General features: G+C 44.2%; 1 long non-coding RNA gene, 19 other non-coding genes and 2 pseudogenes across 20 annotated transcripts; all 22 read right to left on the bottom strand.

Moving 5' to 3' along the window:
- Positions 1-1,450: 1,450 nt before the first annotated feature.
- On the bottom strand, positions 1,451-1,641 carry LOC130312763 (U2 spliceosomal RNA). Its single transcript, XR_008860850.1, has one exon. It is a non-coding gene; the product is annotated as a U2 spliceosomal RNA (small nuclear RNA).
- A 2,103-nt stretch (positions 1,642-3,744) lies between these two features.
- On the bottom strand, positions 3,745-3,935 carry LOC130312762 (U2 spliceosomal RNA). Its single transcript, XR_008860849.1, has one exon. It is a non-coding gene; the product is annotated as a U2 spliceosomal RNA (small nuclear RNA).
- Positions 3,936-6,034: 2,099 nt separating this feature from the next.
- LOC130312761 (U2 spliceosomal RNA) lies at positions 6,035-6,225 on the bottom strand. The gene has a single exon (XR_008860848.1). It is a non-coding gene; the product is annotated as a U2 spliceosomal RNA (small nuclear RNA).
- A 2,093-nt stretch (positions 6,226-8,318) lies between these two features.
- Positions 8,319-8,502, bottom strand: LOC130312770 (U2 spliceosomal RNA). The gene has a single exon (XR_008860857.1). It is a non-coding gene; the product is annotated as a U2 spliceosomal RNA (small nuclear RNA).
- A 693-nt stretch (positions 8,503-9,195) lies between these two features.
- LOC130312776 (U2 spliceosomal RNA) lies at positions 9,196-9,383 on the bottom strand. Its single transcript, XR_008860860.1, has one exon. It is a non-coding gene; the product is annotated as a U2 spliceosomal RNA (small nuclear RNA).
- A 2,084-nt stretch (positions 9,384-11,467) lies between these two features.
- Positions 11,468-11,658, bottom strand: LOC130312760 (U2 spliceosomal RNA). Its single transcript, XR_008860847.1, has one exon. It is a non-coding gene; the product is annotated as a U2 spliceosomal RNA (small nuclear RNA).
- A 2,087-nt stretch (positions 11,659-13,745) lies between these two features.
- Positions 13,746-13,929, bottom strand: LOC130312769 (U2 spliceosomal RNA). Its single transcript, XR_008860856.1, has one exon. It is a non-coding gene; the product is annotated as a U2 spliceosomal RNA (small nuclear RNA).
- A 693-nt stretch (positions 13,930-14,622) lies between these two features.
- On the bottom strand, positions 14,623-14,810 carry LOC130312775 (U2 spliceosomal RNA). Its single transcript, XR_008860859.1, has one exon. It is a non-coding gene; the product is annotated as a U2 spliceosomal RNA (small nuclear RNA).
- A 2,083-nt stretch (positions 14,811-16,893) lies between these two features.
- LOC130312774 (U2 spliceosomal RNA) lies at positions 16,894-17,101 on the bottom strand (annotated as a pseudogene).
- A 7,022-nt stretch (positions 17,102-24,123) lies between these two features.
- LOC130312764 (U2 spliceosomal RNA) lies at positions 24,124-24,314 on the bottom strand. The gene has a single exon (XR_008860851.1). It is a non-coding gene; the product is annotated as a U2 spliceosomal RNA (small nuclear RNA).
- Positions 24,315-26,399: 2,085 nt separating this feature from the next.
- LOC130312767 (U2 spliceosomal RNA) lies at positions 26,400-26,583 on the bottom strand. Its single transcript, XR_008860854.1, has one exon. It is a non-coding gene; the product is annotated as a U2 spliceosomal RNA (small nuclear RNA).
- Positions 26,584-27,536: 953 nt separating this feature from the next.
- On the bottom strand, positions 27,537-30,503 carry LOC130312756 (uncharacterized). Its single transcript, XR_008860843.1, has 3 exons — positions 30,392-30,503; positions 28,497-28,659; positions 27,537-27,675 (listed from the first exon to the last, which is right to left on the bottom strand). It is a non-coding gene; the product is annotated as an uncharacterized LOC130312756 (long non-coding RNA).
- Positions 30,504-34,651: 4,148 nt separating this feature from the next.
- LOC130312759 (U2 spliceosomal RNA) lies at positions 34,652-34,842 on the bottom strand. The gene has a single exon (XR_008860846.1). It is a non-coding gene; the product is annotated as a U2 spliceosomal RNA (small nuclear RNA).
- A 2,074-nt stretch (positions 34,843-36,916) lies between these two features.
- On the bottom strand, positions 36,917-37,106 carry LOC130312766 (U2 spliceosomal RNA). Its single transcript, XR_008860853.1, has one exon. It is a non-coding gene; the product is annotated as a U2 spliceosomal RNA (small nuclear RNA).
- Positions 37,107-44,299: 7,193 nt separating this feature from the next.
- Positions 44,300-44,490, bottom strand: LOC130312758 (U2 spliceosomal RNA). Its single transcript, XR_008860845.1, has one exon. It is a non-coding gene; the product is annotated as a U2 spliceosomal RNA (small nuclear RNA).
- Positions 44,491-46,582: 2,092 nt separating this feature from the next.
- Positions 46,583-46,783, bottom strand: LOC130312772 (U2 spliceosomal RNA; annotated as a pseudogene).
- Positions 46,784-53,672: 6,889 nt separating this feature from the next.
- Positions 53,673-53,863, bottom strand: LOC130312757 (U2 spliceosomal RNA). Its single transcript, XR_008860844.1, has one exon. It is a non-coding gene; the product is annotated as a U2 spliceosomal RNA (small nuclear RNA).
- Positions 53,864-55,956: 2,093 nt separating this feature from the next.
- LOC130312779 (U2 spliceosomal RNA) lies at positions 55,957-56,147 on the bottom strand. The gene has a single exon (XR_008860863.1). It is a non-coding gene; the product is annotated as a U2 spliceosomal RNA (small nuclear RNA).
- A 2,095-nt stretch (positions 56,148-58,242) lies between these two features.
- Positions 58,243-58,442, bottom strand: LOC130312771 (U2 spliceosomal RNA). Its single transcript, XR_008860858.1, has one exon. It is a non-coding gene; the product is annotated as a U2 spliceosomal RNA (small nuclear RNA).
- Positions 58,443-65,316: 6,874 nt separating this feature from the next.
- Positions 65,317-65,507, bottom strand: LOC130312778 (U2 spliceosomal RNA). Its single transcript, XR_008860862.1, has one exon. It is a non-coding gene; the product is annotated as a U2 spliceosomal RNA (small nuclear RNA).
- A 2,088-nt stretch (positions 65,508-67,595) lies between these two features.
- Positions 67,596-67,786, bottom strand: LOC130312777 (U2 spliceosomal RNA). The gene has a single exon (XR_008860861.1). It is a non-coding gene; the product is annotated as a U2 spliceosomal RNA (small nuclear RNA).
- A 3,368-nt stretch (positions 67,787-71,154) lies between these two features.
- On the bottom strand, positions 71,155-71,345 carry LOC130312768 (U2 spliceosomal RNA). Its single transcript, XR_008860855.1, has one exon. It is a non-coding gene; the product is annotated as a U2 spliceosomal RNA (small nuclear RNA).
- Between the last annotated feature and the right edge of the window lie 237 nt (positions 71,346-71,582).

The following is a 71,582-nucleotide window of genomic DNA, read 5'->3' as shown; positions in this document are numbered from 1 at the left end:
GGGTTCTAGATGGATGCAACAATCTCCTGTTGCTTCTATGAAGGCCATAATAGACGACATCACCAAACAGCTCCATAGTCACATACACAGCAAAGGAGAGATGTTGTTTACACCTAGTGATGTCAGTGGTATTGAGTGACATCACAGCACAGTGCTAAGGCTCCTGGGCCTGGACACAGCAGCGGCTGCAATATCTCAACGAGAGAATACGTTATATATATGTGTGTGTGTGCGCGTATATATATATATATATATATATATATATATATATATATATATTTCTCCGCCGAAATCACTTTTAAACCCATTCCACCTTTTTTTTCCCTTCTCTTCCTCTTACTTTTTTTTCACGTTTTTTTACGTTTTTCTCCTTTTCGCCTCTTTTCTGGGCGTATTATTCTTCTTTTTCTTCTTTTTTTCGTCTAATGCATACCCCATCAGTGCAGCAATGCTTATTCAATACCGCCAGCAGATGGAGACACTGGGGGATAATTTTCTAAGGATTTATACTGATTTTTCCTGTCTGAATTTGTCGCACAAGAAAGTTGCAGGCCAAATATGTGTGACATTTCTGCGACTTTAGCTTCTAGAGCATTTTTACAACATTATACATAGGTGCTGAATACATAAAAAGCGACTGTTCAGCGACAGACAAGTCGCATCGGCTGAAAGTAGGCCAGAATGTCAGTCCATGTTGGAGCCAGGTTTAGATACAGTCTAAAGTATAGATCTCAAAGTCTGTGCACAGAATTTAGCAAGGGCCTCGCACCTTCTGATGCATCAGGTAGGTGCACAATAGCATAGCCTAACCCTCTGTACTTTGGTCTATATGATGCGGGACATAGACAGCCAGCTGATGACCAATCCATTAGTGCAATGGATGGCTGGAAGCATTTGTCTTTGCCTTTGCAATACCACAGAAGCAATGCAATGGTCAATGTACAGCAATGACACACCTGTGTGAACAGCCAGGAGACCCCCCCCCCCCCCATGTTATGGTTACATAGTTAGTACGGTCGAAAAAAGACATATGTCCATCAAGTTCAACCAGGGAATTAAGGGGTAGGGGGTGTGGCGCGATATTGGGGAAGGGATGAGATTTTATATTTCTTCATAAGCATTAATCTTATTTTGTCAATTAGGAACATTCAGCACCCACCCGCTATCAAGGCAGCTGCCTATCATGTCATGCCCTACCTGCACAGGTGTGCTGGCTACTCAAATGATCCAATTAAGGAGGCCATTTAGTCAGCAGCAGCAGAAGTCCTTGTGCCTGGACGCTCCAACAGCGGCCAGGACACAAGCAGAAGCAGAAGCAGCAGAAGCAGCAGCAGCACCACCTTTTGTTTTTTGGCTGCAGCAGCAGCAAGGCCCACAGGGCTGGCTAGCTGGCTAGCCAGCAAGCAGGTAGCAATGAAAGTAGGAATCTTTCTTTTTAACCCTGTAAGGGGGGTGGTGCACTGTACCCGAAGATACTGCCATATCGGGTCAATGCATAGGGCGACGGAAGCAAGCTTCGAAATCGGCCCCCGTTCTCAAAAATCCATTTAATATATGGTCCCCAGATAGGGGACGTATCAGATATTAAACTGATAAGAACAGATACTACACTTGATCTTAGCCAAAAGGCCGAGAAGCGATAACCGTGAAAGGGGCGGGCCCAACAAGGTGCCCTTCATGGGCACTATCACTGCTTGCTGTCAGGGAGGCTGCCAGACAATTTTCCATGCACACTCTGGGCTGGGGGGCAGTCAACCACCAGTACACACAGCAGAACCTAAACCCATACCATTATTGCTAAGCAGCAAGACAGGGGCCCATTGCACTCCACGGGGCCTTTTTAAATGCAATCCATAACCCGGATTTGCCAGGAACCCTTCTTACTCCTCCTACTTGCATGTGACACTGGGCTTAGGATCTGCATAGGAAACACACACACAAGCACACACCTACCTTTGTTGCCTGCAGATGCCTCCTTGGCTGTCCCCAAACGGTATCAAACCAACACCCACGGGAAGCTGTAAGCATAGAGGACATGCCTGCACCCCATTGGACTTACCTGTGTGGGTTAAACCCGGGTTATTTGACAACCTATGGCGGGTGATGGTTCTGCTCAGGCAGAGCAGTGCTGATGCTCCTCATAAAGCTGTCGCTGCTGTGAAGGTTCTAGGTGACATCACAAATCCCTATGGTTACATACACAACAAAGCTGGGTTGTTGTTGTTTACACTCTGCAAGGCCTGTGGAAGTGAGTGACATCATAGCACTGTAGTTCTGAGGGTTCTAGATGGATGCAACAATCTCCTGTTGCTTCTATGAAGGCCATAATAGACGACATCACCAAACAGCTCCATAGTCACATACACAGCAAAGGAGAGATGTTGTTTACACCTAGTGATGTCAGTGGTATTGAGTGACATCACAGCACAGTGCTAAGGCTCCTGGGCCTGGACACAGCAGCGGCTGCAATATCTCAACGGAGAATACGTTTATATATATGTGTGTGTGTGCGCATATATATATATATATATATATATATATATATATATATATATATAATTTCTCCGCCGAAATCACTTTAAACCCATTTCCACCTTTTTTTCCCTTCTCTTCCTCTTACTTTTTTTCACGTTTTTTTACGTTTTTCTCCTTTTCGCCTCTTCTTCTCGGGCGTATTATTCTTCTTTTTCTTCTTTTTTTTTCGTCTAATGCATACCCCATCAGTGCAGCAATGCTTATTCAATACCGCCAGCAGATGGAGACACTGGGGGATAATTTTCTAAGGATTTATACTGATTTTTCCTGTCTGAATTTGTCGCACAGAAAGTTGCAGGCCAAATATGTGTGACATTTCTGCGACTTTAGCTTCTAGAGCATTTTTACAACATTATACATAGGTGCTGAATACATAAAAAGCGACTGTTCAGCGACAGACAAGTCGCATCGGCTGAAAGTAGGCCAGAATGTCAGTCCATGTTGGAGCAGGTTTAGATACAGTCTAAAGCATAGATCTCAAAGTCTGTGCACAGAATTTAGCAAGGGGCCTCGCACCTTCTGATGCATCAGGTAGGTGCACAATAGCATAGCCTAACCCTCTGTACTTTGGTCTATATTGATGCGGGGACATAGACAGCCAGCTGATGACCAATCATTAGGTGCAATGGATGGCTGGAAGCATTTGTCCTTTGCCTTTGCAAATACCACAGAAGCAATGCATGGTCAATGTAACAGCAATGACACACCTGTGTGAACAGCCAGGAGACCCCCCCCCCCCCCCCATGTTATGTTACATAGTTACATAGTTAGTACGGTCGAAAAAAGACATATGTCCATCAAGTTCAACCAGGGAATTAAGGGGTAGGGTGTGTGGCGCGATATTGGGGAAGGGATGAGATTTTATATTTCTTCATAAGCATTAATCTTATTTTGTCAATTAGGAACATTCAGCACCCACACCCGCTATCAAGGCAGCTGCCTATCATGTCATGCCCTACCTGCACAGGTGTGCTGGCTACTCAAATGATCCAATTAAGGAGGCCATTTAGTCAGCAGCAGCAGAAGTCCTGTGCCTGGACGCTCCAACAGCGGCCAGACACAAGCAGAAGCAGAAGCAGCAGAAGCAGCAGCAGCACCACCTTTTGTTTTTTGGCTGCAGCAGCAGCAAGGCCCACAGGGCTGGCTAGCTGGCTAGCCAGCAAGCAGGTAGCAATGAAAGTAGGAATCTTTCTTTTTAACCCTGTAAGGGGGTGGTGCACTGTACCCGAAGATACTGCCATATCGGGTCAATGCATAGGGCGACGGAAGCAAGCTTCGAAATCGGCCCCCGTTCTCAAAAATCCATTTAATATATGGTCCCCAGATAGGGGACGTATCAGATATTAAACTGATAAGAACAGATACTACACTTGATCTTAGCCAAAAGGCCGAGAAGCGATAACCGTGAAAGGGGCGTGGCCCAACAAGGTGCCCTTCATGGGCACTATCACTGCTTGCTGTCAGGGAGGCTGCCAGACAATTTTCCATGCACACTCTGGGCTGGGGGGCAGTCAACCACCAGTACACACAGCAGAACCTAAACCCATACCATTATTGCTAAGCAGCAAGACAGCAGGGGCCCATTGCACTCCCACGGGGCCTTTTTAAATGCAATCCATAACCCGGATTTGCCAGGAACCCTTCTTACTCCTCCTACTTGCATGTGACACTGGGCTTAGGATCTGCATAGGAAACACACACACAAGCACACACCTACCTTTGTTGCCTGCAGATGCCTCCTTGGCTGTCCCCAAACGGTATCAAACCAACACCCACGGGAAGCTGTAAGCATAGAGGACATGCCTGCACCCCATTGGACTTACCTGTGTGGGTTAAACCCGGGTTATTTGACAACCTATGGCGGTGATGGTTCTGCTCAGGCAGAGCAGTGCTGATGCTCCTCATAAAGCTGTCGCTGCTGTGAAGGTTCTAGGTGACATCACAAATCCCTATGGTTACATACACAACAAAGCTGGGTTGTTGTTGTTTACACTCTGCAAGGCCTGTGGAAGTGAGTGACATCATAGCACTGTAGTTCTGAGGGTTCTAGATGGATGCAACAATCTCCTGTTGCTTCTATGAAGGCCATAATAGACGACATCACCAAACAGCTCCATAGTCACATACACAGCAAAGGAGAGATGTTGTTTACACCTAGTGATGTCAGTGGTATTGAGTGACATCACAGCACAGTGCTAAGGCTCCTGGCCCTGGACACAGCAGCGGCTGCAATATCTCAACGGAGAATACGTTTATATATATTTGTGTGTGTGTGCGCGTATATATATATATATATATATATATATATATATATATATATATATATTTCTCCGCCGAAATCACTTTTAAACCCATTTCCACCTTTTTTTCCCTTCTCTTCCTCTTACTTTTTTTTCACGTTTTTTTACGTTTTTCTCCTTTTCGCCTCTTTTCTGGGCGTATTATTCTTCTTTTTCTTCTTTTTTTTCGTCTAATGCATACCCCATCAGTGCAGCAATGCTTATTCAATACCGCCAGCAGATGGAGACACTGGGGGATAATTTTCTAAGGATTTATACTGATTTTTCCTGTCTGAATTTGTCGCACAGAAAGTTGCAGGCCAAATATGTGTGACATTTCTGCGACTTTAGCTTCTAGAGCATTTTTACAACATTATACATAGGTGCTGAATACATAAAAAGCGACTGTTCAGCGACAGACAAGTCGCATCGGCTGAAAGTAGGCCAGAATGTCAGTCCATGTTGGAGCAGGTTTAGATACAGTCTAAAGTATAGATCTCAAAGTCTGTGCACAGAATTTAGCAAGGGCCTCGCACCTTCTGATGCATCAGGTAGGTGCACAATAGCATAGCCTAACCCTCTGTACTTTGGTCTATATTGATGCGGGACATAGACAGCCAGCTGATGACCAATCCATTAGTGCAATGGATGGCTGGAAGCATTTGTCTTTGCCTTTGCAATACCACAGAAGCAATGCATGGTCAATGTACAGCAATGACACACCTGTGTGAACAGCCAGGAGACCCCCCCCCCCCCCATGTTATGTTACATAGTTACATAGTTAGTACGGTCGAAAAAAGACATATGTCCATCAAGTTCAACCAGGGAATTAAGGGGTAGGGGTGTGGCGCGATATTGGGGCAGGGATGAGATTTTATATTTCTTCATAAGCATTAATCTTATTTTGTCAATTAGGAACATTCAGCACCCACCCGCTATCAAGGCAGCTGCCTATCATGTCATGCCCTACCTGCACAGGTGTGCTGGCTACTCAAATGATCCAATTAAGGAGGCCATTTAGTCAGCAGCAGCAGAAGTCCTGTGCCTGGACGCTCCAACAGCGGCCAGACACAAGCAGAAGCAGAAGCAGCAGAAGCAGCAGCAGCACCACCTTTTGTTTTTTGGCTGCAGCAGCAGCAAGGCCCACAGGGCTGGCTAGCTGGCTAGCCAGCAAGCAGGTAGCAATGAAAGTAGGAATCTTTCTTTTTAACCCTGTAAGGGGGTGGTGCACTGTACCCGAAGATACTGCCATATCGGGTCAATGCATAGGGCGACGGAAGCAAGCTTCGAAATCGGCCCCCGTTCTCAAAAATCCATTTAATATATGGTCCCCAGATAGGGGACGTATCAGATATTAAACTGATAAGAACAGATACTACACTTGATCTTAGCCAAAAGGCCGAGAAGCGATAACCGTGAAAGGGGCGGGCCCAACAAGGTGCCCTTCATGGGCACTATCACTGCTTGCTGTCAGGGAGGCTGCCAGACAATTTTCCATGCACACTCTGGGCTGGGGGGCAGTCAACCACCAGTACACACAGCAGAACCTAAACCCATACCATTATTGCTAAGCAGCAAGACAGGGGCCCATTGCACTCCCACGGGGCCTTTTTAAATGCAATCCATAACCCGGATTTGCCAGGAACCCTTCTTACTCCTCCTACTTGCATGTGACACTGGGCTTAGGATCTGCATAGGAAACACACACACAAGCACACACCTACCTTTGTTGCCTGCAGATGCCTCCTTGGCTGTCCCCAAACGGTATCAAACCAACACCCACGGGAAGCTGTAAGCATAGAGGACATGCCTGCACCCCATTGGACTTACCTGTGTGGGTTAAACCCGGGTTATTTGACAACCTATGGCGGTGATGGTTCTGCTCAGGCAGAGCAGTGCTGATGCTCCTCATAAAGCTGTCGCTGCTGTGAAGGTTCTAGGTGACATCACAAATCCCTATGGTTACATACACAACAAAGCTGGGTTGTTGTTGTTTACAGTCTGCAAGGCCTGTGGAAGTGAGTGACATCATAGCACTGTAGTTCTGAGGGTTCTAGATGGATGCAACAATCTCCTGTTGCTTCTATGAAGGCCATAATAGACGACATCACCAAACAGCTCCATAGTCACATACACAGCAAAGGAGAGATGTTGTTTACACCTAGTGATGTCAGTGGTATTGAGTGACATCACAGCACAGTGCAAAGGCTCCTGGGCCTGGACACAGCAGCGGCTGCAATATCTCAACGGAGAATACGTTTATATATATGTGTGTGTGTGCGCGTATATATATATATATATATATATATATATATATATATATATATATTTCTCCGCCGAAATCACTTTTAAACCCATTTCCACCTTTTTTTCCCTTCTCTTCCTCTTACTTTTTTTTCACGTTTTTTTACGTTTTTCTCCTTTTCGCCTCTTTTCTGGGCGTATTATTCTTCTTTTTCTTCTTTTTTTTCGTCTAATGCATACCCCATCAGTGCAGCAATGCTTATTCAATACCGCCAGCAGATGGAGACACTGGGGGATAATTTTCTAAGGATTTATACTGATTTTTCCTGTCTGAATTTGTCGCACAGAAAGTTGCAGGCCAAATATGTGTGACATTTCTGCGACTTTAGCTTCTAGAGCATTTTTACAACATTATACATAGGTGCTGAATACATAAAAAGCGACTGTTCAGCGACAGACAAGTCGCATCGGCTGAAAGTAGGCCAGAATGTCAGTCCATGTTGGAGCAGGTTTAGATACAGTCTAAAGTATAGATCTCAAAGTCTGTGCACAGAATTTAGCAAGGGCCTCGCACCTTCTGATGCATCAGGTAGGTGCACAATAGCATAGCCTAACCCTCTGTACTTTGGTCTATATTGATGCGGGACATAGTCAGCCAGCTGATGACCAATCCATTAGTGCAATGGATGGCTGGAAGCATTTGTCTTTGCCTTTGCAATACCACAGAAGCAATGCATGGTCAATGTACAGCAATGACACACCTGTGTGAACAGCCAGGAGACCCCCCCCCCCCCCCCCATGTTATGTTACATAGTTACATAGTTAGTACGGTCGAAAAAAGACATATGTCCATCAAGTTCAACCAGGGAATTAAGGGTAGGGGTGTGGCGCGATATTGGGGAAGGGATGAGATTTTATATTTCTTCATAAGCATTAATCTTATTTTGTCAATTAGGAACATTCAGCACCCACCCGCTATCAAGGCAGCTGCCTATCATGTCATGCCCTACCTGCACAGGTGTGCTGGCTACTCAAATGATCCAATTAAGGAGGCCATTTAGTCAGCAGCAGCAGAAGTCCTGTGCCTGGACGCTCCAACAGCGGCCAGACACAAGCAGAAGCAGAAGCAGCAGAAGCAGCAGCAGCACCACCTTTTGTTTTTTGGCTGCAGCAGCAGCAAGGCCCACAGGGCTGGCTAGCTGGCTAGCCAGCAAGCAGGTAGCAATGAAAGTAGGAATCTTTCTTTTTAACCCTGTAAGGGGGTGGTGCACTGTACCCGAAGATACTGCCATATCGGGTCAATGCATAGGGCGACGGAAGCAAGCTTCGAAATCGGCCCCCGTTCTCAAAAATCCATTTAATATATGGTCCCCAGATAGGGGACGTATCAGATATTAAACTGATAAGAACAGATTTTTTTATTTTTTTTTTATCTAAAGCCGAGGAACGTGCTTTCGATTCACCCAAAGTGCAAGAAAAAGTGCAAACGTGTTACACTAAAAAAACGTGCACAAAGGATGCGGTCTATCGCAAGCCCTTCTCCGATAGGAGAGAGGCCCCCCAACAAACCTTACCCTTCGCCTCCGGACCAAAAGGTACCTGCGAGGTTCCAGGTTCGATGTCCCTTTTCGCCGAAGCTACTAGGGGACCACAAATGCTCCCGGCATCCCCCTTGGCGTTAGCCAAGGTATCTGCCCGCAGAGCCAATTACGGTAGGTACCCTGCCAAAGCAGGAGTACCCGGGGTGTTTGCAGGGAGGTGCGGAACCTAATGGCCACACACACCTCCCCTAGACCGCCAGGAGGGACACCCAGAAGGGCTACCGCATCCTGACAAATCCTGTGAACACACAACACGCAAAAAGTGACACAGTGAGACAAAAAATAAATAAATAAGTGAATGTGTGCAGATATACTGCCCGGACATCCGGCCGGATCTATAAAAATTTCTCTGATCCTAGCCAGAAGGCCGGGAATCAAGAGGTGAGTGCCACAAGGTGAAGAGATTATGGTGCCCGTGCTTCAACTCAGTGAGTCTATCCTCCCAGTGAGTTTCGGCACCTCGGGGTCACCACTCCCCGAGGCACAAAAGTACCTTGGCTCTAGACCCTCTCAGCCTCATGGCGAGACCCGGAGGGAACAGGTCACATCGGGGCAGCCGTTGAGCTGATTCCTCAGAACCAGCCCCAGAAAGCCCTGGTACACCTGCATCCTCCATGCAGCACCCATCCCCACCAGCCCCATATCGGCGTTACGGTCCACCGGCATGAAAAACTGATAAGAACAGATACTACACTTGATCTTAGCCAAAAGGCCGAGAAGCGATAACCGTGAAAGGGGCGGGCCCAACAAGGTGCCCTTCATGGGCACTATCACTGCTTGCTGTCAGGGAGGCTGCCAGACAATTTTCCATGCACACTCTGGGCTGGGGGGCAGTCAACCACCAGTACACACAGCAGAACCTAAACCCATACCATTATTGCTAAGCAGCAAGACAGGGGCCCATTGCACTCCCACGGGGCCTTTTTAAATGCAATCCATAACCCGGATTTGCCAGGAACCCTTCTTACTCCTCCTACTTGCATGTGACACTGGGCTTAGGATCTGCATAGGAAACACACACACAAGCACACACCTACCTTTGTTGCCTGCAGATGCCTCCTTGGCTGTCCCCAAACGGTATCAAACCAACACCCACGGGAAGCTGTAAGCATAGAGGACATGCCTGCACCCCATTGGACTTACCTGTGTGGGTTAAACCCGGGTTATTTGACAACCTATGGCGGTGATGGTTCTGCTCAGGCAGAGCAGTGCTGATGCTCCTCATAAAGCTGTCGCTGCTGTGAAGGTTCTAGGTGACATCACAAATCCCTATGGTTACATACACAACAAAGCTGGGTTGTTGTTGTTTACACTCTGCAAGGCCTGTGGAAGTGAGTGACATCATAGCACTGTAGTTCTGAGGGTTCTAGATGGATGCAACAATCTCCTGTTGCTCCTATGAAGGCCATAATAGACGACATCACCAAACAGCTCCATAGTCACATACACAGCAAAGGAGAGATGTTGTTTACACCTAGTGATGTCAGTGGTATTGAGTGACATCACAGCACAGTGCTAAGGCTCCTGGGCCTGGACACAGCAGCGGCTGCAATATCTCAACGGAGAATACGTTTATATATATGTGTGTGTGTGCGCGTATATATATATATATATATATATATATATATATATATATATATTTCTCCGCCGAAATCACTTTTAAACCCATTTCCACCTTTTTTTCCCTTCTCTTCCTCTTACTTTTTTTTCACGTTTTTTTACGTTTTTCTCCTTTTCGCCTCTTTTCTGGGCGTATTATTCTTCTTTTTCTTCTTTTTTTTCGTCTAATGCATACCCCATCAGTGCAGCAATGCTTATTCAATACCGCCAGCAGATGGAGACACTGGGGGATAATTTTCTAAGGATTTATACTGATTTTTCCTGTCTGAATTTGTCGCACAGAAAGTTGCAGGCCAAATATGTGTGACATTTCTGCGACTTTAGCTTCTAGAGCATTTTTACAACATTATACATAGGTGCTGAATACATAAAAAGCGACTGTTCAGCGACAGACAAGTCGCATCGGCTGAAAGTAGGCCAGAATGTCAGTCCATGTTGGAGCAGGTTTAGATACAGTCTAAAGTATAGATCTCAAAGTCTGTGCACAGAATTTAGCAAGGGCCTCGCACCTTCTGATGCATCAGGTAGGTGCACAATAGCATAGCCTAACCCTCTGTACTTTGGTCTATATTGATGCGGGACATAGACAGCCAGCTGATGACCAATCCATTAGTGCAATGGATGGCTGGAAGCATTTGTCTTTGCCTTTGCAATACCACAGAAGCAATGCATGGTCAATGTACAGCAATGACACACCTGTGTGAACAGCCAGGAGACCCCCCCCCCCCCCCCCCATGTTATGTTACATAGTTACATAGTTAGTACGGTCGAAAAAAGACATATGTCCATCAAGTTCAACCAGGGAATTAAGGGGTAGGGGTGTGGCGCGATATTGGGGAAGGGATGAGATTTTATATTTCTTCATAAGCATTAATCTTATTTTGTCAATTAGGAACATTCAGCACCCACCCGCTATCAAGGCAGCTGCCTATCATGTCATGCCCTACCTGCACAGGTGTGCTGGCTACTCAAATGATCCAATTAAGGAGGCCATTTAGTCAGCAGCAGCAGAAGTCCTGTGCCTGGACGCTCCAACAGCGGCCAGACACAAGCAGAAGCAGAAGCAGCAGAAGCACCACCTTTTGTTTTTTGGCTGCAGCAGCAGCAAGGCCCACAGGGCTGGCTAGCTGGCTAGCCAGCAAGCAGGTAGCAATGAAAGTAGGAATCTTTCTTTTTAACCCTGTAAGGGGGTGGTGCACTGTACCCGAAGATACTGCCATATCGGGTCAATGCATAGGGCGACGGAAGCAAGCTTCGAAATCGGCCCCCGTTCTCAAAAATCCATTTAATATATGGTCCCCAGATAGGGGACGTATCAGATATTAAACTGATAAGAACAGATACTACACTTGATCTTAGCCAAAAGGCCGAGAAGCGATAACCGTGAAAGGGGCGGGCCCAACAAGGTGCCCTTCATGGGCACTATCACTGCTTGCTGTCAGGGAGGCTGCCAGACAATTTTCCATGCACACTCTGGGCTGGGGGGCAGTCAACCACCAGTACACACAGCAGAACCTAAACCCATACCATTATTGCTAAGCAGCAAGACAGGGGCCCATTGCACTCCCACGGGGCCTTTTTAAATGCAATCCATAACCCGGATTTGCCAGGAACCCTTCTTACTCCTCCTACTTGCATGTGACACTGGGCTTAGGATCTGCATAGGAAACACACACACAAGCACACACCTACCTTTGTTGCCTGCAGATGCCTCCTTGGCTGTCCCCAAACGGTATCAAACCAACACCCACGGGAAGCTGTAAGCATAGAGGACATGCCTGCACCCCATTGGACTTACCTGTGTGGGTTAAACCCGGGTTATTTGACAACCTATGGCGGTGATGGTTCTGCTCAGGCAGAGCAGTGCTGATGCTCCTCATAAAGCTGTCGCTGCTGTGAAGGTTCTAGGTGACATCACAAATCCCTATGGTTACATACACAACAAAGCTGGGTTGTTGTTGTTTACACTCTGCAAGGCCTGTGGAAGTGAGTGACATCATAGCACTGTAGTTCTGAGGGTTCTAGATGGATGCAACAATCTCCTGTTGCTTCTATGAAGGCCATAATAGACGACATCACCAAACAGCTCCATAGTCACATACACAGCAAAGGAGAGATGTTGTTTACACCTAGTGATGTCAGTGGTATTGAGTGACATCACAGCACAGCGCTAAGGCTCCTGGGCCTGGACACAGCAGCGGCTGCAATATCTCAACGGAGAATACGATTATATATATGTGTGTGTGTGCGCGTATATATATATATATATATATATATATATATATATATATATATATATATATTTCTCCGCCGAAATCACTTTTAAACCCATTTCCACCTTTTTTTCCCTTCTCTTCCTCTTACTTTTTTTTCACGTTTTTTTACGTTTTTCTCCTTTTCGCCTCTTTTCTGGGCGTATTATTCTTCTTTTTCTTCTTTTTTTCGTCTAATGCATACCCCATCAGTGCAGCAATGCTTATTCAATACCGCCAGCAGATGGAGACACTGGGGGATAATTTTCTAAGGATTTATACTGATTTTTCCTGTCTGAATTTGTCGCACAGAAAGTTGCAGGCCAAATATGTGTGACATTTCTGCGACTTTAGCTTCTAGAGCATTTTTACAACATTATACATAGGTGCTGAATACATAAAAAGCGACTGTTCAGCGACAGACAAGTCGCATCGGCTGAAAGTAGGCCAGAATGTCAGTCCATGTTGGAGCAGGTTTAGATACAGTCTAAAGTATAGATCTCAAAGTCTGTGCACAGAATTTAGCAAGGGCCTCGCACCTTCTGATGCATCAGGTAGGTGCACAATAGCATAGCCTAACCCTCTGTACTTTGGTCTATATTGATGCGGGACATAGACAGCCAGCTGATGACCAATCCATTAGTGCAATGGATGGCTGGAAGCATTTGTCTTTGCCTTTGCAATACCACAGAAGCAATGCATGGTCAATGTACAGCAATGACACACCTGTGTGAACAGCCAGGAGACCCCCCCCCCCCCCATGTTATGTTACATAGTTACATAGTTAGTACGGTCGAAAAAAGACATATGTCCATCAAGTTCAACCAGGGAATTAAGGGGTAGGGGTGTGGCGCGATATTGGGGAAGGGATGAGATTTTATATTTCTTCATAAGCATTAATCTTATTTTGTCAATTAGGAACATTCAGCACCCACCCGCTATCAAGGCAGCTGCCTATCATGTCATGCCCTACCTGCACAGGTGTGCTGGCTACTCAAATGATCCAATTAAGGAGGCCATTTAGTCAGCAGCAGCAGAAGTCCTGTGCCTGGACGCTCCAACAGCGGCCAGACACAAGCAGAAGCAGAAGCAGCAGCAGCACCACCTTTTGTTTTTTGGCTGCAGCAGCAGCAAGGCCCACAGGGCTGGCTAGCTGGCTAGCCAGCAAGCAGGTAGCAATGAAAGTAGGAATCTTTCTTTTTAACCCTGTAAGGGGGTGGTGCACTGTACCCGAAGATACTGCCATATCGGGTCAATGCATAGGGCGACGGAAGCAAGCTTCGAAATCGGCCCCCGTTCTCAAAAATCCATTTAATATATGGTCCCCAGATAGGGGACGTATCAGATATTAAACTGATAAGAACAGATTTTTTTATTTTTTTTTTATCTAAAGCCGAGGAACGTGCTTTCGATTCACCCAAAGTGCAAGAAAAAGTGCAAACGTGTTACACTAAAAAAACGTGCACAAAGGATGCGGTCTATCGCAAGCCCTTCTCCGATAGGAGAGAGGCCCCCCAACAAACCTTACCCTTCGCCTCCGGACCAAAAGGTACCTGCGAGGTTCCAGGTTCGATGTCCCTTTTCGCCGAAGCTACTAGGGGACCACAAATGCTCCCGGCATCCCCCTTGGCGTTAGCCAAGGTATCTGCCCGCAGAGCCAATTACGGTAGGTACCCTGCCAAAGCAGGAGTACCCGGGGTGTTTGCAGGGAGGTGCGGAACCTAATGGCCACACACACCTCCCCTAGACCGCCAGGAGGGACACCCAGAAGGGCTACCGCATCCTGACAAATCCTGTGAACACACAACACGCAAAAAGTGACACAGTGAGACAAAAAATAAATAAATAAGTGAATGTGTGCAGATATACTGCCCGGACATCCGGCCGGATCTATAAAAATTTCTCTGATCCTAGCCAGAAGGCCGGGAATCAAGAGGTGAGTGCCACAAGGTGAAGAGATTATGGTGCCCGTGCTTCAACTCAGTGAGTCTATCCTCCCAGTGAGTTTCGGCACCTCGGGGTCACCACTCCCCGAGGCACAAAAGTACCTTGGCTCTAGACCCTCTCAGCCTCATGGCGAGACCCGGAGGGAACAGGTCACATCGGGGCAACCGTTGAGCTGATTCCTCAGAACCAGCCCCAGAAAGCCCTGGTACACCTGCATCCTCCATGCAGCACCCATCCCCACCAGCCCCATATCGGCGTTACGGTCCACCGGCATGAAAAACTGATAAGAACAGATACTACACTTGATCTTAGCCAAAAGGCCGAGAAGCGATAACCGTGAAAGGGGCGGGCCCAACAAGGTGCCCTTCATGGGCACTATCACTGCTTGCTGTCAGGGAGGCTGCCAGACAATTTTCCATGCACACTCTGGGCTGGGGGGCAGTCAACCACCAGTACACACAGCAGAACCTAAACCCATACCATTATTGCTAAGCAGCAAGACAGGGGCCCATTGCACTCCCACGGGGCCTTTTTAAATGCAATCCATAACCCGGATTTGCCAGGAACCCTTCTTACTCCTCCTACTTGCATGTGACACTGGGCTTAGGATCTGCATAGGAAACACACACACAAGCACACACCTACCTTTGTTGCCTGCAGATGCCTCCTTGGCTGTCCCCAAACGGTATCAAACCAACACCCACGGGAAGCTGTAAGCATAGAGGACATGCCTGCACCCCATTGGACTTACCTGTGTGGGTTAAACCCGGGTTATTTGACAACCTATGGCGGTGATGGTTCTGCTCAGGCAGAGCAGTGCTGATGCTCCTCATAAAGCTGTCGCTGCTGTGAAGGTTCTAGGTGACATCACAAATCCCTATGGTTACATACACAACAAAGCTGGGTTGTTGTTGTTTACACTCTGCAAGGCCTGTGGAAGTGAGTGACATCATAGCACTGTAGTTCTGAGGGTTCTAGATGGATGCAACAATCTCCTGTTGCTCCTATGAAGGCCATAATAGACGACATCACCAAACAGCTCCATAGTCACATACACAGCAAAGGAGAGATGTTGTTTACACCTAGTGATGTCAGTGGTATTGAGTGACATCACAGCACAGTGCTAAGGCTCCTGGGCCTGGACACAGCAGCGGCTGCAATATCTCAACGGAGAATACGTTTATATATATGTGTGTGTGTGCGCGTATATATATATATATATATATATATATATATATATTTCTCCGCCGAAATCACTTTTAAACCCATTTCCACCTTTTTTTCCCTTCTCTTCCTCTTACTTTTTTTTCACGTTTTTTTACGTTTTTCTCCTTTTCGCCTCTTTTCTGGGCGTATTATTCTTCTTTTTCTTCTTTTTTTTCGTCTAATGCATACCCCATCAGTGCAGCAATGCTTATTCAATACCGCCAGCAGATGGAGACACTGGGGGATAATTTTCTAAGGATTTATACTGATTTTTCCTGTCTGAATTTGTCGCACAGAAAGTTGCAGGCCAAATATGTGTGACATTTCTGCGACTTTAGCTTCTATAGCATTTTTACAACATTATACATAGGTGCTGAATACATAAAAAGCGACTGTTCAGCGACAGACAAGTCGCATCGGCTGAAAGTAGGCCAGAATGTCAGTCCATGTTGGAGCAGGTTTAGATACAGTCTAAAGTATAGATCTCAAAGTCTGTGCACAGAATTTAGCAAGGGCCTCGCACCTTCTGATGCATCAGGTAGGTGCACAATAGCATAGCCTAACCCTCTGTACTTTGGTCTATATTGATGCGGGACATAGACAGCCAGCTGATGACCAATCCATTAGTGCAATGGATGGCTGGAAGCATTTGTCTTTGCCTTTGCAATACCACAGAAGCAATGCATGGTCAATGTACAGCAATGACACACCTGTGTGAACAGCCAGGAGACCCCCCCCCCCCCCCCATGTTATGTTACATAGTTACATAGTTAGTACGGTCGAAAAAAGACATATGTCCATCAAGTTCAACCAGGGAATTAAGGGGTAGGGGTGTGGCGCGATATTGGGGAAGGGATGAGATTTTATATTTCTTCATAAGCATTAATCTTATTTTGTCAATTAGGAACATTCAGCACCCACCCGCTATCAAGGCAGCTGCCTATCATGTCATGCCCTACCTGCACAGGTGTGCTGGCTACTCAAATGATCCAATTAAGGAGGCCATTTAGTCAGCAGCAGCAGAAGTCCTGTGCCTGGACGCTCCAACAGCGGCCAGACACAAGCAGAAGCAGAAGCAGCAGAAGCAGCAGCAGCACCACCTTTTGTTTTTTGGCTGCAGCAGCAGCAAGGCCCACAGGGCTGGCTAGCTGGCTAGCCAGCAAGCAGGTAGCAATGAAAGTAGGAATCTTTCTTTTTAACCCTGTAAGGGGGTGGTGCACTGTACCCGAAGATACTGCCATATCGGGTCAATGCATAGGGCGACGGAAGCAAGCTTCGAAATCGGCCCCCGTTCTCAAAAATCCATTTAATATATGGTCCCCAGATAGGGGACGTATCAGATATTAAACTGATAAGAACAGATTTTTTTTTTTTTTTTTTTTTTTTTTAAAACCTTCAGGTTTGAATTAAAACTTAATCGTTCAGGTTTACTTCACGTTTGCCTCTCAGATTTACTGAACTTAGTCACAATTCATCAAACTCATCATTAGGTTACTTTATCAACATATAACAAAATACACCCAAAAACAAAGTACATAGCATAACAACACACCACCCTCAAACCCTCACCACGTGTCTCCATTTTAAAAACTTCCAAGTCCCCTCCGCATCATCCTCTCCAAATCTCTTCTTATCCCACAAATATACAGTATGCAATCTATCTAATATCATTCTCATACACTCTTCAACCGACACATCCTTCTTCTTAAATATATACAAATTCCTAACATCCCACAATACCTCCTTAATTATCGCTAACAACACATATAACATTCTCTCCTTCCTCCCACCTACCACCGCCAGACCAAACATAATCACTTCAAAAGACCACTTTCTTACCCCCATCAATTCTTTGGCCAACGGACCAATTCCCTTCCACACTTCTTGCGCTCTATCACAATTCCAAAACAAATGCATAATACTCTCATTCCCTCCACAACCCTCTCTCGGACATCTCTCACTCCTTCCAATCCCCCGACTCTTCTGTACCTCTCTTACTGGCAATGCACCATGCAAACTCTGCCATACAATCTCTCTCTGTCTATTAGTCATACCATCTGTCTGCAAACTCTTCCACACTTTACTCACATTCTGTCCTCTCACCATATTAATATTACACTGAACTTCCTTCTCCCTAATACACTTCACCATACTCTTCTTCTCCTTTAACACATCCTGTCTCACACCTATCAAACCAAACTTTCTCATGAACACCTCAACAAACCCATACCAACCAGGACTCACCAAAGCATACGGCTTTCTCAGATCTCTCTCCATCCACCCTAATCTGCATAACACACCCCCTCCTAGAAACCTCATCATACATGCAAATTTCCACTGCTCTCCCATACTTCTCCTCACAGCAAACAATAGATTAATCCCCAGATACACTTCAACATTAGGAAAATTCATTCCTCCATTCCTACACTCTTTCATCACATTCTCTCTTCTCACCTTCTCCACTTTCGACCCCCAGAAAAATACAAACAAAATCCTATTCAACTTTCTCAGTGTCATATAACCTGGTGGAAACACCAAAGCCACATACAACAGGATCGGCAATATCACACTCTTGATCACCACAATCTTACCAATCATTGACAACTCTCTCATACTCCAAAAATCCAACTTCCTTTTTATTCTAACACCAACCTCTTCCCAACTTTCTCTTCCATCCAGCCTCTCATCAAATTTAACTCCCAACACCTTAATCGCTCCGTCTACACATTTCACCCCTACATCCTCTACTTCATACATCCTTCCAAAAACCTTATACTCACTCTTATCCCAATTAACTCTAAAACCAGAAGCACCACAAAAATACCCAGCCAACAACTTTGCTCTCTGCAAAGCTCCAACATACTCACAGATCACACAAACATCATCCATATATGCCAACACTTTCAAGTCTCTCCCACCACTCCCAGGAATCCTCACACCTCTCATACACTTATCCCTTCTCAACAACTCCAACAAAGGCTCTATCGCACATATAAAGACCAAGGGTGACAGGGGACACCCCTGTCTCACTCCAGAACACACATTCACTTTCTTACTAACCCAGCCATTAATTAATACTTTACTATACACTCCATCATACAATACTCTAATCATTTTAACAAAACCTTCCGGAAAACCCATTCTATCCAACACTTTAAATAAAAACTCATGTGACAACCTATCAAAAGCTTTCTCAAAATCCAAAGACAACACTCCAACACACTGATCTCTACCCAAGCAATCCCATAATACATCACGCAACAAACCCAAATTCTCACTTATCCTTCTTTTTGGCACACCACATACTTGTTCTTCTCCAATCACCTGATCAATCACATCCCTCATTCTATTCGCCAACACCTTTGCAAGAATTTTATAATCAACATTCAATAACGTAATCGGTCTCCAATTCCTCACATCCTTTCTATCCCCTTTTTTAAAGATCAATACCACCACTCCACTCTTCATACTTTCCTCCAATCTACCATTCTTGCACACAAAATCATAAATCTCCACCAAATCCACTTTAACCGTCTCCCACATTCTAGCATAAAATTCCACCGGCAACCCATCCTCACCTGGTGTCTTATTTCTAGCCATACTTTTAATCACCAACTCCAATTCTTTCACTCCCACACCTTTCACCAGGCTATCTGCCTCCCTGTCATGCACTCTGCTCTCAATCTTCCCAATCACCTCAGACTGCAGACCCATATCACACTCCTTCTCAGCATATAAATCCTTATAAAAATCCTCAACCACACTCAACACTCTTTTACCTTTAACCATCACACCATCCTTATCATACACCTCTATCAACTCCTCTCTTTTACCAGACACCCTTTTAAAGAAAAACCTTGAGCATCTCTCACCCTTCTCCAACTTATTCAACTTAGCCTGATACACAATCTCTCTTCCTCTCTCCAACATCCACTTCTCTACTTCCTTCTTAATCTCTTCAATCTCACTCTCCACACAACCACCACTCTTCCTCCATTTTTTCAAAAAGATCAATCTCTTCTGCAGCCACTCATACCTTCTTCTCTTTCCCGCAGCTCTCTTATACCCCTCTCTTTTAAAGAAAACATGCGTTCTCTCCTTCACCCAACTCCACCACTGCAATACATCCACAAAATCAGCTTTCCTCCTCTTCCAAACCTCATACTTCTTCACATACCTCTCATACACCCCTCCCTCCTCCATCAAACTAACATTCAATTTCCATAAACCCCGCCCACTCAAACATTCCACATTAAACCCCAAATCACATCTTACACACTCATGATCTGAATACAATACCTTCATTTGCATATACTCCCTACCCAACACTCCTTTTGACACAAAACACATATCCAATCTTGAAGCACACTTTCCCCTATCTGAAAAATAAGTCGGACACACATCAACATTACACAATTTAGCCACATCTTGCAACCTCAAATCATTCACCACATTCCTCAACATCCTACCAGATACATCGATCTTACTCCCTTCAATCTCACAATTGAAATCCCCCACACATACCATAGGCTCTCTCCCCGGCAAAAACAACTTTAACTTCTCAAACAACTCCACCCTCTCATTCTTCTTAACAGACGCATACACATTAAATATTCGAACCTTAACTCCACCCACCTCCACCTTAACCATCAAACACCTTCCCTCTTCAATCACTGAATGGCTCTCTACCTTGAACCTCTTATCCTTAAATAACACACCAACCCCATCATTCCTATTTACAGAAGACATAGACCACACAGAATCCCCATATCCCCACTCCCCCTTCCCTACCTCTTCCACCAACCCACACTCTTGTACACAAATAACATCAGCCCCCATACCTGCCAACTCCTGCAAAATTGCAGCCCTCCTAACCCTACTCCTAAACACCCTAACATTAGATGAAATTATTTTAAAAGACATACTACTATCCCCATATGAAAAAAACAAACAAAGGAAAAAACACAACAAAACAATCACCTATATACAAAAGAAAACACCAATCAATGCGATGTTCTACGGGTTAAGGTACCAAGCGGTACTTGTCCATCACCTTCCTGATCCACCTCGGATCTAAATAATGGTTCGAAAGGGTTTCTCGAACTAAACGAAGTCTCCTCACTCCTCTCAGCCCATTCTTTCTTTCTCGCTTTTTTTGGATACCTGTGACACAAATCATCCGCCACTTTCTTCCCTCTATGCCTTCCTGAAGACACAGCACTCTCTGAATCGGTAGTAAAATCTTCAATCACAGGCTCATTCTCCATCTCTTCCTCCAACTCCTTCTGCACCACAGCCACAGTCTTGCTCTCCATAAGCTTAAGTCCAGGTTTTCCCGCCAAAACGGGTTTTCCCTCCAAAATTGGATTTCCCTCCAAAATTGGAGACCCCTCCAAAACTGGAGTCCCCTCCAAAACTGGAGTCCCCTCCATCACAGCACTTGTCTCCATTTTATCTCTCTCTTCCAGGTATCTCTTTCCCTCCTCCTGCTTCCTTTCTACCTCTTTCTGTCTTTCGATCTTCTCCTCCTCCCTCCTTTTTCTCTCTTCCGGGCACTCTCTCATCACATGTCCAGCCTCTCCACATACATGGCATTTTTTTGGCTCAGGACACGCATTGGCCTCATGTCCCTCTTTCTGGCAATTCCTGCACACTCTCACAGCCGCACAATTCTCCTTCACATGCCCAAACATATGGCACTTTCTGCAGAACATGGGCTGCCCAGGGTAGGTAAGATAACCTCTCTGCCCCGCAATAGAAAAACTCGCCGGGGGATGCTGCACTCCGTAAATTCCACTGGCATCTTGCTTCAACTTCACCAAAAACTTATACTCCGCATTAAACACTCCCAATATGCTCTTCTGTGCAATCCCTCCTCTGACAGTCTCACAGTACTGCTTCAAAAAATTTTCCACCAACTTCACATCCATAAACGGGTTGTATACACGGACTAAAAGGGGTTTCTCCTCCAACTCAAACAAAGGCTCAAACGACACATTCTTCATAATGGTATTTTCCACATTCTCACGCAGGCTCTGGTAAAAGGACAGGCACCCATTAATAGTGTAGAAACTCACATCATATATACCTTGCCGCTTACTTTCCTGTAAGCAAAAGACGTCCTTCATCGGTATCCCGGCCATGTCCTCCACCAAACGACGCCCCACAAACGTGATCTTATTCTTCTCCACATCAGAAACCTCCACATTCACCCGAATAGTGTTCTTAACGAATCCAGCTGCCATCTTCTCTGTCGGTCTGAGACCACAGTATCGCCTCCTGAAAAAACCCTCTGCAAGCAGAGAAACACGCACCCCTGACCCAGACCAAGTTTACACTTGATCTGAGCCAAAAGGCCGAGAAGCGATAACCGTGAAAGGGGCGGGCCCAACAAGGTGCCCTTCATGGGCACTATCACTGCTTGCTGTCAGGGAGGCTGCCAGACAATTTTCCATGCACACTCTGGGCTGGGGGGCAGTCAACCACCAGTACACACAGCAGAACCTAAACCCATACCATTATTGCTAAGCAGCAAGACAGGGGCCCATTGCACTCCCACGGGGCCTTTTTAAATGCAATCCATAACCCGGATTTGCCAGGAACCCTTCTTACTCCTCCTACTTGCATGTGACACTGGGCTTAGGATCTGCATAGGAAACACACACACAAGCACACACCTACCTTTGTTGCCTGCAGATGCCTCCTTGGCTGTCCCCAAACGGTATCAAACCAACACCCACGGGAAGCTGTAAGCATAGAGGACATGCCTGCACCCCATTGGACTTACCTGTGTGGGTTAAACCCGGGTTATTTGACAACCTATGGCGGTGATGGTTCTGCTCAGGCAGAGCAGTGCTGATGCTCCTCATAAAGCTGTCGCTGCTGTGAAGGTTCTAGGTGACATCACAAATCCCTATGGTTACATACACAACAAAGCTGGGTTGTTGTTGTTTACACTCTGCAAGGCCTGTGGAAGTGAGTGACATCATAGCACTGTAGTTCTGAGGGTTCTAGATGGATGCAACAATCTCCTGTTGCTTCTATGAAGGCCATAATAGACGACATCACCAAACAGCTCCATAGTCACATACACAGCAAAGGAGAGATGTTGTTTACACCTAGTGATGTCAGTGGTATTGAGTGACATCACAGCACAGCGCTAAGGCTCTTGGGCCTGGACACAGCAGCGGCTGCAATATCTCAACGGAGAATACGATTATATATATGTGTGTGTGTGCGCGTATATATATATATATATATATATATATATATATATTTCTCCGCCGAAATCACTTTTAAACCCATTTCCACCTTTTTTTCCCTTCTCTTCCTCTTACTTTTTTTTCACGTTTTTTTACGTTTTTCTCCTTTTCGCCTCTTTTCTGGGCGTATTATTCTTCTTTTTCTTCTTTTTTTCGTCTAATGCATACCCCATCAGTGCAGCAATGCTTATTCAATACCGCCAGCAGATGGAGACACTGGGGGATAATTTTCTAAGGATTTATACTGATTTTTCCTGTCTGAATTTGTCGCACAGAAAGTTGCAGGCCAAATATGTGTGACATTTCTGCGACTTTAGCTTCTAGAGCATTTTTACAACATTATACATAGGTGCTGAATACATAAAAAGCGACTGTTCAGCGACAGACAAGTCGCATCGGCTGAAAGTAGGCCAGAATGTCAGTCCATGTTGGAGCAGGTTTAGATACAGTCTAAAGTATAGATCTCAAAGTCTGTGCACAGAATTTAGCAAGGGCCTCGCACCTTCTGATGCATCAGGTAGGTGCACAATAGCATAGCCTAACCCTCTGTACTTTGGTCTATATTGATGCGGGACATAGACAGCCAGCTGATGACCAATCCATTAGTGCAATGGATGGCTGGAAGCATTTGTCTTTGCCTTTGCAATACCACAGAAGCAATGCATGGTCAATGTACAGCAATGACACACCTGTGTGAACAGCCAGGAGACCCCCCCCCCCCCCATGTTATGTTACATAGTTACATAGTTAGTACGGTCGAAAAAAGACATATGTCCATCAAGTTCAACCAGGGAATTAAGGGGTAGGGGTGTGGCGCGATATTGGGGAAGGGATGAGATTTTATATTTCTTCATAAGCATTAATCTTATTTTGTCAATTAGGAACATTCAGCACCCACCCGCTATCAAGGCAGCTGCCTATCATGTCATGCCCTACCTGCACAGGTGTGCTGGCTACTCAAATGATCCAATTAAGGAGGCCATTTAGTCAGCAGCAGCAGAAGTCCTGTGCCTGGACGCTCCAACAGCGGCCAGACACAAGCAGAAGCAGAAGCAGCAGCAGCACCACCTTTTGTTTTTTGGCTGCAGCAGCAGCAAGGCCCACAGGGCTGGCTAGCTGGCTAGCCAGCAAGCAGGTAGCAATGAAAGTAGGAATCTTTCTTTTTAACCCTGTAAGGGGGTGGTGCACTGTACCCGAAGATACTGCCATATCGGGTCAATGCATAGGGCGACGGAAGCAAGCTTCGAAATCGGCCCCCGTTCTCAAAAATCCATTTAATATATGGTCCCCAGATAGGGGACGTATCAGATATTAAACTGATAAGAACAGATACTACACTTGATCTTAGCCAAAAGGCCGAAAAGCGATAACCGTGAAAGGGGCGGGCCCAACAAGGTGCCCTTCATGGGCACTGTCACTGCTTGCTGTCAGGGAGGCTGCCAGACAATTTTCCATGCACACTCTGGGCTGGGGGGCAGTCAACCACCAGTACACACAGCAGAACCTAAACCCATACCATTATTGCTAAGCAGCAAGACAGGGGCCCATTGCACTCCCACGGGGCCTTTTTAAATGCAATCCATAACCTGGATTTGCCAGGAACCCTTCTTACTCCTCCTACTTGCATGTGACACTGGGCTTAGGATCTGCATAGGAAACACACACACAAGCACACACCTACCTTTGTTGCCTGCAGATGCCTCCTTGGCTGTCCCCAAACGGTATCAAACCAACACCCACGGGAAGCTGTAAGCATAGAGGACATGCCTGCACCCCATTGGACTTACCTGTGTGGGTTAAACCCGGGTTATTTGACAACCTATGGCGGTGATGGTTCTGCTCAGGCAGAGCAGTGCTGATGCTCCTCATAAAGCTGTCGCTGCTGTGAAGGTTCTAGGTGACATCACAAATCCCTATGGTTACATACACAACAAAGCTGGGTTGTTGTTGTTTACACTCTGCAAGGCCTGTGGAAGTGAGTGACATCATAGCACTGTAGTTCTGAGGGTTCTAGATGGATGCAACAATCTCCTGTTGCTTCTATGAAGGCCATAATAGACGACATCACCAAACAGCTCCATAGTCACATACACAGCAAAGGAGAGATGTTGTTTACACCTAGTGATGTCAGTGGTATTGAGTGACATCACAGCACAGTGCTAAGGCTCCTGGGCCTGGACACAGCAGCGGCTGCAATATCTCAACGGAGAATACGTTTATATATATGTGTGTGTGTGCGCGTATATATATATATATATATATATATATATATATATATATTTCTCCGCCGAAATCACTTTTAAACCCATTTCCACCTTTTTTTCCCTTCTCTTCCTCTTACTTTTTTTTCACGTTTTTTTACGTTTTTCTCCTTTTCGCCTCTTTTCTGGGCGTATTATTCTTCTTTTTCTTCTTTTTTTTCGTCTAATGCATACCCCATCAGTGCAGCAATGCTTATTCAATACCGCCAGCAGATGGAGACACTGGGGGATAATTTTCTAAGGATTTATACTGATTTTTCCTGTCTGAATTTGTCGCACAGAAAGTTGCAGGCCAAATATGTGTGACATTTCTGCGACTTTAGCTTCTAGAGCATTTTTACAACATTATACATAGGTGCTGAATACATAAAAAGCGACTGTTCAGCGACAGACAAGTCGCATCGGCTGAAAGTAGGCCAGAATGTCAGTCCATGTTGGAGCAGGTTTAGATACAGTCTAAAGTATAGATCTCAAAGTCTGTGCACAGAATTTAGCAAGGGCCTCGCACCTTCTGATGCATCAGGTAGGTGCACAATAGCATAGCCTAACCCTCTGTACTTTGGTCTATATTGATGCGGGACATAGTCAGCCAGCTGATGACCAATCCATTAGTGCAATGGATGGCTGGAAGCATTTGTCTTTGCCTTTGCAATACCACAGAAGCAATGCATGGTCAATGTACAGCAATGACACACCTGTGTGAACAGCCAGGAGACCCCCCCCCCCCCCATGTTATGTTACATAGTTACATAGTTAGTACGGTCGAAAAAAGACATATGTCCATCAAGTTCAACCAGGGAATTAAGGGGTAGGGGTGTGGCGCGATATTGGGGAAGGGATGAGATTTTATATTTCTTCATAAGCATTAATCTTATTTTGTCAATTAGGAACATTCAGCACCCACCCGCTATCAAGGCAGCTGCCTATCATGTCATGCCCTACCTGCACAGGTGTGCTGGCTACTCAAATGATCCAATTAAGGAGGCCATTTAGTCAGCAGCAGCAGAAGTCCTGTGCCTGGACGCTCCAACAGCGGCCAGACACAAGCAGAAGCAGAAGCAGCAGAAGCAGCAGCAGCACCACCTTTTGTTTTTTGGCTGCAGCAGCAGCAAGGCCCACAGGGCTGGCTAGCTGGCTAGCCAGCAAGCAGGTAGCAATGAAAGTAGGAATCTTTCTTTTTAACCCTGTAAGGGGGTGGTGCACTGTACCCGAAGATACTGCCATATCGGGTCAATGCATAGGGCGACGGAAGCAAGCTTCGAAATCGGCCCCCGTTCTCAAAAATCCATTTAATATATGGTCCCCAGATAGGGGACGTATCAGATATTAAACTGATAAGAACAGATTTTTTTATTTTTTTTTTATCTAAAGCCGAGGAACGTGCTTTCGATTCACCCAAAGTGCAAGAAAAAGTGCAAACGTGTTACACTAAAAAAACGTGCACAAAGGATGCGGTCTATCGCAAGCCCTTCTCCGATAGGAGAGAGGCCCCCCAACAAACCTTACCCTTCGCCTCCGGACCAAAAGGTACCTGCGAGGTTCCAGGTTCGATGTCCCTTTTCGCCGAAGCTACTAGGGGACCACAAATGCTCCCGGCATCCCCCTTGGCGTTAGCCAAGGTATCTGCCCGCAGAGCCAATTACGGTAGGTACCCTGCCAAAGCAGGAGTACCCGGGGTGTTTGCAGGGAGGTGCGGAACCTAATGGCCACACACACCTCCCCTAGACCGCCAGGAGGGACACCCAGAAGGGCTACCGCATCCTGACAAATCCTGTGAACACACAACACGCAAAAAGTGACACAGTGAGACAAAAAATAAATAAATAAGTGAATGTGTGCAGATATACTGCCCGGACATCCGGCCGGATCTATAAAAATTTCTCTGATCCTAGCCAGAAGGCCGGGAATCAAGAGGTGAGTGCCACAAGGTGAAGAGATTATGGTGCCCGTGCTTCAACTCAGTGAGTCTATCCTCCCAGTGAGTTTCGGCACCTCGGGGTCACCACTCCCCGAGGCACAAAAGTACCTCGGCTCTAGACCCTCTCAGCCTCATGGCGAGACCCGGAGGGAACAGGTCACATCGGGGCAGCCGTTGAGCTGATTCCTCAGAACCAGCCCCAGAAAGCCCTGGTACACCTGCATCCTCCATGCAGCACCCATCCCCACCAGCCCCATATCGGCGTTACGGTCCACCGGCATGAAAAACTGATAAGAACAGATTTTTTTTTTTTTTTTTTTTTTTTATTGAAAAGGAAATATACAATACATAACCAAGTAAATCATTCAAAAAATTACATATTCATCTGAAAACACATGAATAACACATATTTGACATATACAATATATACAGGAAGCATGTCTTTACATGTACATATAACAAAAAGCTTTCCCTTCATGACTTTCCCTCAGAAAAAATAAATTGCAGCGGATTCTGTCCCTCCAACTGTCCCTTCATATCAGGATATAATCTGTAAGAAAAGAAAAAGAAAGACAAATAAGAATACAATCATAACCAGTACTTCCATTTTTTGTGTTTCCAGATCCCCTCTGCATCATCAGAACCATAGTTTTTCCTATCACATAATACGTAAAGGTAAATTTTACCACGGATCATGCCCAGACATTCCTTCACACTTACTTCAGTTTGATTGAAAATCCTAATATTCCTTACATCCCACAGAACCTCTTTTACACAATTTACTATGAACCATAACACTCTTGCCTTCTCTCTCTCCACTGCACACAAACCAAACATCATCATATTAAAGGATAAGATTTCAATTCCAGTAAGATTTTTAATTAGACCAGACATTTTTCTCCACACAGACTTCGCATAACCACACTCCCAAAACACATGTACATAATTCTCACATCCACCGCAACCATCCCTGGGACACACTTCACTGTCTACCAATCTCCTTCTCCTCTGAAATTCCCTTGTTGGCAGACACCCATGAGCTAACATCCAAGACAAGTCCTTTTGTTTATTTGTCAGTTCCTTGTGACTGACATTTTTCCACACTACCTTACAATCCTTCTCAGACAGACCTCCCACACATTCCACTGTTTCTCTCTGCTCCAACACTTTCATCACCTTCTTACTATCATTCCATTCAGTCACACATTCCAGATTATTTTTCCTGACACACCGCCCTATTCTCTGATAGAACCAAGGAACCTCAAAACTTACAGGTACCCTTAAGTCCCTTTCCATTAGCTTATATTTCAACAACACATTACCAGCCAAATACCTTACCATGCACCCAAACACACATTCCTTCTTACTTACAGCGAGACAAAAACTGACATACTTCACAGCCAGGAACACTTCCACATTCATCATTCCTTTCCCACCATGCATTCTGCTTTTCACCACCTTCCCACGACTCAATTTCTCCATCCTTGAATTCCATAAGAAAACAAAGATCTGCCTGATAATTCTTGCCAGACACCTATCCGGTGGAGGAAACACATAATTAACATAAAGCAAAATAGGAATTATAACAGCTTTAATAACCAGAATCCTTCCCTCAATCGATAAAGTCCTTAAAGACCAGAAGTTTATTTTATTCCCCACCCTCCCCAAAACCCTCTCCCAACTTTCTTTCCCATACAAATCATTATCAAACACCACCCCAAGCACTTCCACACCCCCCTCTCTCACAGGCCACTCGCACAACCCACTCTCTCCCCACCCCTCAAAAAATTTACAACCACTCTTCCCAACATTAAGCTTAAACCCACTCATTAAACAGAAACACTCAATCAATAACTTAGCACGCCTTACCCCTGCCATTGACTTACATACAACAGTAACATCATCCATGTAACCAATCACTCGCATATCCTTCCCATGACTACCAGGTATTTCTATACCCCGCATCACCTTATCTCTCCTAATCATCCCCAACAAAGGCTCAATCATACAAATAAAAAGAATTGGCGACAGGGGACACCCCTGCCGCACTCCAGATTTTATACTCACTTCCCTACTCAGAAAACCATTGACCTGAATCTTACTATAAATGTCCCTATACAAACATTCAATCCACTTCACCATTCTGTCCGGCACATTCATCCTCCTCAAAACCCTAAACAATAAATCATGCACCACCCTATCATACGCTTTTTCAAAATCCACCGTAACAACAGCCACACCTTGCTTCCTAGTTTTACAGTCCCACAATACATCCCTCAGACCTAACAGACATTCAGAAATCCTACGATCAGGCACTGTACACATTTGCTCCTCACCTACCATACAATCAATCACATCCTTTAACCTATTCGCAATAACTTTAGCAATAATTTTGTAATCACAATTCAAGAGCGCTATAGGCCTCCAATTTTTAAGATCCCTCTTATCCCCTTTTTTAAACAATAACACAGTCACACTCTCACTCATACTTTTAGATAACTTCCCTCTCCTAAGTACTTCCTTACACACCTCCCATACATAATCCCCTAACATATCCCAAAACACAAGATAAAATTCCACAGGCAAACCATCACTCCCTGCCACCTTTCCTTTCTTCATCCCATTCACAGCATCCTCCACCTCACTCTTCCTCACATCCTCTTCCATAAAGAACCCATCAATTTCATCCAAACGCTTATCCACATATCCCAAACATTCCTCCTCTAGAGTCACGTCCCGCTCCTTCTCCGTGAATAAATCAGAATAAAACTTCCACACTTCCTCTAACACCTCATCCTTACCAAAGACCTCTACCCCATCATTCGTAAAAACACTCATCATCTCAGTTTTTTTACTGAATGCCTTTTTAAAGAAAAATTTGCTACATTTCTCATCCTTCTCTTTCACTTCAACCCTAGCCTGTGCAATAATCTTCCTTCCATTCCTCTCCAGACACTCATTCACACTTCCACGAGCTTCCTCAATCTCCTTCTCAACACTCATCCCCAAACGCCTCAATTCATACAAATACTCTAACCTTCTTTGCCATCTCTCATACTCTTCTCTATCTTTCCTCCCTTTCTCACACCCTTTTTTAATAAAAAACCTTTTAGTCTCTAACTTCACCCACTCCCACCACTCAACCACACTATAAAATGCATCCTTCCTCAACACCCATCCATCAAAACGCTCCCTATATTCTTGTAATACACATTCATTATCCAATAAAGACACATTCAACTTCCAAACACCCTTTCCATACTCACTTAGACCACCACCTTTTACCACACACTCAATCCAGGCATGATCCGTGAACGGTAACCTCCTCCGTCTGAAATTAGAAACAGACATTAGTTTTGAGACAAAAATGAAATCAATACGCGAACTTGTATTGTTAGAAAAATATGTATAACCGATAGTACCATCATTATGGGCAACAAAGGAATCCTTTAACCCAAATAAATTTACAATCTCTTTAAGCTGCTTACTAGTACTGTCTAAACCAGACCCACCACCCACCGTAGTACTACTCCTATCCCCCTCTGTTATTATACAATTGAAATCCCCTATAAGGAACACATCATCCCTCCCACTCAAAAAGAAATATAATTTCTCAAACACCTCCCCTCTTTCCTTCCTCCCAGTTGGAGCATAAACATTAATTACTTTATATGTGAAACCCCTGAAAATAAAATGCACTAATAATACCCTACCCGGAACAATATGGACAACTTTTTTAACAACAAACTCATTACTTTTGAACAAAATCCCCACCCCCGAATTACGTTCCATTGAACCAGACCATACCGATTGCCCATAAGGCCAGGAGATATTTGGCTCCCCATCCAAGCAGCACTCCTGGAGACCTAGAACATCAAAAGAATATCTAGAAAGTAAATCAAAAATGGCGGATCTCCTTTCTAAAGATCTAATACTGCGGACATTTAGAGAACCAATTGTTAAACTCATTCAAACATTTGAAGGAAAAAAAGGAAATACAAAATCAAGCATTATCAAAAGGAGGCCTAGCCTTTCCCCGACCTCTACCCTTATTTTTTGCCTCCCCTTCCTTAAACTTAAGAGTCTTTGTCAATTTTTTGACTGAACATTCCTCCAAATAACCTGTGCCCAGGGAGGATAAAGAGGAGTCAGAATCAATCTGACATGACGACCCTCCACCTGCCTCCTCCCTTCCCGGGCTAGGAAAGTCCTCAATCCTTTGACTCTGAGGAGTCGGACAGTCATCCTCCGATTCTTCCACCGGCATCTTTCTCTTCAAGGATTCTTTGTCCACAGTCATCTCCTCTGGGGGATCAGAGGCCTCCGAAACAGATGCCCCCGAAACAGACTCCGCCTTCTCCCCCTCTGCCACCAAAGCATCCGGAACAGACCTAGAAATGGAAGGAAAAACAGGGGCAGACTCTGCTTCACTGGTCAGCACGCTAACCTCTGCATCGCCTGCCCTGGCAGCATTGGAGTCCTCAGGAACTGTCCCACCTCGAAGAGCCATTGCATATGATCGGGGTGCCCCGGACTGGTAAGTGGGGCAACTCCTAGCCAGGTGATCCGAAGAACCACAGAAATGACACTTGCGTTTCTCGGGACAGTCTGCAGTGCGGTGATCAGGCTTGTGGCAGTTCCTGCAAACCTGCCCGGTTGTACAGTTCTCTCTGGTATGACCAAAGCAAAAACAGTCCCGGCAAAAACTTGGCATCCCCGGGTAGTGCAGAAACCCCCTGTTGTTCCCTATCGCAAAGTTCTGCGGGGGGTGACAAAAACCTTCAGCACCACCCTCGGGGGCAGGCCTAAACTCCACCCAAAAACGTCTCATGCCTGTGAAAGTCCCCAGGATGTTATTTTTCCTCTCCGCACCAGAAACAGACACACAATACCTTCTTAGAAAGGTCTGGATCTCCTCATCCCGCACAAAAGGGTTGTACATATGCACTACCACTGGAACTTTCTTAGGCCGAGCCTCGCAGGAAATGAATCGGATCCCTTGTAGGTCAGGGTGAGAAGCATTCTCCTTACTCCGGTAGAGACAGGTACGGAGATCATCCAGGTTGTAGAAGGTCACGTCAAAGAATCCTTGGCTGGGAAAGACCTGGACACAGAAGATGGAAGCATGCGGCATCCTCAGCACTCCTTCCACGACCTTCTGCTGGACATGCAAAATCCCGTAGGCACTCCTCTTTTCCTCCTCGATAAACAGCCGTACTGTATTAGGAGCGTTCGGCGCATTAGCCATCCTCTCCGGCAGACCCGTCCTCCGATGATCACCTTCCCGTTATCCTGGGACTAAGCCCTCTCCCCAATAGCAGCAGGTGGGTGAAGCCCAGGCAATAAACCTGGGCGATCCCACAAGGCCGAGGAGAGGGGTACCCGAATACCTTAGGGCAAGACACTTGATCTTAGCCAAAAGGCCGAGAAGCGATAACCGTGAAAGGGGCGGGCCAAACAAGGTGCCCTTCATGGGCACTATCACTGCTTGCTGTCAGGGAGGCTGCCAGACAATTTTCCATGCACACTCTGGGCTGGGGGGCAGTCAACCACCAGTACACACAGCAGAACCTAAACCCATACCATTATTGCTAAGCAGCAAGACAGGGGCCCATTGCACTCCCACGGGGCCTTTTTAAATGCAATCCATAACCCGGATTTGCCAGGAACCCTTCTTACTCCTCCTACTTGCATGTGACACTGGGCTTAGGATCTGCATAGGAAACACACACACAAGCACACACCTACCTTTGTTGCCTGCAGATGCCTCCTTGGCTGTCCCCAAACGGTATCAAACCAACACCCACGGGAAGCTGTAAGCATAGAGGACATGCCTGCACCCCATTGGACTTACCTGTGTGGGTTAAACCCGGGTTATGTGACAACCTATGGCGGTGATGGTTCTGCTCAGGCAGAGCAGTGCTGATGCTCCTCATAAAGCTGTCGCTGCTGTGAAGGTTCTAGGTGACATCACAAATCCCTATGGTTACATACACAACAAAGCTGGGTTGTTGTTGTTTACACTCTGCAAGGCCTGTGGAAGTGAGTGACATCATAGCACTGTAGTTCTGAGGGTTCTAGATGGATGCAACAATCTCCTGTTGCTTCTATGAAGGCCATAATAGACGACATCACCAAACAGCTCCATAGTCACATACACAGCAAAGGAGAGATGTTGTTTACACCTAGTGATGTCAGTGGTATTGAGTGACATCACAGCACAGTGCTAAGGCTCCTGGGCCTGGACACAGCAGCGGCTGCAATATCTCAACGGAGAATACGTTTATATATATGTGTGTGTGTGCGCGTATATATATATATATATATATATATATATATATATATATATATATATATATATATTCTCCGCCGAAATCACTTTTAAACCCATTTCCACCTTTTTTTCCCTTCTCTTCCTCTTACTTTTTTTTCACGTTTTTTTACGTTTTTCTCCTTTTCGCCTCTTTTCTGGGCGTATTATTCTTCTTTTTCTTCTTTTTTTTCGTCTAATGCATACCCCATCAGTGCAGCAATGCTTATTCAATACCGCCAGCAGATGGAGACACTGGGGGATAATTTTCTAAGGATTTATACTGATTTTTCCTGTCTGAATTTGTCGCACAGAAAGTTGCAGGCCAAATATGTGTGACATTTCTGCGACTTTAGCTTCTAGAGCATTTTTACAACATTATACATAGGTGCTGAATACATAAAAAGCGACTGTTCAGCGACAGACAAGTCGCATCGGCTGAAAGTAGGCCAGAATGTCAGTCCATGTTGGAGCAGGTTTAGATACAGTCTAAAGTATAGATCTCAAAGTCTGTGCACAGAATTTAGCAAGGGCCTCGCACCTTCTGATGCATTAGGTAGGTGCACAATAGCATAGCCTAACCCTCTGTACTTTGGTCTATATTGATGCGGGACATAGACAGCCAGCTGATGACCAATCCATTAGTGCAATGGATGGCTGGAAGCATTTGTCTTTGCCTTTGCAATACCACAGAAGCAATGCATGGTCAATGTACAGCAATGACACACCTGTGTGAACAGCCAGGAGACCCCCCCCCCCCCCATGTTATGTTACATAGTTACATAGTTAGTACGGTCGAAAAAAGACATATGTCCATCAAGTTCAACCAGGGAATTAAGGGGTAGGGGTGTGGCGCGATATTGGGGAAGGGATGAGATTTTATATTTCTTCATAAGCATTAATCTTATTTTGTCAATTAGGAACATTCAGCACCCACCCGCTATCAAGGCAGCTGCCTATCATGTCATGCCCTACCTGCACAGGTGTGCTGGCTACTCAAATGATCCAATTAAGGAGGCCATTTAGTCAGCATCAGCAGAAGTCCTGTGCCTGGACGCTCCAACAGCGGCCAGACACAAGCAGAAGCAGAAGCAGCAGAAGCACCACCTTTTGTTTTTTGGCTGCAGCAGCAGCAAGGCCCACAGGGCTGGCTAGCTGGCTAGCCAGCAAGCAGGTAGCAATGAAAGTAGGAATCTTTCTTTTTAACCCTGTAAGGGGGTGGTGCACTGTACCCGAAGATACTGCCATATCGGGTCAATGCATAGGGCGACGGAAGCAAGCTTCGAAATCGGCCCCCGTTCTCAAAAATCCATTTAATATATGGTCCCCAGATAGGGGACGTATCAGATATTAAACTGATAAGAACAGATACTACACTTGATCTTAGCCAAAAGGCCGAGAAGCGATAACCGTGAAAGGGGCGGGCCCAACAAGGTGCCCTTCATGGGCACTATCACTGCTTGCTGTCAGGGAGGCTGCCAGACAATTTTCCATGCACACTCTGGGCTGGGGGGCAGTCAACCACCAGTACACACAGCAGAACCTAAACCCATACCATTATTGCTAAGCAGCAAGACAGGGGCCCATTGCACTCCCACGGGGCCTTTTTAAATGCAATCCATAACCCGGATTTGCCAGGAACCCTTCTTACTCCTCCTACTTGCATGTGACACTGGGCTTAGGATCTGCATAGGAAACACACACACAAGCACACACCTACCTTTGTTGCCTGCAGATGCCTCCTTGGCTGTCCCCAAACGGTATCAAACCAACACCCACGGGAAGCTGTAAGCATAGAGGACATGCCTGCACCCCATTGGACTTACCTGTGTGGGTTAAACCCGGGTTATTTGACAACCTATGGCGGTGATGGTTCTGCTCAGGCAGAGCAGTGCTGATGCTCCTCATAAAGCTGTCGCTGCTGTGAAGGTTCTAGGTGACATCACAAATCCCTATGGTTACATACACAACAAAGCTGGGTTGTTGTTGTTTACACTCTGCAAGGCCTGTGGAAGTGAGTGACATCATAGCACTGTAGTTCTGAGGGTTCTAGATGGATGCAACAATCTCCTGTTGCTTCTATGAAGGCCATAATAGACGACATCACCAAACAGCTCCATAGTCACATACACAGCAAAGGAGAGATGTTGTTTACACCTAGTGATGTCAGTGGTATTGAGTGACATCACAGCACAGTGCTAAGGCTCCTGGGCCTGGACACAGCAGCGGCTGCAATATCTCAACGGAGAATACGTTTATATATATGTGTGTGTGTGCGCATATATATATATATATATATATATATATTTCTCCGCCGAAATCACTTTTAAACCCATTTCCACCTTTTTTTCCCTTCTCTTCCTCTTACTTTTTTTTCACGTTTTTTTACGTTTTTCTCCTTTTCGCCTCTTTTCTGGGCGTATTATTCTTCTTTTTCTTCTTTTTTTTCGTCTAATGCATACCCCATCAGTGCAGCAATGCTTATTCAATACCGCCAGCAGATGGAGACACTGGGGGATAATTTTCTAAGGATTTATACTGATTTTTCCTGTCTGAATTTGTCGCACAGAAAGTTGCAGGCCAAATATGTGTGACATTTCTGCGACTTTAGCTTCTAGAGCATTTTTACAACATTATACATAGGTGCTGAATACATAAAAAGCGACTGTTCAGCGACAGACAAGTCACATCGGCTGAAAGTAGGCCAGAATGTCAGTCCATGTTGGAGCAGGTTTAGATACAGTCTAAAGTATAGATCTCAAAGTCTGTGCACAGAATTTAGCAAGGGCCTCGCACCTTCTGATGCATCAGGTAGGTGCACAATAGCATAGCCTAACCCTCTGTACTTTGGTCTATATTGATGCGGGACATAGACAGCCAGCTGATGACCAATCCATTAGTGCAATGGATGGCTGGAAGCATTTGTCTTTGCCTTTGCAATACCACAGAAGCAATGCATGGTCAATGTACAGCAATGACACACCTGTGTGAACAGCCAGGAGACCCCCCCCCCCCCCCCCAATGTTATGTTACATAGTTACATAGTTAGTACGGTCGAAAAAAGACATATGTCCATCAAGTTCAACCAGGGAATTAAGGGGTAGGGGTGTGGTGCGATATTGGGGAAGGGATGAGATTTTATATTTCTTCATAAGCATTAATCTTATTTTGTCAATTAGGAACATTCAGCACCCACCCGCTATCAAGGCAGCTGCCTATCATGTCATGCCCTACCTGCACAGGTGTGCTGGCTACTCAAATGATCCAATTAAGGAGGCCATTTAGTCAGCAGCAGCAGAAGTCCTGTGCCTGGACGCTCCAACAGCGGCCAGACACAAGCAGAAGCAGAAGCAGCAGAAGCAGCAGCACCACCTTTTGTTTTTTGGCTGCAGCAGCAGCAAGGCCCACAGGGCTGGCTAGCTGGCTAGCCAGCAAGCAGGTAGCAATGAAAGTAGGAATCTTTCTTTTTAACCCTGTAAGGGGGTGGTGCACTGTACCCGAAGATACTGCCATATCGGGTCAATGCATAGGGCGACGGAAGCAAGCTTCGAAATCGGCCCCCGTTCTCAAAAATCCATTTAATATATGGTCCCCAGATAGGGGACGTATCAGATATTAAACTGATAAGAACAGATTTTTTTTTTTTTTTTTTTTTTTTATTGAAAAGGAAATATACAATACATAACCAAGTAAATCATTCAAAAAATTACATATTCATCTGAAAACACATGAATAACACATATTTGACATATACAATATATACAGGAAGCATGTCTTTACATGTACATATAACAAAAAGCTTTCCCTTCATGACTTTCCCTCAGAAAAAATAAATTGCAGCGGATTCTGTCCCTCCAACTGTCCCTTCATATCAGGATATAATCTGTAAGAAAAGAAAAAGAAAGACAAATAAGAATACAATCATAACCAGTACTTCCATTTTTTGTGTTTCCAGATCCCCTCTGCATCATCAGAACCATAGTTTTTCCTATCACATAATACGTAAAGGTAAATTTTACCACGGATCATGCCCAGACATTCCTTCACACTTACTTCAGTTTGATTGAAAATCCTAATATTCCTTACATCCCACAGAACCTCTTTTACACAATTTACTATGAACCATAACACTCTTGCCTTCTCTCTCTCCACTGCACACAAACCAAACATCATCATATTAAAGGATAAGATTTCAATTCCAGTAAGATTTTTAATTAGACCAGACATTTTTCTCCACACAGACTTCGCATAACCACACTCCCAAAACACATGTACATAATTCTCACATCCACCGCAACCATCCCTGGGACACACTTCACTGTCTACCAATCTCCTTCTCCTCTGAAATTCCCTTGTTGGCAGACACCCATGAGCTAACATCCAAGACAAGTCCTTTTGTTTATTTGTCAGTTCCTTGTGACTGACATTTTTCCACACTACCTTACAATCCTTCTCAGACAGACCTCCCACACATTCCACTGTTTCTCTCTGCTCCAACACTTTCATCACCTTCTTACTATCATTCCATTCAGTCACACATTCCAGATTATTTTTCCTGACACAGCGCCCTATTCTCTGATAGAACCAAGGAACCTCAAAACTTACAGGTACCCTTAAGTCCCTTTCCATTAGCTTATATTTCAACAACACATTACCAGCCAAATACCTTACCATGCACCCAAACACACATTCCTTCTTACTTATAGCGAGACAAAAACTGACATACTTCACAGCCAGGAACACTTCCACATTCATCATTCCTTTCCCACCATGCATTCTGCTTTTCACCACCTTCCCACGACTCAATTTCTCCATCCTTGAATTCCATAAGAAAACAAAGATCTGCCTGATAATTCTTGCCAGACACCTATCCGGTGGAGGAAACACATAATTAACATAAAGCAAAATAGGAATTATAACAGCTTTAATAACCAGAATCCTTCCCTCAATCGATAAAGTCCTTAAAGACCAGAAGTTTATTTTATTCCCCACCCTCCCCAAAACCCTCTCCCAACTTTCTTTCCCATACAAATCATTATCAAACACCACCCCAAGCACTTCCACACCCCCCTCTCTCACAGGCCACTCGCACAACCCACTCTCTCCCCACCCCTCAAAAAATTTACAACCACTCTTCCCAACATTAAGCTTAAACCCACTCATTAAACAGAAACACTCAATCAATAACTTAGCACGCCTTACCCCTGCCATTGACTTACATACAACAGTAACATCATCCATGTAACCAATCACTCGCATATCCTTCCCATGACTACCAGGTATTTCTATACCCCGCATCACCTTATCTCTCCTAATCATCCCCAACAAAGGCTCAATCATACAAATAAAAAGAATTGGCGACAGGGGACACCCCTGCCGCACTCCAGATTTTATACTCACTTCCCTACTCAGAAAACCATTGACCTGAATCTTACTATAAATGTCCCTATACAAACATTCAATCCACTTCACCATTCTGTCCGGCACATTCATCCTCCTCAAAACCCTAAACAATAAATCATGCACCACCCTATCATACGCTTTTTCAAAATCCACCGTAACAACAGCCACACCTTGCTTCCTAGTTTTACAGTCCCACAATACATCCCTCAGACCTAACAGACATTCAGAAATCCTACGATCAGGCACTGTACACATTTGCTCCTCACCTACCATACAATCAATCACATCCTTTAACCTATTCGCAATAACTTTAGCAATAATTTTGTAATCACAATTCAAGAGCGCTATAGGCCTCCAATTTTTAAGATCCCTCTTATCCCCTTTTTTAAACAATAACACAGTCACACTCTCACTCATACTTTTAGATAACTTCCCTCTCCTAAGTACTTCCTTACACACCTCCCATACATAATCCCCTAACATATCCCAAAACACAAGATAAAATTCCACAGGCAAACCATCACTCCCTGCCACCTTTCCTTTCTTCATCCCATTCACAGCATCCTCCACCTCACTCTTCCTCACATCCTCTTCCATAAAGAACCCATCAATTTCATCCAAACGCTTATCCACATATCCCAAACATTCCTCCTCTAGAGTCACGTCCCGCTCCTTCTCCGTGAATAAATCAGAATAAAACTTCCACACTTCCTCTAACACCTCATCCTTACCAAAGACCTCTACCCCATCATTCGTAAAAACACTCATCATCTCAGTTTTTTTACTGAATGCCTTTTTAAAGAAAAATTTGCTACATTTCTCATCCTTCTCTTTCACTTCAACCCTAGCCTGTGCAATAATCTTCCTTCCATTCCTCTCCAGACACTCATTCACACTTCCACGAGCTTCCTCAATCTCCTTCTCAACACTCATCCCCAAACGCCTCAATTCATACAAATACTCTAACCTTCTTTGCCATCTCTCATACTCTTCTCTATCTTTCCTCCCTTTCTCACACCCTTTTTTAATAAAAAACCTTTTAGTCTCTAACTTCACCCACTCCCACCACTCAACCACACTATAAAATGCATCCTTCCTCAACACCCATCCATCAAAACGCTCCCTATATTCTTGTAATACACATTCATTATCCAATAAAGACACATTCAACTTCCAAACACCCTTTCCATACTCACTTAGACCACCACCTTTTACCACACACTCAATCCAGGCATGATCCGTGAACGGTAACCTCCTCCGTCTGAAATTAGAAACAGACATTAGTTTTGAGACAAAAATGAAATCAATACGCGAACTTGTATTGTTAGAAAAATATGTATAACCGATAGTACCATCATTATGGGCAACAAAGGAATCCTTTAACCCAAATAAATTTACAATCTCTTTAAGCTGCTTACTAGTACTGTCTAAACCAGACCCACCACCCACCGTAGTACTACTCCTATCCCCCTCTGTTATTATACAATTGAAATCCCCTATAAGGAACACATCATCCCTCCCACTCAAAAAGAAATATAATTTCTCAAACACCTCCCCTCTTTCCTTCCTCCCAGTTGGAGCATAAACATTAATTACTTTATATGTGAAACCCCTGAAAATAAAATGCACTAATAATACCCTACCCGGAACAATATGGACAACTTTTTTAACAACAAACTCATTACTTTTGAACAAAATCCCCACCCCCGAATTACGTTCCATTGAACCAGACCATACCGATTGCCCATAAGGCCAGGAGATATTTGGCTCCCCATCCAAGCAGCACTCCTGGAGACCTAGAACATCAAAAGAATATCTAGAAAGTAAATCAAAAATGGCGGATCTCCTTTCTAAAGATCTAATACTGCGGACATTTAGAGAACCAATTGTTAAACTCATTCAAACATTTGAAGGAAAAAAAGGAAATACAAAATCAAGCATTATCAAAAGGAGGCCTAGCCTTTCCCCGACCTCTACCCTTATTTTTTGCCTCCCCTTCCTTAAACTTAAGAGTCTTTGTCAATTTTTTGACTGAACATTCCTCCAAATAACCTGTGCCCAGGGAGGATAAAGAGGAGTCAGAATCAATCTGACATGACGACCCTCCACCTGCCTCCTCCCTTCCCGGGCTAGGAAAGTCCTCAATCCTTTGACTCTGAGGAGTCGGACAGTCATCCTCCGATTCTTCCACCGGCATCTTTCTCTTCAAGGATTCTTTGTCCACAGTCATCTCCTCTGGGGGATCAGAGGCCTCCGAAACAGATGCCCCCGAAACAGACTCCGCCTTCTCCCCCTCTGCCACCAAAGCATCCGGAACAGACCTAGAAATGGAAGGAAAAACAGGGGCAGACTCTGCTTCACTGGTCAGCACGCTAACCTCTGCATCGCCTGCCCTGGCAGCATTGGAGTCCTCAGGAACTGTCCCACCTCGAAGAGCCATTGCATATGATCGGGGTGCCCCGGACTGGTAAGTGGGGCAACTCCTAGCCAGGTGATCCGAAGAACCACAGAAATGACACTTGCGTTTCTCGGGACAGTCTGCAGTGCGGTGATCAGGCTTGTGGCAGTTCCTGCAAACCTGCCCGGTTGTACAGTTCTCTCTGGTATGACCAAAGCAAAAACAGTCCCGGCAAAAACTTGGCATCCCCGGGTAGTGCAGAAACCCCCTGTTGTTCCCTATCGCAAAGTTCTGCGGGGGGTGACAAAAACCTTCAGCACCACCCTCGGGGGCAGGCCTAAACTCCACCCAAAAACGTCTCATGCCTGTGAAAGTCCCCAGGATGTTATTTTTCCTCTCCGCACCAGAAACAGACACACAATACCTTCTTAGAAAGGTCTGGATCTCCTCATCCCGCACAAAAGGGTTGTACATATGCACTACCACTGGAACTTTCTTAGGCCGAGCCTCGCAGGAAATGAATCGGATCCCTTGTAGGTCAGGGTGAGAAGCATTCTCCTTACTCCGGTAGAGACAGGTACGGAGATCATCCAGGTTGTAGAAGGTCACGTCAAAGAATCCTTGGCTGGGAAAGACCTGGACACAGAAGATGGAAGCATGCGGCATCCTCAGCACTCCTTCCACGACCTTCTGCTGGACATGCAAAATCCCGTAGGCACTCCTCTTTTCCTCCTCGATAAACAGCCGTACTGTATTAGGAGCGTTCGGCGCATTAGCCATCCTCTCCGGCAGACCCGTCCTCCGATGATCACCTTCCCGTTATCCTGGGACTAAGCCCTCTCCCCAATAGCAGCAGGTGGGTGAAGCCCAGGCAATAAACCTGGGCGATCCCACAAGGCCGAGGAGAGGGGTACCCGAATACCTTAGGGCAAGACACTTGATCTTAGCCAAAAGGCCGAGAAGCGATAACCGTGAAAGGGGCGGGCCCAACAAGGTGCCCTTCATGGGCACTATCACTGCTTGCTGTCAGGGAGGCTGCCAGACAATTTTCCATGCACACTCTGGGCTGGGGGGCAGTCAACCACCAGTACACACAGCAGAACCTAAACCCATACCATTATTGCTAAGCAGCAAGACAGGGGCCCATTGCACTCCCACGGGGCCTTTTTAAATGCAATCCATAACCCGGATTTGCCAGGAACCCTTCTTACTCCTCCTACTTGCATGTGACACTGGGCTTAGGATCTGCATAGGAAACACACACACAAGCACACACCTACCTTTGTTGCCTGCAGATGCCTCCTTGGCTGTCCCCAAACGGTATCAAACCAACACCCACGGGAAGCTGTAAGCATAGAGGACATGCCTGCACCCCATTGGACTTACCTGTGTGGGTTAAACCCGGGTTATTTGACAACCTATGGCGGTGATGGTTCTGCTCAGGCAGAGCAGTGCTGATGCTCCTCATAAAGCTGTCGCTGCTGTGAAGGTTCTAGGTGACATCACAAATCCCTATGGTTACATACACAACAAAGCTGGGTTGTTGTTGTTTACAGTCTGCAAGGCCTGTGGAAGTGAGTGACATCATAGCACTGTAGTTCTGAGGGTTCTAGATGGATGCAACAATCTCCTGTTGCTTCTATTGAAGGCCATAATAGACGACATCACCAAACAGCTCCATAGTCACATACACAGCAAAGGAGAGATGTTGTTTACACCTAGTGATGTCAGTGGTATTGAGTGACATCACAGCACAGTGCTAAGGCTCCTGGGCCTGGACACAGCAGCGGCTGCAATATCTCAACGGAGAATACGTTTATATATATGTGTGTGTGTGCGCGTATATATATATATATATATATATATATATATATATATATATATATATATTTCTCCGCCGAAATCACTTTTAAACCCATTTCCACCTTTTTTTCCCTTCTCTTCCTCTTACTTTTTTTTCACGTTTTTTTACGTTTTTCTCCTTTTCGCCTCTTTTCTGGGCGTATTATTCTTCTTTTTCTTCTTTTTTTTCGTCTAATGCATACCCCATCAGTGCAGCAATGCTTATTCAATACCGCCAGCAGATGGAGACACTGGGGGATAATTTTCTAAGGATTTATACTGATTTTTCCTGTCTGAATTTGTCGCACAGAAAGTTGCAGGCCAAATATGTGTGACATTTCTGCGACTTTAGCTTCTAGAGCATTTTTACAACATTATACATAGGTGCTGAATACATAAAAAGCGACTGTTCAGCGACAGACAAGTCGCATCGGCTGAAAGTAGGCCAGAATGTCAGTCCATGTTGGAGCAGGTTTAGATACAGTCTAAAGTATAGATCTCAAAGTCTGTGCACAGAATTTAGCAAGGGCCTCGCACCTTCTGATGCATCAGGTAGGTGCACAATAGCATAGCCTAACCCTCTGTACTTTGGTCTATATTGATGCGGGACATAGACAGCCAGCTGATGACCAATCCATTAGTGCAATGGATGGCTGGAAGCATTTGTCTTTGCCTTTGCAATACCACAGAAGCAATGCATGGTCAATGTACAGCAATGACACACCTGTGTGAACAGCCAGGAGACCCCCCCCCCCCCCATGTTATGTTACATAGTTACATAGTTAGTACGGTCGAAAAAAGACATATGTCCATCAAGTTCAACCAGGGAATTAAGGGGTAGGGGTGTGGCGCGATATTGGGGAAGGGATGAGATTTTATATTTCTTCATAAGCATTAATCTTATTTTGTCAATTAGGAACATTCAGCACCCACCCGCTATCAAGGCAGCTGCCTATCATGTCATGCCCTACCTGCACAGGTGTGCTGGCTACTCAAATGATCCAATTAAGGAGGCCATTTAGTCAGCAGCAGCAGAAGTCCTGTGCCTGGACGCTCCAACAGCGGCCAGACACAAGCAGAAGCAGAAGCAGCAGAAGCAGCAGAAGCAGCACCTTTTGTTTTTTGGCTGCAGCAGCAGCAAGGCCCACAGGGCTGGCTAGCTGGCTAGCCAGCAAGCAGGTAGCAATGAAAGTAGGAATCTTTCTTTTTAACCCTGTAAGGGGGTGGTGCACTGTACCCGAAGATACTGCCATATCGGGTCAATGCATAGGGCGACGGAAGCAAGCTTCGAAATCGGCCCCCGTTCTCAAAAATCCATTTAATATATGGTCCCCAGATAGGGGACGTATCAGATATTAAACTGATAAGAACAGATACTACACTTGATCTTAGCCAAAAGGCCGAGAAGCGATAACCGTGAAAGGGGCGGGCCCAACAAGGTGCCCTTCATGGGCACTATCACTGCTTGCTGTCAGGGAGGCTGCCAGACAATTTTCCATGCACACTCTGGGCTGGGGGGCAGTCAACCACCAGTACACACAGCAGAACCTAAACCCATACCATTATTGCTAAGCAGCAAGACAGGGGCCCATTGCACTCCCACGGGGCCTTTTTAAATGCAATCCATAACCCGGATTTGCCAGGAACCCTTCTTACTCCTCCTACTTGCATGTGACACTGGGCTTAGGATCTGCATAGGAAACACACACACAAGCACACACCTACCTTTGTTGCCTGCAGATGCCTCCTTGGCTGTCCCCAAACGGTATCAAACCAACACCCACGGGAAGCTGTAAGCATAGAGGACATGCCTGCACCCCATTGGACTTACCTGTGTGGGTTAAACCCGGGTTATTTGACAACCTATGGCGGTGATGGTTCTGCTCAGGCAGAGCAGTGCTGATGCTCCTCATAAAGCTGTCGCTGCTGTGAAGGTTCTAGGTGACATCACAAATCCCTATGGTTACATACACAACAAAGCTGGGTTGTTGTTGTTTACACTCTGCAAGGCCTGTGGAAGTGAGTGACATCATAGCACTGTAGTTCTGAGGGTTCTAGATGGATGCAACAATCTCCTGTTGCTTCTATGAAGGCCATAATAGACGACATCACCAAACAGCTCCATAGTCACATACACAGCAAAGGAGAGATGTTGTTTACACCTAGTGATGTCAGTGGTATTGAGTGACATCACAGCACAGTGCTAAGGCTCCTGGGCCTGGACACAGCAGCGGCTGCAATATCTCAACGGAGAATACGTTTATATATATGTGTGTGTGTGCGCGTATATATATATATATATATATATATATATATATATATATATATATTCTCCGCCGAAATCACTTTTAAACCCATTTCCACCTTTTTTTCCCTTCTCTTCCTCTTACTTTTTTTTCACGTTTTTTTACGTTTTTCTCCTTTTCGCCTCTTTTCTGGGCGTATTATTCTTCTTTTTCTTCTTTTTTTTCGTCTAATGCATACCCCATCAGTGCAGCAATGCTTATTCAATACCGCCAGCAGATGGAGACACTGGGGGATAATTTTCTAAGGATTTATACTGATTTTTCCTGTCTGAATTTGTCGCACAGAAAGTTGCAGGCCAAATATGTGTGACATTTCTGCGACTTTAGCTTCTAGAGCATTTTTACAACATTATACATAGGTGCTGAATACATAAAAAGCGACTGTTCAGCGACAGACAAGTCGCATCGGCTGAAAGTAGGCCAGAATGTCAGTCCATGTTGGAGCAGGTTTAGATACAGTCTAAAGTATAGATCTCAAAGTCTGTGCACAGAATTTAGCAAGGGCCTCGCAACTTCTGATGCATCAGGTAGGTGCACAATAGCATAGCCTAACCCTCTGTACTTTGGTCTATATTGATGCGGGACATAGACAGCCAGCTGATGACCAATCCATTAGTGCAATGGATGGCTGGAAGCATTTGTCTTTGCCTTTGCAATACCACAGAAGCAATGCATGGTCAATGTACAGCAATGACACACCTGTGTGAACAGCCAGGAGACCCCCCCCCCCCCCCCATGTTATGTTACATAGTTACATAGTTAGTACGGTCGAAAAAAGACATATGTCCATCAAGTTCAACCAGGGAATTAAGGGGTAGGGGTGTGGCGCGATATTGGGGAAGGGATGAGATTTTATATTTCTTCATAAGCATTAATCTTATTTTGTCAATTAGGAACATTCAGCACCCACCCGCTATCAAGGCAGCTGCCTATCATGTCATGCCCTACCTGCACAGGTGTGCTGGCTACTCAAATGATCCAATTAAGGAGGCCATTTAGTCAGCAGCAGCAGAAGTCCTGTGCCTGGACGCTCCAACAGCGGCCAGACACAAGCAGAAGCAGAAGCAGCAGAAGCAGCAGCAGCACCACCTTTTGTTTTTTGGCTGCAGCAGCAGCAAGGCCCACAGGGCTGGCTAGCTGGCTAGCCAGCAAGCAGGTAGCAATGAAAGTAGGAATCTTTCTTTTTAACCCTGTAAGGGGGTGGTGCACTGTACCCGAAGATACTGCCATATCGGGTCAATGCATAGGGCGACGGAAGCAAGCTTCGAAATCGGCCCCCGTTCTCAAAAATCCATTTAATATATGGTCCCCAGATAGGGGACGTATCAGATATTAAACTGATAAGAACAGATTTTTTTTTTTTTTTTTTTTTTTTTTACATTTTTATTGAAAAAACTCAAAAACTTAAATACATCACAAAAAATGTTTACAATACATCAAATACTGTTTTCCATAAATGTAAATTCCACATAGCTAATGCTTTTTTCTGCCCATATCTCTTTTTATCAATTAAATAGTACAAGTAAACTTCACTGTATATCATCTTCAAACATTCTTTTTCACAAATAAAATCTCTTTTGAAGACAAGGATATTACGAACTTTCCATAATACATTTTTTGTACAGTTGATAAAAATCCACAAAATTCTCTCTTTTTCTTTCGTAACTCCATCACTTTTGCCATATAAAACAACTTCATGATTTAAAACTTTTAGACCTGTTAGGAATTTCAATAAAGAACCAATTAGTCTAAAAACCTTTTGTGCAAAATAACAATTCCAGAAAAGGTGCAAAACAGTTTCATCTATATTGCAATTTTCCCGGGGACAGACACATACAGCATTTAGACCTCTTCTATATTGGAAAAATCTTACCGGAAGACACTCATGGATAATCATCCATGCTAAATCCTTGTGCTCATTAAAAAGATATGGCTCGTTTACCTTTTTCCATATTTGTACACACCTATTATAAGAAAAATTAGAGACCATACATATTTCTTCTTGCAAATTTAACTGTACTTCTATCTTGCGAGCATCCCTCAAGGTTAACAAGTCAAAGTCTTTAAGGTTATACATACGTATAATTTTTTCTAAGATGGCATAATGTTTAGGCGGAGTTAAAAGTACAGGAGAAGATAATGATAAAAACACCCATTCTCTTTTTCTAAAAATATGTCCCGCAGAGTACTTTAAAAAACAGGACCATACACTTTTCATAAAAAGTCCCCTAAAACACCAACTAAAAAACCTTAAGTATAAAAATTTTCTAATACAGGGAACCTGTTTTCCTCCATTTTTTTGTGACTTATACATAGTATCTCTTTTTAATTTTTCTGCTTTAGAACTCCATAGAAACTCAAAGAGAATCCTCTGAAGTTGCCTAGACATAAGTTCATTAGGAGGATAAATCATATTTAAATAGAGCATAATGGGTATTAGCATAGCCTTAATCACCAAAATTTTACCTTCTAAGGATAATTTCCTAAGGGACCAAAAGTCTACCTTTTTCTTTACCTTTTCTTTTACCATTAGCCAACTTTCCTCACCATTGTTATTTTTATCAAAGATGACTCCAAGGATTTTTATTTTTTCTGACTGTAATTTTAGGTTTGGTATTTGCACGTTTTCCCATTTACCTATATAAAAACAGTCACATTTAGATAAATTAAGTTTAAAAGCAGAAGCTTTACAAAAGAAATCAGTAACATCAACAACTCTTTGTAAAGAGAAGGCACTTTCACAAAAAACATTAATATCATCCATATAGCCACACACTTTAAGGGTGGCATTATTACCTCCAGGAACTGGCACTCCTTTTATTATTTTATCATTCCTTATTAAGTTTAACAGAGGTTCTATTGCACATATAAACAGTATAGGAGACAGAGGGCAGCCTTGCTTTACCCCTGATGATAAATTAATAAAATCTGTAAGGAAACCATTTATTAAAATCCTGCTAAAAGAACCTTTATATAAGAGAGCAATTTGCTTAATAAATATGTTAGGAAAACCCATGCGTTGTAAAACCATCCATAAAAAACAATGTGATACTCTATCGAACGCTTTATGAAAATCTAGAGATAGAATGGCTAGATTTTGATTCCGCTCTTGCTGATACCATATGACGTCCCTAATAGCATTTAAAGGTTCAGCTACACTCCTTCCTGGGACACCACATACCTGATCCACATGGATGACCTTGTACAAAAACGGCTTCATTCTGTTAACAAAAATTTTTGACATAATCTTATAATCAACATTAAGAAGCGTAATTGGTCTCCAATTTTCTAAGCTGTTCCTATCCCCCTTTTTGGGGATCAGAGACACTATACCACTCCTCCAAGATAAAGGTAGAACATCAGAATTAAAAGCCTCCTTAAAAATATTAAGCAAATCATCTTTAAAAATGTCCCAAAAGGTTTTATAAAACTCTACAGGAAGTCCATCAGAACCTGGTGTTTTACCTGTGGATAAACTTTTAGCAGCAATTTCTAATTCTTGGCATCTTACTTCTGTGCAAAGTGCATCTTGGTCCTCCTTACTTAAACCACAATCTAAAGTGCTTAGGAGAAAATTAGCAGCAGATATATCAATGGGTTTCTCATTAAACAGATCTTGATAAAAGGATTTAGCTTTGGATAACATTCCTACATTAGTAGTTTCATCCTCAATGTTAATCATTAACTTTTTTGTTTCCATTACCTTTTTAAAAAAGAATCTTGTACACTTTTCATCCTTCTCTTTACATTCAACTTTGGAGTTAAAAATTATTTCTTTCCCTTTGTTAGTTATAGCCTTCTGAATATCACTTTTAACACTTAAAATCAGATCGTCTACATATACACCCAGCTCTTTGAGTTGATAATAGGTTTGTAGTTTTGTGTTAAGATCTCTATACCATTTCAATTTCTCTTTTGTTTTTTTAACACCCATCTTAATAAAATACTCTTTAAATTTTACCTTGCAGAATTCCCACCATGCTAAAAGAGAATTAAAATTAGTCCTTGAGTTCTGCAATTTTTTAAAAAGATAGATAAAATTACATTTAATTTCTTCATCTTCAAGCAAAGAGATATTCAGACGCCAGACTCCTTTGGCTCTGCAAACCCCATCAAACTTACATGTAGCAGATAAAATCTTATGATCTGAAAAAAAGGTAGAAGTCAATTGCATATTCCCATAAAATGCAAATCCAGAAGCAAAAATATAATCAATCCTTGACATATAAAGGCTATTCCCCCAGGTATACCCAGGGTCATTAGGGAAAGAGGTTCTCCACAAATCTTTTAAATTAAAATCAACTATAAAATCCTTTAGTTGTTTTTCAGTCTTATCTTTCCTTTGTTCAGATCCTCCAGCCCGCTCCTCTCCTGCCATTATACAATTAAAATCACCAGCGATGATAAGCGGGGATGAACCCGGTAAATAAAACTGAATTTTCTCTAATAAATCAGATCTTTCATCCTTATCTGGAGAGGCATATACATTTAAAAGTCTCATATTCATGTCATTATAAATAATATGAACGAGCAGGGCTCTACCGGGTACAATGTCTGTGAAGGAGGTAACTTTATACTCACTGCTCTTGAACAGTATGCAAACACCAGTCACTTTCCTCTCATTATCCCCTGACCACACAGACGGGCCAAGAGTCCATTCAGATCTCAAAGATGAATAATTGATATCATAATCAATGGCACATTCCTGTAAAAATAAAATGTCTGTAGGCAAAGAAGACAAGAAAGAAAATAAAGCAGCCCTCCTCTCTGGGCTCTTCAAACTCCTCACATTGAAGGAGGAGATATTAACACTTGGTAGCTCCTGGGTCATTCATTATCCTCAGACAAAGAACCCCAATCTGTAGGTGGTGACACAAATTCCTCAATATTAACAGGGTCGGATGCTGTTATAACCTTTTGGCAGACAATCTCCACGTTCCCCTCGTCCGCACTAACTCGACCACTCCTTTTGATGTTAAGGCCCTTTTCCTCTTTCCGGTCTCTGCTTTTCCTCTTTCGCCGTTCTTCTACATCCATCTCCTCTGTATCCCTTCTGGGCGGTCCAGGACCCTCAACTTCCATGAGAGGAGAACCCCTCACTTCTGTCTCAGGTCCCACGACCTTCCCCGGGGACACAATGCTTTTGGAGACATGAGCCACAGCAGGTATCACAGGAATTCCGGTAGCAGAAGACTCAGGCATCACTTTCAGGGTGTGGGTCTTAGGCACAGGCACAGCATCCATGGAGCTCTTCCTCATCGAGGGACCAGCCGACGTAGCCACAATATTGGCCCAGGAGCGTTGAGGACAATCCTTAAAAGCGTGTCCTTTCTGCTTACACACATTACACAGAATCTCATTTTGACAGTCCAAAGTGGTGTGGCCTTTTTGGCCACATCTTTTGCAAATAACCACTTCCTCTTTGCAAGATTCTTGTGTATGACCATATTCATGGCATTTCCTGCAATAATACGGCATCCCAGGGTAGAATAAATAGCCACGTTTACGCCCAATTAAAAAATTTGCAGGTGGGCGACACAGACCTCCAATTCCTCTCACATCTTCTCTGAACTTAACAGCAAACTTATGCTTTCCAGTCCAAAAGTCCATTGCATTCATTATTTTATGAGAGTATTTGACTTCCGCACAATATTGGTTTAAAAATAAGACAATGTCTCTTATATCCACGTATGGATCGTGCATAGTAACCACCAGTGGAACATCGCCATTAGAATATAGAGCAATGAAAACAAGTCCTTTCATATCCTCCTCATTGGCAAGCTCCCGAACTTTCTCAAACATATGGTCACATGCAGATGCGGAAGTCAAGGTAAGAATGAAAAGTCCTTTACCTGGGTCTTTTAGGCAAAACACATCTTCTCTCTGAATGTGCAATAAATCCAGCATAATTCTCTTGACAAAAAATTCCAAAGTCATCTTCTCCTTTTTCTCCTCATCCACTTCAATACGGAAGGTGTTCTTAATCCGAGTTTCAGTATGCGCAGCAAACCTAAGGGTCGCCATGGGGGATCGCCTTCCCGTTCTTTGTAAGTCCTCCTCCTATAGCAGCATGAGGCTTAAGACGGCTAAAAAACCGCCGATGCCTCAAGGCCGAAGGTTCGACGAACTCAGAGCCCCTTGACAAGATACAAGATCTTAGCCAAAAGGCCGAGAAGCGATAACCGTGAAAGGGGCGGGCCCAACAAGGTGCCCTTCATGGGCACTATCACTGCTTGCTGTCAGGGAGGCTGCCAGACAATTTTCCATGCACACTCTGGGCTGGGGGGCAGTCAACCACCAGTACACACAGCAGAACCTAAACCCATACCATTATTGCTAAGCAGCAAGACAGGGGCCCATTGCACTCCCACGGGGCCTTTTTAAATGCAATCCATAACCCGGATTTGCCAGGAACCCTTCTTACTCCTCCTACTTGCATGTGACACTGGGCTTAGGATCTGCATAGGAAACACACACACAAGCACACACCTACCTTTGTTGCCTGCAGATGCCTCCTTGGCTGTCCCCAAACGGTATCAAACCAACACCCACGGGAAGCTGTAAGCATATAGGACATGCCTGCACCCCATTGGACTTACCTGTGTGGGTTAAACCCGGGTTATTTGACAACCTATGGCGGTGATGGTTCTGCTCAGGCAGAGCAGTGCTGATGCTCCTCATAAAGCTGTCGCTGCTGTGAAGGTTCTAGGTGACATCACAAATCCCTATGGTTACATACACAACAAAGCTGGGTTGTTGTTGTTTACAGTCTGCAAGGCCTGTGGAAGTGAGTGACATCATAGCACTGTAGTTCTGAGGGTTCTAGATGGATGCAACAATCTCCTGTTGCTTCTATGAAGGCCATAATAGACGACATCACCAAACAGCTCCATAGTCACATACACAGCAAAGGAGAGATGTTGTTTACACCTAGTGATGTCAGTGGTATTGAGTGACATCACAGCACAGTGCTAAGGCTCCTGGGCCTGGACACAGCAGCGGCTGCAATATCTCAACGGAGAATACGTTTATATATATGTGTGTGTGTGCGCGTATATATATATATATATATATATATATATATATATATATATATATATATATTTCTCCGCCGAAATCACTTTTAAACCCATTTCCACCTTTTTTTCCCTTCTCTTCCTCTTACTTTTTTTTCACGTTTTTTTACGTTTTTCTCCTTTTCGCCTCTTTTCTGGGCGTATTATTCTTCTTATTCTTCTTTTTTTTCGTCTAATGCATACCCCATCAGTGCAGCAATGCTTATTCAATACCGCCAGCAGATGGAGACACTGGGGGATAATTTTCTAAGGATTTATACTGATTTTTCCTGTCTGAATTTGTCGCACAGAAAGTTGCAGGCCAAATATGTGTGACATTTCTGCGACTTTAGCTTCTAGAGCATTTTTACAACATTATACATAGGTGATGAATACATAAAAAGCGACTGTTCAGCGACAGACAAGTCGCATCGGCTGAAAGTAGGCCAGAATGTCAGTCCATGTTGGAGCAGGTTTAGATACAGTCTAAAGTATAGATCTCAAAGTCTGTGCACAGAATTTAGCAAGGGCCTCGCACCTTCTGATGCATCAGGTAGGTGCACAATAGCATAGCCTAACCCTCTGTACTTTGGTCTATATTGATGCGGGACATAGACAGCCAGCTGATGACCAATCCATTAGTGCAATGGATGGCTGGAAGCATTTGTCTTTGCCTTTGCAATACCACAGAAGCAATGCATGGTCAATGTACAGCAATGACACACCTGTGTGAACAGCCAGGAGACCCCCCCCCCCCCCCCATGTTATGTTACATAGTTACATAGTTAGTACGGTCGAAAAAAGACATATATCCATCAAGTTCAACCAGGGAATTAAGGGGTAGGGGTGTGGCGCGATATTGGGGAAGGGATGAGATTTTATATTTCTTTATAAGCATTAATCTTATTTTGTCAATTAGGAACATTCAGCACCCACCCGCTATCAAGGCAGCTGCCTATCATGTCATGCCCTACCTGCACAGGTGTGCTGGCTACTCAAATGATCCAATTAAGGAGGCCATTTAGTCAGCAGCAGCAGAAGTCCTGTGCCTGGACGCTCCAACAGCGGCCAGACACAAGCAGAAGCAGAAGCAGCAGAAGCAGCAGAAGCAGCAGCAGCACCACCTTTTGTTTTTTGGCTGCAGCAGCAGCAAGGCCCACAGGGCTGGCTAGCTGGCTAGCCAGCAAGCAGGTAGCAATGAAAGTAGGAATCTTTCTTTTTAACCCTGTAAGGGGGTGGTGCACTGTACCCGAAGATACTGCCATATCGGGTCAATGCATAGGGCGACGGAAGCAAGCTTCGAAATCGGCCCCTGTTCTCAAAAATCCATTTAATATATGGTCCCCAGATAGGGGACGTATCAGATATTAAACTGATAAGAACAGATACTACACTTGATCTTAGCCAAAAGGCCGAGAAGCGATAACCGTGAAAGGGGCGGGCCCAACAAGGTGCCCTTCATGGGCACTATCACTGCTTGCTGTCAGGGAGGCTGCCAGACAATTTTCCATGCACACTCTGGGCTGGGGGGCAGTCAACCACCAGTACACACAGCAGAACCTAAACCCATACCATTATTGCTAAGCAGCAAGACAGGGGCCCATTGCACTCCCACGGGGCCTTTTTAAATGCAATCCATAACCCGGATTTGCCAGGAACCCTTCTTACTCCTCCTACTTGCATGTGACACTGGGCTTAGGATCTGCATAGGAAACACACACACAAGCACACACCTACCTTTGTTGCCTGCAGATGCCTCCTTGGCTGTCCCCAAACGGTATCAAACCAACACCCACGGGAAGCTGTAAGCATAGAGGACATGCCTGCACCCCATTGGACTTACCTGTGTGGGTTAAACCCGGGTTATTTGACAACCTATGGCGGTGATGGTTCTGCTCAGGCAGAGCAGTGCTGATGCTCCTCATAAAGCTGTCGCTGCTGTGAAGGTTCTAGGTGACATCACAAATCCCTATGGTTACATACACAACAAAGCTGGGTTGTTGTTGTTTACAGTCTGCAAGGCCTGTGGAAGTGAGTGACATCATAGCACTGTAGTTCTGAGGGTTCTAGATGGATGCAACAATCTCCTGTTGCTTCTATGAAGGCCATAATAGACGACATCACCAAACAGCTCCATAGTCACATACACAGCAAAGGAGAGATGTTGTTTACACCTAGTGATGTCAGTGGTATTGAGTGACATCACAGCACAGTGCTAAGGCTCCTGGGCCTGGACACAGCAGCGGCTGCAATATCTCAACGGAGAATACGTTTATATATATGTGTGTGTGTGCGCGTATATATATATATATATATATATATATATATATATATATATATATTTCTCCGCCGAAATCACTTTTAAACCCATTTCCACCTTTTTTTCCCTTCTCTTCCTCTTACTTTTTTTTCACGTTTTTTTACGTTTTTCTCCTTTTCGCCTCTTTTCTGGGCGTATTATTCTTCTTTTTCTTCTTTTTTTTCGTCTAATGCATACCCCATCAGTGCAGCAATGCTTATTCAATACCGCCAGCAGATGGAGACACTGGGGGATAATTTTCTAAGGATTTATACTGATTTTTCCTGTCTGAATTTGTCGCACAGAAAGTTGCAGGCCAAATATGTGTGACATTTCTGCGACTTTAGCTTCTAGAGCATTTTTACAACATTATACATAGGTGCTGAATACATAAAAAGCGACTGTTCAGCGACAGACAAGTCGCATCGGCTGAAAGTAGGCCAGAATGTCAGTCCATGTTGGAGCAGGTTTAGATACAGTCTAAAGTATAGATCTCAAAGTCTGTGCACAGAATTTAGCAAGGGCCTCGCACCTTCTGATGCATCAGGTAGGTGCACAATAGCATAGCCTAACCCTCTGTACTTTGGTCTATATTGATGCGGGACATAGACAGCCAGCTGATGACCAATCCATTAGTGCAATGGATGGCTGGAAGCATTTGTCTTTGCCTTTGCAATACCACAGAAGCAATGCATGGTCAATGTACAGCAATGACACACCTGTGTGAACAGCCAGGAGACCCCCCCCCCCCCCCCATGTTATGTTACATAGTTACATAGTTAGTACGGTCGAAAAAAGACATATGTCCATCAAGTTCAACCAGGGAATTAAGGGGTAGGGGTGTGGCGCGATATTGGGGAAGGGATGAGATTTTATATTTCTTCATAAGCATTAATCTTATTTTGTCAATTAGGAACATTCAGCACCCACCCGCTATCAAGGCAGCTGCCTATCATGTCATGCCCTACCTGCACAGGTGTGCTGGCTACTCAAATGATCCAATTAAGGAGGCCATTTAGTCAGCAGCAGCAGAAGTCCTGTGCCTGGACGCTCCAACAGCGGCCAGACACAAGCAGAAGCAGAAGCAGCAGAAGCAGCAGAAGCAGCACCTTTTGTTTTTTGGCTGCAGCAGCAGCAAGGCCCACAGGGCTGGCTAGCTGGCTAGCCAGCAAGCAGGTAGCAATGAAAGTAGGAATCTTTCTTTTTAACCCTGTAAGGGGGTGGTGCACTGTACCCGAAGATACTGCCATATCGGGTCAATGCATAGGGCGACGGAAGCAAGCTTCGAAATCGGCCCCCGTTCTCAAAAATCCATTTAATATATGGTCCCCAGATAGGGGACGTATCAGATATTAAACTGATAAGAACAGATACTACACTTGATCTTAGCCAAAAGGCCGAGAAGCGATAACCGTGAAAGGGGCGGGCCCAACAAGGTGCCCTTCATGGGCACTATCACTGCTTGCTGTCAGGGAGGCTGCCAGACAATTTTCCATGCACACTCTGGGCTGGGGGGCAGTCAACCACCAGTACACACAGCAGAACCTAAACCCATACCATTATTGCTAAGCAGCAAGACAGGGGCCCATTGCACTCCCACGGGGCCTTTTTAAATGCAATCCATAACCCGGATTTGCCAGGAACCCTTCTTACTCCTCCTACTTGCATGTGACACTGGGCTTAGGATCTGCATAGGAAACACACACACAAGCACACACCTACCTTTGTTGCCTGCAGATGCCTCCTTGGCTGTCCCCAAACGGTATCAAACCAACACCCACGGGAAGCTGTAAGCATAGAGGACATGCCTGCACCCCATTGGACTTACCTGTGTGGGTTAAACCCGGGTTATTTGACAACCTATGGCGGTGATGGTTCTGCTCAGGCAGAGCAGTGCTGATGCTCCTCATAAAGCTGTCGCTGCTGTGAAGGTTCTAGGTGACATCACAAATCCCTATGGTTACATACACAACAAAGCTGGGTTGTTGTTGTTTACACTCTGCAAGGCCTGTGGAAGTGAGTGACATCATAGCACTGTAGTTCTGAGGGTTCTAGATGGATGCAACAATCTCCTGTTGCTTCTATGAAGGCCATAATAGACGACATCACCAAACAGCTCCATAGTCACATACACAGCAAAGGAGAGATGTTGTTTACACCTAGTGATGTCAGTGGTATTGAGTGACATCACAGCACAGTGCTAAGGCTCCTGGGCCTGGACACAGCAGCGGCTGCAATATCTCAACGGAGAATACGTTTATATATATGTGTGTGTGTGCGCGTATATATATATATATATATATATATATATATATATATATATATATATTTCTCCGCCGAAATCACTTTTAAACCCATTTCCACCTTTTTTTCCCTTCTCTTCCTCTTACTTTTTTTTCACGTTTTTTTACGTTTTTCTCCTTTTCGCCTCTTTTCTGGGCGTATTATTCTTCTTTTTCTTCTTTTTTTTCGTCTAATGCATACCCCATCAGTGCAGCAATGCTTATTCAATACCGCCAGCAGATGGAGACACTGGGGGATAATTTTCTAAGGATTTATACTGATTTTTCCTGTCTGAATTTGTCGCACAGAAAGTTGCAGGCCAAATATGTGTGACATTTCTGCGACTTTAGCTTCTAGAGCATTTTTACAACATTATACATAGGTGCTGAATACATAAAAAGCGACTGTTCAGCGACAGACAAGTCGCATCGGCTGAAAGTAGGCCAGAATGTCAGTCCATGTTGGAGCAGGTTTAGATACAGTCTAAAGTATAGATCTCAAAGTCTGTGCACAGAATTTAGCAAGGGCCTCGCAACTTCTGATGCATCAGGTAGGTGCACAATAGCATAGCCTAACCCTCTGTACTTTGGTCTATATTGATGCGGGACATAGACAGCCAGCTGATGACCAATCCATTAGTGCAATGGATGGCTGGAAGCATTTGTCTTTGCCTTTGCAATACCACAGAAGCAATGCATGGTCAATGTACAGCAATGACACACCTGTGTGAACAGCCAGGAGACCCCCCCCCCCCCCCCATGTTATGTTACATAGTTACATAGTTAGTACGGTCGAAAAAAGACATATGTCCATCAAGTTCAACCAGGGAATTAAGGGGTAGGGGTGTGGCGCGATATTGGGGAAGGGATGAGATTTTATATTTCTTCATAAGCATTAATCTTATTTTGTCAATTAGGAACATTCAGCACCCACCCGCTATCAAGGCAGCTGCCTATCATGTCATGCCCTACCTGCACAGGTGTGCTGGCTACTCAAATGATCCAATTAAGGAGGCCATTTAGTCAGCAGCAGCAGAAGTCCTGTGCCTGGACGCTCCAACAGCGGCCAGACACAAGCAGAAGCAGAAGCAGCAGAAGCAGCAGCAGCACCACCTTTTGTTTTTTGGCTGCAGCAGCAGCAAGGCCCACAGGGCTGGCTAGCTGGCTAGCCAGCAAGCAGGTAGCAATGAAAGTAGGAATCTTTCTTTTTAACCCTGTAAGGGGGTGGTGCACTGTACCCGAAGATACTGCCATATCGGGTCAATGCATAGGGCGACGGAAGCAAGCTTCGAAATCGGCCCCCGTTCTCAAAAATCCATTTAATATATGGTCCCCAGATAGGGGACGTATCAGATATTAAACTGATAAGAACAGATTTTTTTTTTTTTTTTTTTTTTTTTACATTTTTATTGAAAAAACTCAAAAACTTAAATACATCACAAAAAATGTTTACAATACATCAAATACTGTTTTCCATAAATGTAAATTCCACATAGCTAATGCTTTTTTCTGCCCATATCTCTTTTTATCAATTAAATAGTACAAGTAAACTTCACTGTATATCATCTTCAAACATTCTTTTTCACAAATAAAATCTCTTTTGAAGACAAGGATATTACGAACTTTCCATAATACATTTTTTGTACAGTTGATAAAAATCCACAAAATTCTCTCTTTTTCTTTCGTAACTCCATCACTTTTGCCATATAAAACAACTTCATGATTTAAAACTTTTAGACCTGTTAGGAATTTCAATAAAGAACCAATTAGTCTAAAAACCTTTTGTGCAAAATAACAATTCCAGAAAAGGTGCAAAACAGTTTCATCTATATTGCAATTTTCCCGGGGACAGACACATACAGCATTTAGACCTCTTCTATATTGGAAAAATCTTACCGGAAGACACTCATGGATAATCATCCATGCTAAATCCTTGTGCTCATTAAAAAGATATGGCTCGTTTACCTTTTTCCATATTTGTACACACCTATTATAAGAAAAATTAGAGACCATACATATTTCTTCTTGCAAATTTAACTGTACTTCTATCTTGCGAGCATCCCTCAAGGTTAACAAGTCAAAGTCTTTAAGGTTATACATACGTATAATTTTTTCTAAGATGGCATAATGTTTAGGCGGAGTTAAAAGTACAGGAGAAGATAATGATAAAAACACCCATTCTCTTTTTCTAAAAATATGTCCCGCAGAGTACTTTAAAAAACAGGACCATACACTTTTCATAAAAAGTCCCCTAAAACACCAACTAAAAAACCTTAAGTATAAAAATTTTCTAATACAGGGAACCTGTTTTCCTCCATTTTTTTGTGACTTATACATAGTATCTCTTTTTAATTTTTCTGCTTTAGAACTCCATAGAAACTCAAAGAGAATCCTCTGAAGTTGCCTAGACATAAGTTCATTAGGAGGATAAATCATATTTAAATAGAGCATAATGGGTATTAGCATAGCCTTAATCACCAAAATTTTACCTTCTAAGGATAATTTCCTAAGGGACCAAAAGTCTACCTTTTTCTTTACCTTTTCTTTTACCATTAGCCAACTTTCCTCACCATTGTTATTTTTATCAAAGATGACTCCAAGGATTTTTATTTTTTCTGACTGTAATTTTAGGTTTGGTATTTGCACGTTTTCCCATTTACCTATATAAAAACAGTCACATTTAGATAAATTAAGTTTAAAAGCAGAAGCTTTACAAAAGAAATCAGTAACATCAACAACTCTTTGTAAAGAGAAGGCACTTTCACAAAAAACATTAATATCATCCATATAGCCACACACTTTAAGGGTGGCATTATTACCTCCAGGAACTGGCACTCCTTTTATTATTTTATCATTCCTTATTAAGTTTAACAGAGGTTCTATTGCACATATAAACAGTATAGGAGACAGAGGGCAGCCTTGCTTTACCCCTGATGATAAATTAATAAAATCTGTAAGGAAACCATTTATTAAAATCCTGCTAAAAGAACCTTTATATAAGAGAGCAATTTGCTTAATAAATATGTTAGGAAAACCCATGCGTTGTAAAACCATCCATAAAAAACAATGTGATACTCTATCGAACGCTTTATGAAAATCTAGAGATAGAATGGCTAGATTTTGATTCCGCTCTTGCTGATACCATATGACGTCCCTAATAGCATTTAAAGGTTCAGCTACACTCCTTCCTGGGACACCACATACCTGATCCACATGGATGACCTTGTACAAAAACGGCTTCATTCTGTTAACAAAAATTTTTGACATAATCTTATAATCAACATTAAGAAGCGTAATTGGTCTCCAATTTTCTAAGCTGTTCCTATCCCCCTTTTTGGGGATCAGAGACACTATACCACTCCTCCAAGATAAAGGTAGAACATCAGAATTAAAAGCCTCCTTAAAAATATTAAGCAAATCATCTTTAAAAATGTCCCAAAAGGTTTTATAAAACTCTACAGGAAGTCCATCAGAACCTGGTGTTTTACCTGTGGATAAACTTTTAGCAGCAATTTCTAATTCTTGGCATCTTACTTCTGTGCAAAGTGCATCTTGGTCCTCCTTACTTAAACCACAATCTAAAGTGCTTAGGAGAAAATTAGCAGCAGATATATCAATGGGTTTCTCATTAAACAGATCTTGATAAAAGGATTTAGCTTTGGATAACATTCCTACATTAGTAGTTTCATCCTCAATGTTAATCATTAACTTTTTTGTTTCCATTACCTTTTTAAAAAAGAATCTTGTACACTTTTCATCCTTCTCTTTACATTCAACTTTGGAGTTAAAAATTATTTCTTTCCCTTTGTTAGTTATAGCCTTCTGAATATCACTTTTAACACTTAAAATCAGATCGTCTACATATACACCCAGCTCTTTGAGTTGATAATAGGTTTGTAGTTTTGTGTTAAGATCTCTATACCATTTCAATTTCTCTTTTGTTTTTTTAACACCCATCTTAATAAAATACTCTTTAAATTTTACCTTGCAGAATTCCCACCATGCTAAAAGAGAATTAAAATTAGTCCTTGAGTTCTGCAATTTTTTAAAAAGATAGATAAAATTACATTTAATTTCTTCATCTTCAAGCAAAGAGATATTCAGACGCCAGACTCCTTTGGCTCTGCAAACCCCATCAAACTTACATGTAGCAGATAAAATCTTATGATCTGAAAAAAAGGTAGAAGTCAATTGCATATTCCCATAAAATGCAAATCCAGAAGCAAAAATATAATCAATCCTTGACATATAAAGGCTATTCCCCCAGGTATACCCAGGGTCATTAGGGAAAGAGGTTCTCCACAAATCTTTTAAATTAAAATCAACTATAAAATCCTTTAGTTGTTTTTCAGTCTTATCTTTCCTTTGTTCAGATCCTCCAGCCCGCTCCTCTCCTGCCATTATACAATTAAAATCACCAGCGATGATAAGCGGGGATGAACCCGGTAAATAAAACTGAATTTTCTCTAATAAATCAGATCTTTCATCCTTATCTGGAGAGGCATATACATTTAAAAGTCTCATATTCATGTCATTATAAATAATATGAACGAGCAGGGCTCTACCGGGTACAATGTCTGTGAAGGAGGTAACTTTATACTCACTGCTCTTGAACAGTATGCAAACACCAGTCACTTTCCTCTCATTATCCCCTGACCACACAGACGGGCCAAGAGTCCATTCAGATCTCAAAGATGAATAATTGATATCATAATCAATGGCACATTCCTGTAAAAATAAAATGTCTGTAGGCAAAGAAGACAAGAAAGAAAATAAAGCAGCCCTCCTCTCTGGGCTCTTCAAACTCCTCACATTGAAGGAGGAGATATTAACACTTGGTAGCTCCTGGGTCATTCATTATCCTCAGACAAAGAACCCCAATCTGTAGGTGGTGACACAAATTCCTCAATATTAACAGGGTCGGATGCTGTTATAACCTTTTGGCAGACAATCTCCACGTTCCCCTCGTCCGCACTAACTCGACCACTCCTTTTGATGTTAAGGCCCTTTTCCTCTTTCCGGTCTCTGCTTTTCCTCTTTCGCCGTTCTTCTACATCCATCTCCTCTGTATCCCTTCTGGGCGGTCCAGGACCCTCAACTTCCATGAGAGGAGAACCCCTCACTTCTGTCTCAGGTCCCACGACCTTCCCCGGGGACACAATGCTTTTGGAGACATGAGCCACAGCAGGTATCACAGGAATTCCGGTAGCAGAAGACTCAGGCATCACTTTCAGGGTGTGGGTCTTAGGCACAGGCACAGCATCCATGGAGCTCTTCCTCATCGAGGGACCAGCCGACGTAGCCACAATATTGGCCCAGGAGCGTTGAGGACAATCCTTAAAAGCGTGTCCTTTCTGCTTACACACATTACACAGAATCTCATTTTGACAGTCCAAAGTGGTGTGGCCTTTTTGGCCACATCTTTTGCAAATAACCACTTCCTCTTTGCAAGATTCTTGTGTATGACCATATTCATGGCATTTCCTGCAATAATACGGCATCCCAGGGTAGAATAAATAGCCACGTTTACGCCCAATTAAAAAATTTGCAGGTGGGCGACACAGACCTCCAATTCCTCTCACATCTTCTCTGAACTTAACAGCAAACTTATGCTTTCCAGTCCAAAAGTCCATTGCATTCATTATTTTATGAGAGTATTTGACTTCCGCACAATATTGGTTTAAAAATAAGACAATGTCTCTTATATCCACGTATGGATCGTGCATAGTAACCACCAGTGGAACATCGCCATTAGAATATAGAGCAATGAAAACAAGTCCTTTCATATCCTCCTCATTGGCAAGCTCCCGAACTTTCTCAAACATATGGTCACATGCAGATGCGGAAGTCAAGGTAAGAATGAAAAGTCCTTTACCTGGGTCTTTTAGGCAAAACACATCTTCTCTCTGAATGTGCAATAAATCCAGCATAATTCTCTTGACAAAAAATTCCAAAGTCATCTTCTCCTTTTTCTCCTCATCCACTTCAATACGGAAGGTGTTCTTAATCCGAGTTTCAGTATGCGCAGCAAACCTAAGGGTCGCCATGGGGGATCGCCTTCCCGTTCTTTGTAAGTCCTCCTCCTATAGCAGCATGAGGCTTAAGACGGCTAAAAAACCGCCGATGCCTCAAGGCCGAAGGTTCGACGAACTCAGAGCCCCTTGACAAGATACAAGATCTTAGCCAAAAGGCCGAGAAGCGATAACCGTGAAAGGGGCGGGCCCAACAAGGTGCCCTTCATGGGCACTATCACTGCTTGCTGTCAGGGAGGCTGCCAGACAATTTTCCATGCACACTCTGGGCTGGGGGGCAGTCAACCACCAGTACACACAGCAGAACCTAAACCCATACCATTATTGCTAAGCAGCAAGACAGGGGCCCATTGCACTCCCACGGGGCCTTTTTAAATGCAATCCATAACCCGGATTTGCCAGGAACCCTTCTTACTCCTCCTACTTGCATGTGACACTGGGCTTAGGATCTGCATAGGAAACACACACACAAGCACACACCTACCTTTGTTGCCTGCAGATGCCTCCTTGGCTGTCCCCAAACGGTATCAAACCAACACCCACGGGAAGCTGTAAGCATAGAGGACATGCCTGCACCCCATTGGACTTACCTGTGTGGGTTAAACCCGGGTTATTTGACAACCTATGGCGGTGATGGTTCTGCTCAGGCAGAGCAGTGCTGATGCTCCTCATAAAGCTGTCGCTGCTGTGAAGGTTCTAGGTGACATCACAAATCCCTATGGTTACATACACAACAAAGCTGGGTTGTTGTTGTTTACACTCTGCAAGGCCTGTGGAAGTGAGTGACATCATAGCACTGTAGTTCTGAGGGTTCTAGATGGATGCAACAATCTCCTGTTGCTTCTATGAAGGCCATAATAGACGACATCACCAAACAGCTCCATAGTCACATACACAGCAAAGGAGAGATGTTGTTTACACCTAGTGATGTCAGTGGTATTGAGTGACATCACAGCACAGTGCTAAGGCTCCTGGGCCTGGACACAGCAGCGGCTGCAATATCTCAACGGAGAATACGTTTATATATATGTGTGTGTGTGCGCGTATATATATATATATATATATATATATATATATATATATATATTTCTCCGCCGAAATCACTTTTAAACCCATTTCCACCTTTTTTTCCCTTCTCTTCCTCTTACTTTTTTTTCACGTTTTTTTACGTTTTTCTCCTTTTCGCCTCTTTTCTGGGCGTATTATTCTTCTTTTTCTTCTTTTTTTTCGTCTAATGCATACCCCATCAGTGCAGCAATGCTTATTCAATACCGCCAGCAGATGGAGACACTGGGGGATAATTTTCTAAGGATTTATACTGATTTTTCCTGTCTGAATTTGTCGCACAGAAAGTTGCAGGCCAAATATGTGTGACATTTCTGCGACTTTAGCTTCTAGAGCATTTTTACAACATTATACATAGGTGCTGAATACATAAAAAGCGACTGTTCAGCGACAGACAAGTCGCATCGGCTGAAAGTAGGCCAGAATGTCAGTCCATGTTGGAGCAGGTTTAGATACAGTCTAAAGTATAGATCTCAAAGTCTGTGCACAGAATTTAGCAAGGGCCTCGCACCTTCTGATGCATCAGGTAGGTGCACAATAGCATAGCCTAACCCTCTGTACTTTGGTCTATATTGATGCGGGACATAGACAGCCAGCTGATGACCAATCCATTAGTGCAATGGATGGCTGGAAGCATTTGTCTTTGCCTTTGCAATACCACAGAAGCAATGCATGGTCAATGTACAGCAATGACACACCTGTGTGAACAGCCAGGAGACCCCCCCCTCCCCCCCCCATGTTATGTTACATAGTTACATAGTTAGTACGGTCGAAAAAAGACATATGTCCATCAAGTTCAACCAGGGAATTAAGGGGTAGGGGTGTGGCGCGATATTGGGGAAGGGATGAGATTTTATATTTCTTCATAAGCATTAATCTTATTTTGTCAATTAGGAACATTCAGCACCCACCCGCTATCAAGGCAGCTGCCTATCATGTCATGCCCTACCTGCACAGGTGTGCTGGCTACTCAAATGATCCAATTAAGGAGGCCATTTAGTCAGCAGCAGCAGAAGTCCTGTGCCTGGATGCTCCAACAGCGGCCAGACACAAGCAGAAGCAGAAGCAGCAGAAGCAGCAGCAGCACCACCTTTTGTTTTTTGGCTGCAGCAGCAGCAAGGCCCACAGGGCTGGCTAGCTGGCTAGCCAGCAAGCAGGTAGCAATGAAAGTAGGAATCTTTCTTTTTAACCCTGTAAGGGGGTGGTGCACTGTACCCGAAGATACTGCCATATCGGGTCAATGCATAGGGCGACGGAAGCAAGCTTCGAAATCGGCCCCCGTTCTCAAAAATCCATTTAATATATGGTCCCCAGATAGGGGACGTATCAGATATTAAACTGATAAGAACAGATACTACACTTGATCTTAGCCAAAAGGCCGAGAAGCGATAACCATGAAAGGGGCGGGCCCAACAAGGTGCCCTTCATGGGCACTATCACTGCTTGCTGTCAGGGAGGCTACCAGACAATTTTCCATGCACACTCTGGGCTGGGGGGCAGTCAACCACCAGTACACACAGCAGAACCTAAACCCATACCATTATTGCTAAGCAGCAAGACAGGGGCCCATTGCACTCCCACGGGGCCTTTTTAAATGCAATCCATAACCCGGATTTGCCAGGAACCCTTCTTACTCCTCCTACTTGCATGTGACACTGGGCTTAGGATCTGCATAGGAAACACTCACACAAGCACACACCTACCTTTGTTGCCTGCAGATGCCTCCTTGGCTGTCCCCAAACGGTATCAAACCAACACCCACGGGAAGCTGTAAGCATAGAGGACATGCCTGCACCCCATTGGACTTACCTGTGTGGGTTAAACCCGGGTTATTTGACAACCTATGGCGGTGATGGTTCTGCTCAGGCAGAGCAGTGCTGATGCTCCTCATAAAGCTGTCGCTGCTGTGAAGGTTCTAGGTGACATCACAAATCCCTATGGTTACATACACAACAAAGCTGGGTTGTTGTTGTTTACACTCTGCAAGGCCTGTGGAAGTGAGTGACATCATAGCACTGTAGTTCTGAGGGTTCTAGATGGATGCAACAATCTCCTGTTGCTTCTATGAAGGCCATAATAGACGACATCACCAAACAGCTCCATAGTCACATACACAGCAAAGGAGAGATGTTGTTTACACCTAGTGATGTCAGTGGTATTGAGTGACATCACAGCACAGTGCTAAGGCTCCTGGGCCTGGACACAGCAGCGGCTGCAATATCTCAACGGAGAATACGTTTATATATATGTGTGTGTGTGCGCGTATATATATATATATATATATATATATATATATATATATATTTCTCCGCCGAAATCACTTTTAAACCCATTTCCACCTTTTTTTCCCTTCTCTTCCTCTTACTTTTTTTTCACGTTTTTTAACGTTTTTCTCCTTTTCGCCTCTTTTCTGGGCGTATTATTCTTCTTTTTCTTCTTTTTTTTCGTCTAATGCATACCCCATCAGTGCAGCAATGCTTATTCAATACCGCCAGCAGATGGAGACACTGGGGGATAATTTTCTAAGGATTTATACTGATTTTTCCTGTCTGAATTTGTCGCACAGAAAGTTGCAGGCCAAATATGTGTGACATTTCTGCGACTTTAGCTTCTAGAGCATTTTTACAACATTATACATAGGTGCTGAATACATAAAAAGCGACTGTTCAGCGACAGACAAGTCGCATCGGCTGAAAGTAGGCCAGAATGTCAGTCCATGTTGGAGCAGGTTTAGATACAGTCTAAAGTATAGATCTCAAAGTCTGTGCACAGAATTTAGCAAGGGCCTCGCACCTTCTGATGCATCAGGTAGGTGCACAATAGCATAGCCTAACCCTCTGTACTTTGGTCTATATTGATGCGGGACATAGACAGCCAGCTGATGACCAATCCATTAGTGCAATGGATGGCTGGAAGCATTTGTCTTTGCCTTTGCAATACCACAGAAGCAATGCATGGTCAATGTACAGCAATGACACACCTGTGTGAACAGCCAGGAGACCCCCCCCCCCCCCCATGTTATGTTACATAGTTACATAGTTAGTACGGTCGAAAAAAGACATATGTCCATCAAGTTCAACCAGGGAATTAAGGGGTAGGGGTGTGGCGCGATATTGGGGAAGGGATGAGATTTTATATTTCTTCATAAGCATTAATCTTATTTTGTCAATTAGGAACATTCAGCACCCACCCGCTATCAAGGCAGCTGCCTATCATGTCATGCCCTACCTGCACAGGTGTGCTGGCTACTCAAATGATCCAATTAAGGAGGCCATTTAGTCAGCAGCAGCAGAAGTCCTGTGCCTGGACGCTCCAACAGCGGCCAGACACAAGCAGAAGCAGAAGCAGCAGAAGCAGCAGCAGCACCACCTTTTGTTTTTTGGCTGCAGCAGCAGCAAGGCCCACAGGGCTGGCTAGCTGGCTAGCCAGCAAGCAGGTAGCAATGAAAGTAGGAATCTTTCTTTTTAACCCTGTAAGGGGGTGGTGCACTGTACCCGAAGATACTGCCATATCGGGTCAATGCATAGGGCGACGGAAGCAAGCTTCGAAATCGGCCCCCGTTCTCAAAAATCCATTTAATATATGGTCCCCAGATAGGGGACGTATCAGATATTAAACTGATAAGAACAGATACTACACTTGATCTTAGCCAAAAGGCCGAGAAGCGATAACCGTGAAAGGGGCGGGCCCAACAAGGTGCCCTTCATGGGCACTATCACTGCTTGCTGTCAGGGAGGCTGCCAGACAATTTTCCATGCACACTCTGGGCTGGGGGGCAGTCAACCACCAGTACACACAGCAGAACCTAAACCCATACCATTATTGCTAAGCAGCAAGACAGGGGCCCATTGCACTCCCACGGGGCCTTTTTAAATGCAATCCATAACCCGGATTTGCCAGGAACCCTTCTTACTCCTCCTACTTGCATGTGACACTGGGCTTAGGATCTGCATAGGAAACACTCACACAAGCACACACCTACCTTTGTTGCCTGCAGATGCCTCCTTGGCTGTCCCCAAACGGTATCAAACCAACACCCACGGGAAGCTGTAAGCATAGAGGACATGCCTGCACCCCATTGGACTTACCTGTGTGGGTTAAACCCGGGTTATTTGACAACCTATGGCGGTGATGGTTCTGCTCAGGCAGAGCAGTGCTGATGCTCCTCATAAAGCTGTCGCTGCTGTGAAGGTTCTAGGTGACATCACAAATCCCTATGGTTACATACACAACAAAGCTGGGTTGTTGTTGTTTACACTCTGCAAGGCCTGTGGAAGTGAGTGACATCATAGCACTGTAGTTCTGAGGGTTCTAGATGGATGCAACAATCTCCTGTTGCTTCTATGAAGGCCATAATAGACGACATCACCAAACAGCTCCATAGTCACATACACAGCAAAGGAGAGATGTTGTTTACACCTAGTGATGTCAGTGGTATTGAGTGACATCACAGCACAGTGCTAAGGCTCCTGGGCCTGGACACAGCAGCGGCTGCAATATCTCAACGGAGAATACGTTTATATATATGTGTGTGTGTGCGCGTATATATATATATATATCCCCTTAAGGACACATGACGTACTGGAACGTCATGTGTCCACTCCCGATCTATAACGCGGGGCCACGGCGTGGCCCCGCGTCATAGCGGGTCGGGCCCGGCCTCTAACAACGGCCGGGACCCGTGGCTAATAGCGCGCGGCATTGATCGCTGTGCCGCGCGCTATTAACCCTTTAGACGCGGCGTTCAAAGTTGAACGCCGCGTCTAAAGTGAAACCGAAAGCATGCCGGCTAGCTCAGTGGGCTGTTCGGGATAGCCGCGGTGAAATCGCGGCATCCCGAACAGCTGACAGGACAGCGGGAGGGCCCCTACCTGCCTCCTCGCTGTCCGATCGCCGAATGACTGCTCAGTGCCTGAGATCCAGGCATGAGCAGTCATGCGGCAGAATCGTTGATCACTGGTTTCTTATGAGAAACCAGTGATCAACATAGAAGATCAGTGTGTGCAGTGTTATAGGTCCCTATGGGACCTATAACACTGCAAAAAAAAAGTGCAAAAAAAAAGTGAATAAACATCATTTAACCCCTTCCCTATTAAAAGTTTGAATCACCCCCCTTTTCCCATAAAAGAAAAAACACAGTGTAAATAAAAATAAAAATAAACATAAATGGTATCGCCGCGTGCGGAAATGTCCGAATTATAAAAATATATCGTTAATTAAACCGCACGGTCAATGGCGTGCGCGCAAAAAAATTCCAAAGTCCAAAATAGTGCATTTTTGGTCACTTTTTATATCATGAAAAAATGAATAAAAAGCGATCAATAAGTCCTATCAATGCAAAAATGGTACTGTTAAAAACCTCAGATCACGGCGCAAAAAATGAGCCCTCATACCGCCCCATACACGGAAAAATAAAAAAGTTATAGGGGTCAGAAGATGACAATTTTAAACGTATTAATTTTCCTGCATGTAGTTATGATTTTTTCCAGAAGTCTGACAAAATCAAACGTATATAAGTAGGGTATCATTTTAATCGTATGGACCTACAGAATACATATCAGGTGTCATTTTTACCGAAAAATGTACTACGTAGAAACGGAAGCCCCCAAAATTTACAAAACAGCGTTTTTTTTTTAATTTTGTCGCACAATGATTTTTTTTCCCGCTTCACCATAGATTTTTGGGCAAAATGACTGACGTCATTACAAAGTAGAATTGGTGGCGCAAAAAATAAGCCATCATATGGATTTTTAGGTGTAAATTTGAAAGAGTTATGATTTTTTAAAGGCAAGGAGCAAAAAACGAAAATGCAAAAACGGAAAAACCTCCGGTCCTTAAGGGGATATATATATATATATATATATTTCTCCGCCGAAATCACTTTTAAACCCATTTCCACCTTTTTTTCCCTTCTCTTCCTCTTACTTTTTTTTCACGTTTTTTTACGTTTTTCTCCTTTTCGCCTCTTTTCTGGGCGTATTATTCTTCTTTTTCTTCTTTTTTTTCGTCTAATGCATACCCCATCAGTGCAGCAATGCTTATTCAATACCGCCAGCAGATGGAGACACTGGGGGATAATTTTCTAAGGATTTATACTGATTTTTCCTGTCTGAATTTGTCGCACAGAAAGTTGCAGGCCAAATATGTGTGACATTTCTGCGACTTTAGCTTCTAGAGCATTTTTACAACATTATACATAGGTGCTGAATACATAAAAAGCGACTGTTCAGCGACAGACAAGTCGCATCGGCTGAAAGTAGGCCAGAATGTCAGTCCATGTTGGAGCAGGTTTAGATACAGTCTAAAGTATAGATCTCAAAGTCTGTGCACAGAATTTAGCAAGGGCCTCGCACCTTCTGATGCATCAGGTAGGTGCACAATAGCATAGCCTAACCCTCTGTACTTTGGTCTATATTGATGCGGGACATAGACAGCCAGCTGATGACCAATCCATTAGTGCAATGGATGGCTGGAAGCATTTGTCTTTGCCTTTGCAATACCACAGAAGCAATGCATGGTCAATGTACAGCAATGACACACCTGTGTGAACAGCCAGGAGACCCCCCCCCCCCCCATGTTATGTTACATAGTTACATAGTTAGTACGGTCGAAAAAAGACATATGTCCATCAAGTTCAACCAGGGAATTAAGGGGTAGGGGTGTGGCGCGATATTGGGGAAGGGATGAGATTTTATATTTCTTCATAAGCATTAATCTTATTTTGTCAATTAGGAACATTCAGCACCCACCCGCTATCAAGGCAGCTGCCTATCATGTCATGCCCTACCTGCACAGGTGTGCTGGCTACTCAAATGATCCAATTAAGGAGGCCATTTAGTCAGCAGCAGCAGAAGTCCTGTGCCTGGACGCTCCAACAGCGGCCAGACACAAGCAGAAGCAGAAGCAGCAGAAGCAGCAGCAGCACCACCTTTTGTTTTTTGGCTGCAGCAGCAGCAAGGCCCACAGGGCTGGCTAGCTGGCTAGCCAGCAAGCAGGTAGCAATGAAAGTAGGAATCTTTCTTTTTAACCCTGTAAGGGGGTGGTGCACTGTACCCGAAGATACTGCCATATCGGGTCAATGCATAGGGCGACGGAAGCAAGCTTCGAAATCGGCCCCCGTTCTCAAAAATCCATTTAATATATGGTCCCCAGATAGGGGACGTATCAGATATTAAACTGATAAGAACAGATACTACACTTGATCTTAGCCAAAAGGCCGAGAAGCGATAACCGTGAAAGGGGCGGGCCCAACAAGGTGCCCTTCATGGGCACTATCACTGCTTGCTGTCAGGGAGGCTGCCAGACAATTTTCCATGCACACTCTGGGCTGGGGGGCAGTCAACCACCAGTACACACAGCAGAACCTAAACCCATACCATTATTGCTAAGCAGCAAGACAGGGGCCCATTGCACTCCCACGGGGCCTTTTTAAATGCAATCCATAACCCGGATTTGCCAGGAACCC

The sequence above is a fragment of the Hyla sarda genome, unplaced genomic scaffold (assembly GCF_029499605.1).
Source record: "Hyla sarda isolate aHylSar1 unplaced genomic scaffold, aHylSar1.hap1 scaffold_1726, whole genome shotgun sequence".
Lineage (NCBI taxonomy): Eukaryota > Metazoa > Chordata > Amphibia > Anura > Hylidae > Hyla > Hyla sarda.
The sequence above is the reverse complement of the archived record's forward strand: the minus strand, read 5'-3'. Positions and strand labels throughout refer to the sequence as shown.